This window comes from Rhipicephalus microplus, unplaced genomic scaffold (assembly GCF_043290135.1).
Source record: "Rhipicephalus microplus isolate Deutch F79 unplaced genomic scaffold, USDA_Rmic scaffold_75, whole genome shotgun sequence".
Classification (NCBI taxonomy): Eukaryota; Metazoa; Arthropoda; class Arachnida; order Ixodida; family Ixodidae; genus Rhipicephalus; species Rhipicephalus microplus.
In genome coordinates this window covers 151304-223392 of record NW_027464648.1, presented here as the reverse complement: position 1 = coordinate 223392, position 72089 = coordinate 151304, and the positions used below count along the sequence as shown (strand labels likewise).

At 44.7% G+C, this 72089-nt stretch overlaps 2 long non-coding RNA genes across 2 annotated transcripts; both read left to right on the top strand.

The window, feature by feature from the left end:
- The first annotated feature begins 16566 nt into the window (after nt 1–16566).
- On the top strand, nt 16567–26900 carry LOC142790174 (uncharacterized). Its single transcript, XR_012889392.1, has 3 exons — nt 16567–16656; nt 16746–16766; nt 26829–26900. It is a non-coding gene; the product is annotated as an uncharacterized LOC142790174 (long non-coding RNA).
- Nucleotides 26901–40997: 14097 nt separating this feature from the next.
- On the top strand, nt 40998–71121 carry LOC142790173 (uncharacterized). The gene is made up of 3 exons (XR_012889391.1): nt 40998–41088; nt 54579–54680; nt 70991–71121. It is a non-coding gene; the product is annotated as an uncharacterized LOC142790173 (long non-coding RNA).
- Nucleotides 71122–72089: the final 968 nt, after the last annotated feature.

Here is a 72089-nt window from a genome sequence, read left to right as displayed (position 1 = left end):
CTGACGTCTGCGTTGCCATATGCTTTCGTGAGTATTTTCATGTGGTCGTGACGCTGACGAAGAAACAAGCAGCGTGTCCAAAATAAAACTCTTCATTTGGCCCAACTTTGGGCTAGGGAATGGAAACTAGCAATGCGCGGTATACAGCCATATTGGCGAATAGAGCATCCATCGTCGAATATCTGATCCGCGGCAACGCACTCCTGAATTTGTACACATGACGTCGAACACACTAACGTTATTTTTGATGGCCGAGTGTTCTAGAATCAACTCATCTTTTTGTGTTTGCACGCACGAGCCCAACGGATCATCCGAAAACCTACAAAAATGCTCTCATTCTGGCGTGGATTACGCAAGGCAGTATCTGCGCGTGTAAAGTGCCAGCAACCTCCTAAAACATAGAAAGGAGGATGTCTGGCATTATAGACAACACTTTTCATTACTCGGGGCTAAGTCATCTTTGTGTGTGTGGGGGGGGGGGGGTATGGAAGGGATGACTACGCCAGTATCCAGCCGGTTTTTAGCACATTATGGCCGCCACTATTCGCCCACCGTAAGGTGTGGCATAACAACAGAGGAAAGAAAAGAAACAAAGGAGCATTTTGTCACGAAGCCAGTCTTGGCAGGCCCAGCACATTGGCGGTGAAGAGATACCGTGGCACCATCTGCCGGAATCTTTCTGTAACGTATAAAGAAAATCGCGTTGTACAGTCTACATACCGGCTACGTGAACTATTACATCAGTTGTGTGATGCCGGCTGTTCAGCCACGACGTTTTCGCTTTGTGAGTATTTTTTGTGTGTGTGGTATGGCTGCGGAACAGCGTATAGAGTGTTTGCCAACGAAGTTTTTCAGCGAGCAACGTGTGGTGATCGTCACGTCACGCATTTTCGATGGAGTGCATGCGCACAGTGCCATCGACGATAAAGGTTGATGTACTCTGGTAATATAGTGAGTTGGTATGAAATTGTTCTTGTAATCTTTAGATCAAAGCATTCTCACCTCTCGCGTATATTTATGTTTACTGAGGCAATGCGACGGCACGCACCTGTTTCTAGCTGATGCGCGGAAAGGGCGCTGCCGAGAGGTAACATTTCAATCGGCGTGAATGCCGGGAACGATTCACGGCAGCACCTCGCCGTATGTAATTTTCGGAACGGTATCAAGTGAAAGATGGTGAATGATTATTTGACATCTGTTATTTTGTTCACGTGACATTTCAAAAAAGTACCCAAAATAGGGGGCGTATGCCTAAGGCGCTAAGCTGCTGATCCGCAGGTCTTGGGATCAAATCGTGGCCGCGGCGGCATCATTTTCAATGAACACGGAAATTCTGCAAGGTTGTGTGCTTAGATGTAGGTGCACCGTAAAGTACAGTAGATCACCAAAACTTTTGGAGTCCTCTACTGCGGTGTATTTCATAATCATATGCTGGATTTGATACATTAAACCCCGACAATTCTTGTTTCACAAGGATGTCCACGACTGTGACACTGTGACACTTCTGTAACAACAACCATGATTTGTGCCCCCTGCTACTTTGACAAGAAATATTACTGGATGATTATTGTAAACAAATATATTTCAATCAATGGAACTTAACCCCCGTATATTTTTGTCTCTTTATTTCTCGTTTCACCATATGTGTCTCTCTGCGTGGGCTGTGTTGGCTGTTGTGATATATGATGTGAGAGCGTTCCAATACCTGCGTACATCGCATGCTCGACTATTGTAACTATTTCCGTATCTCGCTTTCATTGACTCCACCAGTCCCTGACATCAACCAAACTGTGTGCCAGCAGCCCAGAATATTTCAGCTGATAACAGGAATAAAGGAGAAACATTCGAATAAGCAACGCAAACCTACAGTATCAGGACAAAATGATTCTCGCCGTGCTTGTCCTGTAGATAGCTGAAAAAGAATGCCGGCCTTGCGTAAACAAAAACTCCCATTTCCACTTTCCCGGAAAATGCCATGCCGTTGTCACCGAACAGTTTAGCTCCAATGCACTGCAAAAAGTCCTTCTCGCAAAAGCGCTTGCCCCGCACGCTATATAATCAATGCTGGGATTTGCTTCCCTGTTATCAATTTTGTCGAACATGCGTCCCACTGCTTCTCAGCTTTGCGGTATGCATGCAAACTCACATTGGGGTGAAAATAAAAGATCATATCATGCAATTCTTTAACTATTAAAGGGCTGAACAGAACACTTGATGAGATTCCGCTGTTTTCAGAACGATTATTTGTTATTTCCAGCATGAAGCAAAGAAAAGTAATAAATATTTAAGCGTTTTAAACGTAACAATCCATGAAGTACCACGTCATTCTTGCAAAACGTTTGAACTATCATTGCCTATACATATTGATTACGGATAGATAGATAGATAGATATATGGGGCTTAACATCCCAAACCACCATATGAATATGAGAGAAGCCATAGTGGAGGGCTCCAGAAATTTCGACCATCTGAGTTCATAGTCTGTTCTCACCGACATTTGACAGTTTTTTTTAAGAGCGAAGTGCACTACAGCTGAAAGTGAGAAAAGCGCCTTTTTTTCTTGGCTACTCACAATCTAGTCACGCCTGCTTAAATTGTTCTTTCGGCACTACGTTTCTCTCTCCTGATTATCTAAAATTTATATTGTGGCTGATATCTACGTAGCTCAATATTGTCATCATTTGCGAGTAAATCTCGTATTTCACTGATGTAGATTGCAACACTTCATCATCATCATCATCAGCCTGACTACGTCCACTGCAGGACAAAGGCCTCTCCCATGCTCCGCCAGTTAACCCGGTCCTGTGCTTGCTGCTGCCAATTTATACCCGCAAACTTCTTAGTCTCATCTGCCCACCTAGCCTTCTGTCTCCCCCTAACCCGCTTCCCTTCTCTGGGAATCCAGTCAGTTACCCTTAATGACCAGCGGTTATCCTGTCTACGCGCTACATGCCCTGCCCATGTCCATTTCTTCTTCTTGATTTCAGTTATAATATCCTTAACCCCCGTTTGTTCCCTAATCCACTCTGCTCTCTTCTTGTCTCTTAAGGTTACACCTACCATTTTCCTTTCCATTGCTCGCTGCGTCGTCCTCAATTTAAGCTGAACCCTCTTTGTAAGTCTCCAGGTTTCTGCTCCGTAGCTAAGTACCGGCAAGATACAGCTGTTATATACCTTCCTCTTGAGAGATAGTGGCAAACTACCTGTCATAATTTGAGAGTGCTTGCCGAATGTGCTCCACCCCATTCTTATTCTTCTAGTTACTTCAATCTCGTGGTTCGGCTCTGTGGTTATTACCTGCCCTAAGTAGACATAGTCTTTCACAACTTCAAGTGCACTATTACCTATCTCGAAGCGCTGCTCCTTGCCGAGGTTGTTGTACATTACTTTCGTTTTCTGCAGATTAATTTTAAGACCCACCTTTCTGCTCTCCTTGTCTAACTCCGTAATCATGAGTTGCAATTCGCCCCCGAGTTACTCAGCAATGCAATGTCATCGGCGAAGCGCCGGTTACTAAGGTATTCTCCATTGACTCTTATCCCTAACTGTTCCCATTCTAGGCTTCTGAAAACCTCCTGTAAGCACGCGGTAAATAGCATTGGGGAAATTGTGTCCCCCTGCCTTACACCCTTCTTGATTGGTATTCTGTTGCTTTCTTTATGAAGCACTATGGTAGCAGTTGATCCCCTGTAGATTTCTTCCAGAATGTTTATATATACTTCATCTACGCCCTCATTCCGCAGTGTTTGCATGACGGCTGATATTTCTACTGAATCAAACGCCTTCTCGTAATCTATGAAGGCTATGTATAGGGGTTGGTTATACTCTGAGCATTTCTTATTACCTGATTGATAGTATGAATGTGGTCAATTGTTGAGTAGCCTGTTCGAAATCCTGCTTGTTCCTTTGGTTGATTGAATTCTAATGTTTTCTTTACTCTGTTAGCAATTACCTTTGTAAATAGCTTATATACTACAGAGAGCAAGCTGATCGGCCTGTAATTCTTCAAGTCCTTGTCATCTCCTTTCTTATGTATTAAGATGATGTTAGCGTTCTTCCAAGACTCTGGTACCCTTCCCGTCAGGAGACACCTCGTAAACAGGGTGGCTAGTTTTTCTAACACAATCTGTCCTCCATCTTTCAGCAGATCTGATGTTACCTGATCCTCACCAGCAGCCTTGCCCCTTTGCATGCTCTCCAAAGCTTTTCTGACTTCTTCTATCATTACTGGTGGGGTGTAATCTGGGTTACTGCTAGTTCTTATAGTATTAAGGTCGTGGTTGTCTCGGCTACTGTACAGATCTCTGTAAAACTCCTCCGCTATTTTAACTATCCTATCCATATTGGTAGTTATTTTGCCTTCTTTGTCCCTTAGTGCATACATCCGACTTTTGCCTATTCCAAGTTTCCTCTTCAATGCTTTGACACTTCCTCCGTTTTTCAGAGCGTGTTCAATTCTCTCCATGTTATACCTTCTTACATCGCACACTTTACGTCTATTATTCAACTTCAAAAGCTCTGCCAGTTCTATTTTGTCTGTTGTACTTGACACTTTCATGATTTGACGCTTCTTAATTAGGTTCTTCGTTTCCTGGGAAAGCTTGCCAGTGTCCTGTCTAACTACCCTGCCTCCAACTTCCACTCCACACTCCGTAATGATATTCGTCAGATTATCATTCATTGTATCTACGCTAAGGTTGGTTTCCTCACTAAAAGCCGAGTACCTGTTCTGCAGCGACACTCTGAATTCCTGTACTTTCCCTCTCAGTGCTAGCTGATTTATTGGCTTCTTGCGTATCAGTTTCTGCCGTTCCTTCTTCAAGTCTAGGCGAATTCGAGACCGTACCATTCTATGGTCACTGCATCGTACCTTGCCAATCACTTCCACATCTTGCACGATTCCAGGGTGTGCACTCATTATAAAGTCTATTTCGTTCTTATTTTCGCCATTAGGGCTTCTCCATGTCCACTTGCGGTTTTCTCGTTTTCGGTAGAAGGTATTCAAAATCCGTAAATAATTGCGTTCTGGGAATTCTACTAGTAGCTCTCCTCTGGCGTTTCTAGTACCGACGCCATAATCTCCTACTGCCTGGTCTCCAGCCTGCCTCTTCCCTTTCTTTGCATTAAAGTCGCCCATCACTATAGTATACTGTGTTTTTACCTTACTCATTGCCGATTCCACGTCTTCATAGAAGCTTTCAACTGAAGCGTCATCATGGCTGGATGTAGGCGCGTAAGCCTGTACTACCTTCATCTTGTATCTTTTATTCAGTTTAATTACGATACCTACCACCCTTTCATTAATGCTATAGTATTCCTCTATGTTGCCAGCTATGTTTCTGTGAATTAGGAACCCCACTCCCAGTTCTCTTCTGTCTGCCAAGCCCCTGTAGCAAAGAACGTGCCCATTCTGTAGCACCGTATAGGCCTCATCTGTCCTCCTAACCTCACTGAGCCCTATTATATCCCATTTAACACCCTCTAGCTCCTCGAATAGTACAGCTAGACTTCCCTCACTAGATAAGGTTCTAGCATTAAACGTTGCCAAGTTCAGGTTCCAATGGCGGCCTGTCTGGATCCAGAGATTCTTAGCACCCTCGGCTGCGTTGCAGATCTGACCGCCGCCATGGTCAGTTGCTTCGCAGCTGCTGGGGACTGAGGGCCGTGAGTTATTTGACGTAAGCATGTGGGAGGTAGTGGCCAGATACTGCACCAGGGTGGCCAATCCTTCTCTGGTGAGGGAGTGCGTTTTCGGCGGTGTTTGCCGGTGAGGCCGCACCCCAGGCCTCTTAATGCAGTTTCATCAACACGTGGATTCTTTTTTTTTAATCCGGTTGGAAACTGCGCGGTACCGGGATTTGAACCACGGACCTCTTGCACGCGAGGCGGATGCTCTAACCACTACGCCATCGCCGCAGCACCCACTTGGACTTAAATTAGCTCGTAAAATAATTTTCCTAACTGTGCTGTCAAACGGGGCAACTGAGGTGCTTTTTGAGCTGATGTACTTACACTCCCGAATTGTCATTTTGCTGGTGCGCTACACGAGAAAGCGAAGTTTATTTTCGGAAATGATGGCAAATGATTGGCGGACATGCAGCTGAACAATGTTTGTTATTTTCGCGCCAGCGTCTTATCGCCGGCTATGTTGTCTTCGTGGAAATGAAACCAGTGGCACGCGCCGTCACAAATTACTCGAGAACGACTCACCTACACAATTTCAAGTGTGAAAAAACGTAACAACGTCATGGGGGCGGCCATTCTAAGGCATGTCCTGCCGTATCCCCCAAGTGGACGTGACTGCAAACTGCCTGAGGGGGACAGTAGTGGTGTTTTCTGTAGTATTATGACTTGTTTTATAACATAGCGATATTATTAATAAAAATGAATGGTCTGTAAACACTATGAGTTCCGCTCGAAGCTTTGGCGCATTTATGTTCAAGCCACTGCTACCGAGGCTGCACACTCTATCTCAGCGAATTGAGGTGGGTGAGCACACCTGCCGGCAAGTGTACTTTGCAGTGAGTGGCGCTAGACTTTTTCGAGTGACCAAGTGCAAATGACACTCGCGGTGGAGTTCCCTAGCTGCCGCATGCGACAGACATGGCTACAAATCGATAATATTTCGAATGTACAGTGCAATGGTATTTAGTGATAAAATGATAATCATCCTTGTACTTCTGTTGATGCTGTGCTTCGTCACATGGGCGTAATGATAATAACTAGACATAAAAAATGAGTGGTCCTATCTGACAAGAACTGTACTATTATGGACTGTCAGCCGTGGTTTTCTGATCTTGGCATCAATTCAAGGTCTTAAAAATTGTTCCTGCTCTTCATTTTCTGGTGAGATTATTTTATTCCTTGCAGTTTCGGATCACTTGTTTGGGATACGTATCGGTGCCCATTTCCTTCATTTTTTCGTCTCCTATATTTTTGTTATTCAATCAATCAATCAATCATTTATTTAATATGCCCATGAATAATCATACTATTTTTGTGCAGGTGTACGTAAAAATGAAACAATAAAAATCAACAATACAATTCAATCTACAGAAAAATCAAATGAAAAAAGCGTGAACAACAAACAAAAGAAATCATCGCAACATCTGTAAAAAAAAGACAAGGCGGGAATCATGGAATGACCGTGAGAAATAAAGGAGAATACACACAGCTATGTGGAATGATTCCTGAAAAACATATGTGGGAGGAATCTGTATATTATAAAAAACACTCTTAAGACAGTGCAAAGCTGAGATAAAAACATTGAAAGTGGACGGTGAAAAAGATCAAGATCATGAAAGTTTACGTTATACAGACTTTGTAATCCGTGAGCAGTGAAGTGTTGAAAAATTGCTGTCCGGTACATGAAGTGGTCAATTCTCTCTGGGTAATTTATGTGCAATCCGAAAATTTACATAACTGAGAAACAACGGGCGGAATATCACACAGTGAACTAGTTTTTAAAGCAATAAGAGGTCAGCGCGATTTAGTCGGGACAGAAGCCATAACAATGATAATAATCTGGCAGTGCTAGAACAAGATTCATGGTGATTTCTTGCAAAACGATTGTTGTCAATGCTTATAATTTTTTTCTGGACCCGCTAAAGGCTGTCACTGTTAGATTTGGCAAAGGCATTTGAGATTGCAGATGCATATTCCAGTTGAGCAGGACTGTTTGCGTTCTACAATATCTGGAAGGCTGTACGAAAACTGAATGATCGAGAAATTCTGCAACCACAACCGAGAAAACAAAACCTCGTCTGGCGTTCAGTGAAAGAAGGAAAGAAGTGATCATATAAAATATTTATTTCCACATCAATACATCAACGCTTCATTGAAAGTGTGAGACTAATAGAAACGAAAGCTTGATTGAGGCCACAATTTTTACTATCAGCAGCAGTAAGAATCACCATTGCGTATTAGCGGCATTTACAAGACAGCAAAATGAGAGCCACAAAGACAAAATATTGAATATACCAGTTCCTTCAAATACCCGTGTTGGAGCGAAAGGATTTTATGGTACTTCGGCGCTAAACTCGAAAATAAACATCAAGTTACTGAAGTAGGCACGAAAGTTGGTGTCTTACTCTTTTTATTTGAGCTTTAGTCTTTCACTAAGTGGAAATAACCTTACAACTAGTTCTGTCACATAAACACGATAGCAAGTGAGTGAGTGAGTGAGAAAGGAAAGGCCGTGAGGTTAACCAGATATTGGCATCTGGTTTGCTACCCAGCGCTGGGGGTGGGGAAGTAGGGGCAAGAAAGAGGGGTTAGAGAGAGGGAAAAAAACGCACGCACACTCATAAAAAAAACGAAAACACACACTGGAAGGGCGTCCCAGCTACAACCGTTCAGCAAGGCCGGTCAATCGCAAAAAGTTCAGCAGCGCAAAGCAACTGGGACGCAAATGAAGCAGATTAGATGATGCCGTGTTTGTTGTTCTGGTCATCACCGTTTGTGCAGTACTGGTTTGATGAACTTGGCTCAGTTTTATTAAAGCAATTTTTACCGTTCAAACTGTTTCTGATGAGGAACTACCTTTTTGAGTTCACGTTACTGTCAGCATTAGCCGCGGTTAGATGTGAAATGAAGCCATTCGGGCCGCACGTTCAGTCCTGCTGTGCAGTACAATGTACTTGAAACAGTTCACTGAAATCACAAGCAAGTTAGATCTTTTCCTCGAGATCAACTGTGCTCGAAATGATCTGTGCACATTCGTAAATCAGCCTATTGCAAAAGAAAAAAAAACATTAATGACAGCGCTAAATAAGTACGGGAAAAATATATTGGCCGCGTCGATTGAAAGCATGCTCGATGAAATGAACGCAGTATTCGAACAAGCCCGCCACGCTCACCGCTCGTTCGATTTCGCTCATTCCAGACGCAATGGCACAGCATCGCTTTGGAACACATTGTAGCAGAGGGCTTTGCAAGCGCAGCTGTTTCAGAGTGGTTCTGATGCTAAGAATGAGTGTGCAATATATTGTGTGTTGGGTCTCAAAAAGATATGCGAAGGGAGTCGAAAGGCCAAATAGGCGTGAAGCGTTAGCAAAAGAAGATCCGGTTGGTGCAGCATGGCACAACTTTTTATATTATATAGTATACCAATAGAGTGAAATTGGCAAGAGAGGGTGAAGAAGGAGTAAAATAGCAAGGCAAATGTAGGTCATAGAATAGTTACGTCTAGCATACCATAGCACTTGCGCGGAAATCAAAGTGAGAAGGAGAAGAACTCATGTTGGTGTGAAGTAAGGAGAGATGGCACCACTGCGTCACAAATCAACGTTACCTTTACTTCAGTGAATGCCGAGCAGATAGCATGAACTTTGCCGTGATTGTAAGGGTCACTGAATGCCAAGCAAGTGACAGCTTCACACGTGCTTCAGCCCTATACGATTGAATTCAGCTTCATGCAGTTTTTCTATTGACGTTTTCCAGGAGTTCCGCGGACATCAGAGAAAAAGTGCTTTCCAGCGTATGCGAATTGTTTATCAAGAGTTTGATTTACTTTTTTCTTTCATTTGGGATTCTAGAGGGCCCATGGGTATTTCGCATGTTTTTCGCGATCTTTTTAATGAACTATGATATGTTTATCTCTATATTTATGGCCTTTTTAATGCTACGTCTATACAAAAGCAATATCTGAGAGCCCACAATGTGTTTCTGCTCAAAAGCCATTCGACTACCTATTCGACAGAGTGAAATAAACGAAATTTTTTTTTTTGGGAGGGGGGGCTAGCATGTTGAATACGGCAAGGTGGGGCTTCATTAGAGTCAAAACTTGTGGCAATAAAGCGACGGAATTCAAAGCACGCTTTTTAGTCATGTTATAATTATCTGTATTTTAAAGTTAGTTCATAAATACCTTACCGAATCCAGCACAGCTCACATTGAACTGGAAGAACACTATTGTATTTACATTGAATTTAAAACAACTTTTCGCCAATTTCCAGATATTGGTGAAAGTTTCCTTTTGGTACGTCTTCACGTGGTAGAGACGGTGAAAAAAGTGTCAGTCAGACCAATGAGTACAAAGCTTTTCTTGGGCGAACTGGATTGCATTTTACAAAGTCTCGTAATGCAATTAACAGCAGGTGTGACTACAATCACAGGACTTTGTTAGTTTAGTTAGCGGGGAAATGTGCCGGCTTTCCTGCATGCAGACAAGTTTGCCGTTGGTGGCTACTTTGTGTCAGATTGTCTTCTTTAGGACACCGCTTGGCTACGAAAAATTCATGTTGGCGCCTTGGCTGCTTTTTTTTTTTGGCAACAGTGACGTTCTGTAACCAGTTTTACTTTACCGCCACCAAAATGTAGTTGTTTCAGTGCTTGACCGCTGACCCTAAGGTTGCACATTTAATCCTGGCCGCGACAGTTCCGTTTCGTTGGAGGCAAAGTTCTAGAGACCCTTGTATTGTGCAAGGCAAGTGGACGTAAGATAACACTATATGGTGGAAATAGCGGAACCGTACACTACAGCATTCGTCATACTCTAGCGTTCCTTTTAATTATATCATTGTTTTGGGACGTAAACTTCCATGCATTAGTTTATTTTTAATCTGCAGGTAAAAGAGAATCAGCAGCCGGCCAACTCATTGGAGTGTTTTATGTTACGTTAGCTGATGCGCATGGATGTGCTGGCCCCAGCAGCAGGCTCGTGCGCAAGTAAGAACCTCAGTGAAACAAACAGCATGCCTTCAAAGACGAAGTTGTATTTGTGAAAAGCAAAAAAAAAAAGATCGCATGGTAATAAGAACACTAAAACTTATAATCTACATACCCACATCTTCAAAAAAGAACTTTTCATGTGTGTCGCCACGTTGAAAATTAGTGGTCTCTCGCCCAGCTCTACTGAAAGAATAATGCCGTTTTACGGTGTTCTCTTCACTCATCATTTGGCAAGATGAAATTATCTAGGGGGACTCTTTTTTACTCGTATGAACTTTACAAAACTTCCGGCTGTACAGGTCATAAAAAAAAGCTTGAAATTTAGGCTACTCTTTTAAGATCACAATGCGATATGACTTTAGTTTTAGTGAACTTTACAGCATTCATTTTTATCATTTCTGCCCGCTTCAGTGGACTCGTTACATGCCCTAAGATTCGCGGGAATTATCGCAACATGGGTCGACGTATGATGAGATTTCCTGGTTTACCATACTGGTTAACCTAGCGAGCCTCTGACAATCGCTTCTCACTCCGTGTTGGTTGGACGTCTTGATATATAGAAATAGTTTTCAAATGAAATTGCCGCAAATAAACGGTAGACAACGAGGTGTTGACATTGTCTGCCTTATGAATGCATCGTCTAGCGAGAGCCAATAGGGTTCAAACACCAAGCAACTCAGAATGTGGGCACGCACCTCGACTCACATGTAATACGACAATAAGTTGCTCCTCAAGTGACTTGTTCCTTCACTGAAGGACTGTATACGAATATTTCATACAAAAAATTAAATGCTTAGAGCAATAAGTGACGCTTAAAGAAAAAAGAAGCAAATAGACCTTGTAGAGGAGCACAATTATTTTGCGCAAGCAAAAGAACAAAGAAGAAGCTCCACAAACACAGCACACTGTTCGTGTGATTCCTTCGTAGCTCGTGTTCTAGTTTTGCGGTAACTTTTAACCAACCAGCTCAAAAAGCCACTCTTTTGGAGTATAAGAGTTATTGGTACATTCAGATGAGGCAGACAGCTCTCGTTTTTACCTCTTATTTGGCTGGGTTTATCATGCTCGTTGCACTCTTATTTCTATTTAATAATGTAAAATATGTGAATTTGAAAGACCCTTGATCAGAGGAATGAAGTGTCTAGTTTTCAATAAAAATTTCGTTCAAAAAATAGTGTTGAAGTACAGTATTTAGCTCGTAGCCAAGGGCAAGAAGAGTGCAATAGCGGAAGTCAACGTGTAAAATTTTCTTACTCCGACATTTATTATACATTTGTAGCCGAATAATTAATTCAATACCAGAAAGTTACCACGGAGCTGTACATAACTCAGCAGTGCGTAACCCGGCACACACTTCTGTAATCAATAACTATATATTTATCTGGAAAAAATATCGCCATCATGAAAGGTCTTTATCTTGAAATTTTACTTTAAGAAAAATCCCATGTCAGAATCGATATTAATAATAAATGAAAGATACCGTTTCACCGCAATAGAAAGAGAATGAATCTGATAAGAAGACATCTTGACAGACGTAAGACTAGGAGATAACTGCTTTGGAACATATCTTTCGTAGCTTTAAAAAACGCTGATATATAGGAATAAAGCCGCTCTAGAGAGACAATTATGTACATCAAATAGATGGGCCCGTGTACTTTGTAGTTACAGTCTTAATATCAACCATGTGTTCTAGAATAGACATATTTTCAGAACCTAGTGCAATTTCAGGCTTCTGCGACGCAATATTGCCTTGTTAAGGATGCTCGTCACACTACTGTATATTAATACAGTGTGTTAAACGCAATATCGTTAAGAGGAGCTCCTTTCTCGGAAATAACGATGTGGAGATCGGTATCGGTAAAAGTGACGGCTTTGTTGACCGGGAACAAAATATCTTTTCAGTGCTTGAAGAAATAAGAAAAACTGACATTAAATAAATAGCTCAGTCAGGCTCGAGTGAGAATGGAACAGAAGGTCTAAACTCTGTTTCAGGCTTTTATTGCCTGCCCTTAGTAACATTTAGAATAAATAATTGCGGGGAGGGGGGGGGGCTTTTCAAATTATTTACAATAGAGGGACGTACAACAGAACACTCCACGAAGTAATTCAGCACGCCGCGCTCGAGCCTGCCACGCACCAACAGTCTGAGAAAGGTGTGCTCACAGCATTTTACTGCATGCAAACCATATAATACGCGTTAAGTTCACGCCGCGATGCGCCGAAGTGAACCAACGCTTAGAGCACGCCGCGGTGCGTCTGCTGTTTTGTTTGCCCAATACTGGTTTCTTTGCCTCATACAGTTGACGTCACTTCTGCCGCACTTCTCGCAATGCATTGGGATAGGATAGGGCCTCTACTCAGTTTTCCCTTCCTCCATGCTCTGCACAATGGCGATACTGAATTAACAGGTGCGAGATTCAAAGGCAGGGCATCGACTTTAGCAACTATACGGAACTCCTCCACGTGAAGAGGAGGTCCCTTCTCGTTATCTTTCTCGTGTGCTAGCTCCACGAGCACATGCAGCCGGCTGAGTAGCCAATTGGCTGGTTGGTGTGCTTGAAAAGTCAAGTCAGGACACAAGCCAAACTAATTAGGTCATGTCATGCTATGCTAAAGTTAATTAGGTCGCATGCTTTTAGAGCACAACAACATGTAAAACTACAGTGCTAAGAGCATGCTTATTGCGTGACATTAATAATGAGCGTTCTACGTAGAGTCATGCTAATCAGACCCTAATATACAACGTCATTCTAATTACGTTAGTGGTATTTAGATGTATGTTGATGTATCTGCAAGCTAATGAACACCTCGTTAGTTGCGCTCGAGATAAATATTGTCGTTTCAATTGAACCTTGCCCATGAAAAAAGATATGTTCAATATTATATAAATTATGTTGTACCTAATTAGCATCTGCATAATCAAGCGAGAGCAGATGTGGTCTTCACAGGGAAGCAGACTGAGCAGACTTAGTAAACGATCCACTTGAAAATCTGAAAGAACCTATAAAAAGCCCCTATATGGCGCCAGCCTTGCAGAAATAGTTCAAGCTGACCAAACAATTTTATGTGCAATGAAGCAGGTGCTCAACGACCACTGCATAAAACGCCTAAATGCCACACCGTCATTATGACTGTGACCAGTTGAACTGAACCCTTTTTCGGATCAACGAGTTTGTAGCAAAATTCACACGTCAATCAGCTTGATTGACAAACATCCGCGGTGAATAATAAGTCTACCCACCATGTTTGCTCTTGCCGAGGAACACTATCCACACCGCAACCCCAGCGAGTGGCACGATACATTCATGAGCTTTATCGCACAGACTATGCACACACGGGTGAGAAGTAGGCGTTATATCAACCCATAGCTGCAATGTCTCACATTGAATTTCATCGCACCGACGACGTACTACTCACAGCTGCGTTACCCCCACAATGCGAGAATACCTAGTGACAACCTGTCCGTATATTCAACTGCAATATCTGAATAAAGCGGAATGAGCTCCACGAGAGGGCTCAGTGTGCAGCCTCTTGTGCAATAGTAGAAATCTACATGTAGCAGGTGAAATGAAAGAGCTTGCCCGAAAGAGGACAAAGGCCCACGTGCATGCCTGTGAGAGGCACGGGGATGTGTTGGCCTATAGATGGCCCTGCAATCACACTGGCGCCACTGCACTGTTGACGCTGCTGCTCTGAGGAGTGGCGCTGATGTCATCGTAAGTGGTGCTTTTTTTGTAACAGCCGCGAATTTTCCACGCGTGTTTTTGACGCTACGCTCGTTCTTGTAGCTGTTTTATCAACACTTTTTTTGTGCTCTGCACTATCTTCGCGTCATGACAGCTGCAGAGGGAGCTTGAAGAAAACTTGTGTGCCCGACGAATTTGGGCCACCCTGCACAGAATTCCAGGCCACGTGCTTGGCAAAGAGGTGTTCTGCAAAAATAGTATTTAAAATTATATGTAGAGTGTAAAGTCCCAAAACTACCATTATCATTGTGAGAGACGCCGTAGTAAAGGGCTCCGGAAATTCCGACCACCTGGCGTTCTTTAGCGTAAACCCAAATCTGAGCACACGCGCCTACACCATTTTCACATTGACCGAAAATGCAGCCGCAGCAGCTGGGTTTCAATCCCGCAACCTGCGGGTCAGCAGCCGAGTACCTAACCATTAGAACAGCGCGGCACCACCACAACAAAGCTGTGCTATTTATTTAAATTGGCCTCTGAAAAGAACAGTATTAATGGAATATAGTGGAAGCTGTCTCCTTAACGATTGTAACGTTGCATCGCACATGAGCAGAATCATCACATGCATCAAAACTCGTGAACTACGTAATGAGCAGGTGTTCAAAAGCTAGCCCATTGAAAACTGCTCAAATGTATTTATTGATCAGCAGCAACAAAAACATGAATGAAGTGGAATGCTGCGTTGGTTCACGCATTGCCTGTAACCGATGCGTAGTGGGCCCTTCACTTATTTTCAAAAGGAAAAAAAAGCTTTGCGTTACGGGCATTTAACAGTTGTTCTTGAAGTTGCAATTCTAGGCTATAGTTTGAAATTACCAATCTGACGCTCCCAGTCGTTTGCTTCTTTACGGCGGCGTTGTTGTGTGCACCGACAACAGATGTAAGACTGCAGTCGAGGAGGCGAGTCGCATGTAATCTGATCATAACATAGCGTTCTATTCTTTAAGGTAAAGCTCAAGCATCCAAGATTTTTCTGATGTGATTTCGAGCAACGGGTGGCTTTAGCGTAGTACAACTATACCAGTCGCGCAGAAGTGCTGGATTCAAGTTCTATTGGAACATTTTACCAATTTCTGTAGATGGATCTATAGAAGTATTCGCTCACGGGCAACGCTGATTTTTCGCTCACAATTACCAACACCGAGATAGGTGCCTAAACCAACTTTCACTGAAACGATCTCATTAACGCTACTGCTTTAAAACATGCATTGCTACACTTATGGGTAGTTTAAAGCTGCTTGCTCATTAATATGCATGCAGCTGTCCTGGTGTGCATGGAATCTTATGCACACGTGGTGGCTACTCGAAAACTTGCAAAAAAAAAAAGGAAGACTAAGGCTTATAATGATATATAGTGGGCACTTTGCAACTCAAGTCTTTGTAGGCATTGTAGAGAAGAATTTTAATCGCTTGCAGGCAGCAGCCATCTTTAGTCGGCTGCTGCTGGCCACAAGACTGCGTGGGCTGCCCTTACTGCATGTTGGCTCTGCTGCCCACAACCGTTGGCTCACCATAAGTTAAGACATAACCAATCCCGCTACCCGTAGCGCTGGCCGCGCAGATTGACGATATCTGGAGTCTAGATTCTGTACGCTTGCTTTAAACGTCGGTGGGATATTTGGAATATTTTTGTCTCTAATAAGGTTTGAAGCAGCCAATTCTATGCGCACAAATGTTCATTTCTTCGCGGCACAATTAAAGGCGATGTACATGAGGCTCATAATATTATCGCGCTTCGCTCTTGAATGGAGGGCTCAAGCGTCTGGCAGCTTTTTGCTCCGTGGTTCATTTTCAAGCTATTGTTGTTATGGCGAACGTCAACAATGACATTTTTCGCGAGACGAAAATGAAGCTAAACAATCCTGTTTGCTTTTACACGTAAGGTCTTGTGAAATACCACACATTTCAATTTCAGCCGCTCAATGTGAACAAAATGATGGTATCAAAAACCGGCATCGAATGTAATCTAGAAACCTTCGGTAGTGCGTGGGAAATGTCACCGTCACCTCATGGTACAATGAAAGGTTGAATGAACTGACGCATCAATATCTGAGAATAAACGTACCAGTTCAAGGAAAAAAAAGAACAAATAAGCTGGGTTGATTTTAAATCATTACCCTCCAATGTATCGAAATATTTATAGGCGCCTCGATATGGCAGCGTGATACCATGGACTTCAGAAGGAAACCCTACAGAGCGTTTTCTAGTCAGGTTCTAACAGCGTCAAGGACCAGTTTCCGTAAGTAATATCAATAATATACATTCTGCTTTTTTATGCATTGAATAGCTCTCATGAGAGTGTAATAATAGTACCATTGATGTTTACAGCTTTATACGTGCACTAAAAAGGTAAGCGTTATATCTTACTAGATGACAGCGCATGTACTCTCCTGGAAGAGGCAGCAAAACTCAAGTTGTTTGTAATCATCGTTGTTATTAAAGTACACGTATACGCACAAAATATTAAGCCTTAGGGCAAAGTTACGTCTCAATAAAAAAAAACACGACTAGAAAAAGAACATTTCTGTGCAGCTAGGGCAGTACCTGCCAGTGAATTCTAGTTTTATCATCTTAATACGTGTAAATGAAGAGTATGCACAGATGGTGTCTCTGTGCAATATATATTTATTTCAATATTCGACAGCAATTTTAGGTATACATTCTGTGTTAAACAATTTGCTGCAAGTAGGAACCATTCACCAACAAGGTGTCATTCGTTCCGTAAATTTTCGGCAACCTATCAAAAACAAAAAAAAATGAAACAACGAAGTTCTTCATTAGGTGTGAGGCCCAATATGATTACTCGTAAAATTTTGCATGTTTTCTGTTTGAAAAATTTAGGGCATGTGAGTTACAGTGCGCTCGTGGGGAAATTACGTAATCCTTCTACGATTGACTACAATTTAATATGACACCGTTGCTCTGATCTTCAGAATTTTGTGTTTTCAGTGCCTGTTGCAGGATTTAAAAATCTGCAGTATGCATCATGGTAGTAATGGTACTAGCAGTTTAAGTTTTCATGTAAAGTAATACTACCTGGGAATTAAATGAAGCGCAGACTGACCATTTCTTCAGAATCATTTGACAAATAATTTGTAATGTTTCGCACGGGTCAAGGAATATATGCTGCAGCACTGTACAGCATAGCTTTCATGAGTCATGGGAGTGTAATATTGGTACCAATAATGTTCACAGCTTTATAGGTTTACTGAAAAAAGGTAAGCGTTATAACTTACTAGACGGCAGCACATGTACAGGGCCGGCCACTGTCATGGTGAACGCGCGAGCGCGTGGCTGCGCTCCGCGAAGCGCCACTGCCGCCAGCGTGGCCGCGCATCGGAATAAACCTGCGCATGCGCGGGAGTGCCTGCAGGCGCGGCTTCGCGTCGTCTGCTACAATGCTCGCGCTCTTGGGCGCGTCAAGCTTGCAGTGCCGTGAAACAAACTTCGGTCACAGTGTCATGCATTTCCTGCTCCCAATACAGTCTTAAGTTTTAGTGTCTAAACTTGGAGACTACCACATTGAGAACGCTGGTGGTGCACTTAAAAATGGAAATACTTTAAAAAAATACAGTTTCGTGAGTGTTAATTGAAGGTGATAAAAAGTTATTTTCCACTAGCAAGTCCCAAGAAAAATTCTTGATTTCTTAAAAACAATTCACAAGGCAACGTTGGCACACCAATTTCCTCGTCCACTCTAAGGAGCATAGTTAGTGGTGGAATGTTTCGAGAATTTTCATAGGGAGCGTGTGCAGGGGTGTTCCTTGGTCGTTGTTGTACGGCCTTGAACGCAGGCGTGTGGCGGCTTGAGTGATATGATCTGATAATATATAAAACAGCTGGAGTGTTTACATTGAAGCGCAAAGGTCAATAATTATACCGAAACTGATTTGCACAGTGAAATAGAAAATTTATTTACACGTTGTATAGACATAAATATTTAGCCTATTTTTCACGTGAAAAGCAAACAACACATCGGGGTTCGACAAAACAAACAAGAATAAACCGAAAGTTAATTTCGCGAACGGAAATGGCCAGGAATTTCCACGGATAAAAGAAAGTGAGATTAACTCACACTACAGATATTTCTTGTGGACGTCACAGCATGACAATGAGCAAAATTGTGGGTCAACTTTTTTGCGTCACCAAACTAAGACGGATCACGGCGTTGCGGTAAATACGACCATGAGCACGCACTTCATCGCTTTAGTACCGCGTGGCGTCTCCGGCAGAGTCAATGACAGCACGCATCCTGCCTTGCAGGGAGCTGTGCAGAGATGCGCAAAGGCTGCTGTTCGCTCTAAGCTGCTCCCAATCTTCTTCGACTGCCGCCTAGAGCGCATTTGCCGATAGTCCATAGAAGTGGCGGCGTGCCATTGACACTTTCATGGATCCCCACAAAATATCAATAATATTGAGGTCTGGAGGTTGCGCAGGCCACTCCAGAACTAGCACATACCTAGACTCTACAGAAACGCCCCAACGTTTTTGGACTTGTGAATGGGGAAGCTGCCCTGCTGCAAAATGAAGTATCCGTCAGGGAAGGATCCGTCCAGCAGGTATGGCAACATGATATTGTCCAGGACTGCACATTATATGTCAGCGTTGAAATTGTTATGAATGCTTACTAGTAGTCCCAGGTCGGCCGGTGTGATTGCGCCCAAGACACTCACAGACGCACGGCCTCTGGCTGCTACCTGCTGGCAGAATTCGGCCATATATATAAAAAAGAATTTGTTTGTAGGGCTTAGCTTTTTTATGTAGCCTGTAACGTGCACTATCAAAGAAAGAAGACCACTACAAAAATGTGCGCCTGTTCGGACTTTCTTATATGCACAAATACACCCAGTAAACTTTTTGAAATTTTAAGTGGGAATTTCTAATGGAGGTGGAAATGTTGTAGGCCCGTGCGCTCAAATTGGATGCACGTTAAAGAACCCCAAGTGGTCGAAATTTCCGGAGCCCTCTACTACGGCGTCTCTCATATACATATGGTGGTTTTAAGACGTTAAACCCCTCGTATAAATCAATCAATCAAACAGGTGTCTCTTTTGTTGGAGAAGTTGCTGTGTACGTTCGTCTTGCGTATTTTAACACTCTTTTTACGACGAGAGAAGTTGAAGCAATGTCCAAAATGGAGTTTTGGAGTTTGGTAAAAACTAGGAATGCGATTTCATAAAAGCGTCGGTTGTGATGTCTCTTCCATGCGTACTTCCCAAAATAATCGTTTCGCTCCCTCTGGAAATGTTGTATTTAGTATCAATATATTCTAAATGAAGTTAGGGTTAGATATTGCGCTTTACCTTTAGGCAGTGTGTTGGGCCGTTATGGCAGGCACAATTTAGATATACGCGTACTATGAACAAATTTCTCGGCTCATACGAGCTGTTTCTCACCGAAATTTGTCCGGGCGCCATACTCACTGCCTTTGGTCACTTCTCGTATTACTTGTCGCCTCGTCAGTGAAAACGAAATTTTGCCATTCGTCGGTTCAGTTTTTATGTTCTCGGGCAAACGTGAGGCACCTCTCCTTGTTGACGGCACTCACTAAGGGCTTTCAGACGGATCCCCTGCTTTTGAGTTCCGCTGAATGTAGGCGACGCTTTACTGTTGTATCCGAAGCCACTGATACCCCCGGAATTCTTCAGTCCTTTTACGGTCGACGCAGGAAAGCCATTTGCCACCGATATGATTGTCATATCCTCATCTTCCGTGGTCACCTTGGCATGGGCCTGCCTGGGAGCATGATTTATTCTGCTCTCCGTCCTGTAGGCTTGAATTATTCTGTTCACAGTTTTTAACGTCCTGTTATTGGTTTTAGAAATGGCCCTCTTCGAATAGGCTTTGATGCTTAGCTCAACAATACGCATTTGTTCTTCATCCGGAACGCGTGACATTGCCCAACCGCATACACGCCCCTGTATATGCTTGCAGGGAAAAGAACCTGACATCAACAACAATCGCTTTTTCATCACCACTAAAGCATAAAAAAACTGTATCAAAATACAATTTTTATTCAATGATTTCGGGTGATAGTAGTGTCACGGTGCATGGCCTGCTCTGCACTCGATATGTTTCATCTTGACTTGACGAGCGCGAGCAGTGGGCGGATCGAATGCTCTATGGCCTTGTTGGCCACAATTCGGTGAAAGCAAGTGCTGGATGCCCACGCACTTAGGTTGAGGTGCGCTTCAAAGAACACCAGATGATGAAAATTCCCGAGGCAAATCAACTACAATGTCCCTCAACAACGATGTCTTGGTTTGGGATGTAAAACCACAACAAATATAACAAGTGTGAGCGTGATCACAGTGTAATACCCTCCTACGAATTTCCATGAGAGATATCGTAGCGAAAATGCGACTACAAGCACCTAATACGCTTTCTTTCTTTCTTTCTTTATTGGAAAGAATCACAAAATTGTCCAAAGAGGCACGGCAAAAGGCAAACATTTACTTGCTGGGCCATGCCACCCATACAGCAGCAGCAGCAGAAAGACATTCACAAATATAAAAGGGTACATAGAAATCAAGTACTACACCTCGGATCAATATTACACAGTCATGCCTACTGTGTAATAATTTGGGATAGGCTAACTGGGATAGTCTAAATGAAGTTGTAGTCATTCCTTTGATAAAATACCGATTGAACAGAACGTAAAAATACGCCAGTTTGTTTCCATTTTTTATTTTGCAGCAAGTGCAATTTAGCGTCATTATTGTTTTGGGTGCAACTTCGCACCCTTTCCTCCTCGCTGCAAGGGTAACATCAGAATCAAGTAGTTTTTTTTTATAGAGTGCTGGATAGCTTGAAATTATTAAAAGCCGTTAGTGTTCATCAACATAGGCTCACTAAAAACGACGTATGTGCCTGTACATCGAAGAGACGATTTCATTTTGGTCAATAAAATGGAGATCGCTTGGCGTCTGGCAGTTCTTCATGTTGCGACACTATCAGTTGTAATGGCAGCCGGAAATGCATGACACTGTGACCGAAGTTCGTTTCACGGCCCTGCAAGCTTGGCACGCCCAAGATCGCGAGCATTGTAGCAGACGACGCGAAGCCACGCCTGCAGGCACACCTGCGCATGCGCAGAATAACTTCGATGCGCGACCGCGTTCACGACGGCGTTCTGCGAAGCGCGGCCACGCACTCGCGTGTTCACCCTAACAGTGGTCAGCACCGTACACCCCTGAACGAGGCATAAAAAAGCAAGTTCTTTATAATCGTCACTGCTAAAGTACACGTATACTTACAAAATATTAGACCTTAAGGCAAGGTTATGTGACTGCTGACTTTTTTGTGCGTCAGTGCCGTATGATGGAGACAAGTTTAAACTGGGCGAGAGTAGCGCATGCCTACGAAGCGCGCCCAGCTGGGCTAATCGTCTCTGTTCCTTCGTGAGAACATCGTCCTACATTAACCCGCTTCAGACGAATAGGTTGCGCGTCTTGCTCGTATCTTTATTCCGAAGACAGCCTGCCACCAAGAAAAGGAAATCCGCAGATACGCTACACGCTCCCACGCATGAGATAAGCTGACAAATGTGGATCGTCTCACGTGAGTTAATGCAGAGCGAAGTTCCCTCGATGGAACAGTCAAGCAGACGGCGGGCCCATCCAATGCAACTAGAAGATTATCAGGCCTGCTCACTGCCGCCGTGACGTCACTCGTTTCGCCCGAGCGAGTGCGCGAACGGGAGTCTGTGAATTCATTGCCACAACCGTCTCCCATTAAAACATAAAGCGTTCGTGGCAAGCTTTACATGATTACCAGCTTTATTCTGCCTTTTGGGTAGAAAAGGGCATTGGTATAGGTAAAGTATTGCTCTTTAAAGCATTTAGACACTCACCTGGGAGCCATTTCTTCCATGAAAAAGCCAAAACGTGTGGTCGATCTATAATAGCAAAATTTAATGTACCAACAAATGAACACAATAAAGACGGTCAACTTCAGGCATTCTTTATTTACTTGAACACGGACACAAACACACACTATCTAGAGCATGCAGAGAAACTCTTCCTAACTCATTTCCAAAGTTTCTGCAGTTTTATTTGTACTCTTTCCAACATCTGCCTTCATAGACACTTAGTTATTGAGGAGAGGGTGTGTTGCTGCCACAAGTATAGCATTCAGCATAATATTAGGGTGATGGCAATTAGAAGAAACAACAAAATCTTTCGTTTCACAAAAAGTTCTTGTGACCGACACAAGAAGCGGCGTTTCCTCTTTTGTTTTGGCCCATCTCACAGTGGTTCGTAGTCAGTCATATAAATTAAGCCCTGGGAAAATGGTTAGTACTGTGTCTATATAAACCGCGTAGCCCAAATGAGTGCTTCTACCGCACTGCGGGTTCAAGGATCGGTATATTTTTGGTGGTGGTTTTTTATTATTGTAGCTGGAAGCAGAGCTATTACACACCTGAAAACCAAGTAAGAAAGCACTTCCCCGTAAGTGTCTTCACGCATCTAAATTTCAAGGAAACATATCAGACTGAGGTTCTGACCGCAATAATACTGCGAAATCTTGATATGAACACCGACAAAAAATTACTATTCACAAAACCGATGCACTAAATAATGCAATAGCATTCCTTTCATTTTTCACAAACCAAGTGAACAAAGGTAATACAAATCCACGGGGCTAATCACCAGTTGCAACATTTTTACTGACCCTGAAGGCAAGACACCTGTTCTAAATGGTTCTGCTACGTACATTTATTAATTTAATGCTAGGCCTACGCCAAGAAGCCAGAAGCAAACATGACACCTTTATTTTGGAGCAAGAAGAGAACATGGTGGCGATGGGGAGCGACTTAAAAGATATGTAGTACGAAGGCACGTACCTTCGGGTCACGAGAAAATGGATGTAGACATCAGCTTGACGAACGACACGCTCCCATTTTGTTCTATGGTTGTCTTTAGAAAACAAGAACACTCGAAGCATCGGTCTCTTTGTCGGTGCTGTTGGCCATGCATCATCGCCCAACCACTCGGATTTACAGTCACACAGATTAGGAATATCCATTGCACAAAACGCATCACATATTCACGCTAGAGTTCACGAACACAGAAAAAGATGGTTTTCTCAAGTCGCCAACAAGCACACTAGCACACCTAAAAAAATTTCATCGCGTTTGACGATCCATGACTGTTGAGCTACGAGAGCAAGCGTAGGCACGTCTGCGCAGAGAAATCCACTGGTCAAAACGAACTGATGTCAAAGTCCGTGGCTGACACAATAAGCTGGCCTGAAGTTATTTAGGTGGCTTTAGAGCTACGCGGACTTCGGGGGCGCGCACTTATTTTCGCCCTGTCTTCAACTTGGCTCCATCGTACGGCCACGAAGCACAAAAATGTCGGCACTGGCGAACAATATTTAAAGATTTGGGCAAGCTGTACGTAATTGTTCACATGTGTACATTTAGTAACCTGACGATGGTTATGTGATGTTCGAAGAGCGCGCTTCCTAAATATTATATCTTCAATATTTTTATTTTACGACAAGCGGCAACTTTTTACCTTGCTAATTACCAGAGCATTGTGCTTCTTCAAAACGGCGACAGCGAAAATTGATTGAAACTTCATTGTTGGAACCTAGTGATTTATAATTGAAGACGTCCAGGAGAGATTCTCAGCTTTCCGGAACCGGCAAATCAACACTATACAACTTCTAGTAGCTTTCTCTCAACCACAATCTAACGCACAACCTTGAAATGCTGGCGCGTGTTGAAGACAAAATTATCACTAAAGGCTGAAGACAATAAAATGTATACCACCGTGGCATATGGAGAAATTATGTCTAAAAACGAAAAACATTGCAGACTGTCATCTTATGCAGCGTTTTTCGCTAGCTATTCTGCCAAAACAAAGTAAGAGGAATTGAGTTTATCAACATTTGTGGAGAATGAGCCCCACAAAAATTTCTAATAGCTAAACACGCAAATGAGGAAATGTTAGAGAAACAGTATGAGAGGCCGAGAAACATGCAATGCACCATTTCAAATTTATGAAGCATTTAGTGTTTTGTGGTGTATCTTTGTATATTCAGGTGTTTATTAAAAAGTGTTTAAAAATGAACTTATAATCCCCCCAAATAATACAGTTTGAGTATGAAGTATTACCCTTTGGATGTCAAACAAACGTAATAAACATATTGAATGCCACAAGCGCATCAACTAGAGAATGCGCTCCAATTATCCAGAAATGTCTTTATAATCAGACAATGAAAATTAAATTTGCTCACCTTTTGACACTTCAATATTTGACGTCAATTTCAAATAGTTATTCACTTAGAGTCATTTGTATTTGAATAAAAACAGCTTCAAAGTTTACAAAACACAAATGATGTACTTCGTGCTTTTTTCGCCTGTGATTTGTCTACTTGGGCTGTTTGTTATAAGTTCCAAATGTGCTATAACTAACCCATTGAATCACGTTCTGATAATATTGATCGTAGTATGGGGGCAACGGACATTAAAAAGGTAAGAAAATAGGAAAGTGTACTAGTTTAAGTGAAAGGTCTTATGTCAATGAATAAGTTCCGCTCCACCTTTTATTCAGTATATATTGAAATCTTTTTCGGATAAATTCAGAGCAGTTTGAAGTTGAAATATGTATGTTTAGGAGTCTATTGCATGCATAATTATTGATCCATGTGTAAGGTAAGTACTGTGTTTCGCTTAAATAACTTACATTCTTATTCTGTGCAATTAAAAATATAAGCATGATTATTTTCATAATTCCATTTCAAGCATTCACGTGTTGCATATACGTTTGCGTGAAACTATTTCGCGTCGACAGCCGCTCTCTTCTCCATCTCAGTTTACGTATTGACCATTCTGCACCGCCTCCAGACATTTTTTTTTACTCCAATGCTATTTTGCACTGCTTTTAGGACCGAAGATATTGCAAGCTTTCTGTGCCAACCGTATTCTTCAATGCGTCACTGATCGCCGCATTTCTTACCGAACAGTGATGTGACATCAGCTGATGTGGTTTCATTGTGACGACATGACGACATCACGAAATTTCAGGACCTTTGACGTAATGAGATGACGTCATCTCAGTTTCATGGCATCGTAACAATTGTGCGCACACCAATGGTCAGTCTTCGTGTGTGATGAGGCCTTAATAGGGTGGTTTCTGCATACAGAGTAGGTATTATTTCCAGATTGTACACGGTGAGCTCGCACATCTTAGTGACTTGTGTGCGTGACTAAGGTGCGTCAGAATTAGTATATATATATATATATATATATATATATATATATATATATATATATATATATATATATATATATATATATATATATATATATATATATATATATATATATATATATATATATATATATAACTAGAATAAAGGAGCACACGTACGAAAATTTGATAAGTGTTTACTCGACGTATAGCGGGGCGCCCTGGCAAAAGCCACGTTGCCGGAACACTTTGGGATGTCATTGCTGCCAACGTGAAGGATGAGCGTTTCCGTTAACGGAGGCACGAAGTCCAATAGTGAACTTACATCACTGATGGTAGCACCACTCTGAGAGATGAAGGCTGGTGTACCCGCATGAAGCGGATCAAAAAGTGTTCCCAAAGTGTTCCGGCAACGTAGCTTTTGCCAGGTACCGCGAGATGCTGGATGTCGTAACGAAACGGCGCCCCGCTATACGTCGAGTAAACACTTATCAAATTTTCGTACGTGTGCTCCTTTATTCTTAATTATATATTCACCGGACCCACAGAATTTATTTTTTGAATCATTTTACTACTATGCGTCCCGGAAAAGCCACTACGAAAATCGTTGACTGCAAATACCCTAAGAGTGCCACATCGACAGCCATTTTGGGTGACTCGAGAACAAAATACTTATATACGCATTTTGATCCGCTTCATGCGGGTACACCAGCCTTCATCTCTCAGAGTGGTGCTACCATCAGTGATGTAAGTTCACTATTGGACTTCGTGCCTCCGTTAACGGAAACGCTCATCCTTCACGTTGGCAGCAATGACATCCCAAAGTGTTCCGGCAACGTGGCTTTTGCCAGGTACCGCGAGATGCTGTATATCGTAACGAAACAGCGCCCCGCTATACGTCGAGTTAACAATTATCAAATTTTCGGACGTGTGCTCCTTTATTCTTAATTATATTTGCACCGGACCCACAGAATTTCTTTTTTGAATTATATATATATATATATATATATATATATATATATATATATATATATATATATATATATAAGAAATCAGACGCTCCAGGTAAAGCTTTTCCGTTCTCTCGTCTTCGTCTTTTTCTGCCTCGCTCTCACTGCCCACACACCCGAGTCAGATGATTTCTTTGTCATGTCAATACACATACACCGATGTTTACGTACTTTTAATAAAAAAATGTTTGACATTACAGTTTGCAGAATGACTACTTGCGTCTTGATACTGAGTATACTTATCATCTGTTCGGTGGCTCAAAAACAGCAAGGCAAGTATTCGCAATTTATTTTCAAAAAAGACGAACATTTGCAGAACAATTCATGGAGTAAGCATTAGTCGAAACTTTGCGGCGTGTTTGCACGGTGCAATTCTACCTGTATTATTCAAGAAATATTGTGGTCAGGCTTCAGATATCACGTCTGTGTCAACTAGAATGATTTCATGAATGGTGTTTTTTTATAATTAAATTGATTTTTGTGGTGATCTTCACTGTGTTCGTTCAGCTGGATGTTCGTAATCTTGAAGTTGAAGTAAGTTATATATTACTTTTATAACCTTCTGAAGCGAAATAAGTCCTGTTGTCCGCTGTTTATATACGCTGACTTATACACGACATCAGTTATATTGCTCAAGTAGGTATAGTGAAAGGAGTTACCTTGGCGACTCAAGTCACCTTAATTGGCTGTGGAACTGTAACACCACTTCAGCATTTGAACGTGGATGACCTCGTGGTTACGAAGTTGCCTATCAAAAGATGGTGTGACAGGCTGAATGAGGTAGTTTACCACGGACATCTTTTAGAGGACGAGGTAAATCCAATCGTACTTCGTCAAAAGTTTTGAAGAGAATCGTGGTGTGGGATGCGGCACTTACAGCCACCCGAGGGTACCAGGCAGAAAAGCGGGCGTCGAGTTGCGGGCATCGTGGATTGCTTTCTGGTAGTTACGGTTGTCTGAGGTTAAACCTAGGGCCAGCTGGCTACATTCTTCTGAGTGTCTGTCGACGTACAATACAGGCGGAGACTTGGAGGTGGCCGGTAAATAGGGCAGAACGGTGTCATTCTTGGGTGAATGGCGATGACCATAAAGGAGGTAGAAGAGAGGAAGCCTGGTTGCTTCTTGCAATGTGGTAATATAGGCGTAAGTTATGAACGGAAGGACCTGGTCTTTATCAGCGTTATTAACTGTCTTGTGCATAGCGATCATGTCGCCAAGAGTTCGATTACAGCACTCTGTATTACCATTGGTCTGCGGGTAGTAAGTGGTGCATGTTCGATGAAAAACTTCAGCAGATCCCAAGTACCTATGGATGGAAGTTATGCGAAGTATGCGGAGGGAAGATGACCATATTGCAAGTTTTTTTTATTGAGTGACACGTCTTGAAATGACGCTAAATATATGTACAAATGTTTCACGCACAGGCATGTTGAAGGGTTGCAGATATTTATATAACCAGTTGCTTGCACTTACGCAACAATGCCAGCTTGAATATGAGTATTAGGAACGCCACAAGCTGATATGAAGTGCTAATGCTCGCGAGGATGTTGACCCTGCACACTGCTAAATAAATCAACTTGGTTATCACTGTGGTTTCATTGGGCCTATCGCTCGGTATTGCCGCCAACAACGCCGCCAATCACGAAGGACACAAGCCATATCTTCGCCACCGAAACCCGGTGCTTCATATAACCGGTGGACGGTCGACTTGTTTCCAAGGGACTGTTTTTCACGCGAAACCAAACGCAGTGATTCGCCAGCATCCGAGCGAAGTTTGACACCATCATTCAACAGTTCTTGTCACTCGCCGTCTCTTCCGCGTCGTTCTTCCTCTCTGCCGCCGGGAAAATAGCACCCGCGGCCTATAGAGGTGAAGTCACCAGACGGTCTTTTCAATATATGCCTCTGCCTGTTGTTATGCTCTGCCCCGCTGCGGTGGTCTAGTGGCTAAGGTACTCGGCTGCTGAGCCGCAGGTCGCGGGATCGAATCCCGGCTGCGGCGGCTGCATTTCAGATGGAGGCGGAAATGTTGTAGGCCCGTGTGCTCAGATTTGGGCGCACGTTAAAGAACCCCAGGTGGTCGAAATTTCCGGAGCCCTCCACTACGGCGTCTCTCATAATCATGTGGTGGTTTTGGGACGTTAAACCCCACATATCATCATCATGTTGTTATGCTCAAAAACAAAGTGAATGTGTTGATAGATGGAATACCGACGATGGCGTTAGTTGACACTGGTGCGACTGTCTGTAATAGGCCTCGCCTTCAGAAACCGCTTGGGTCGCAAAGTAATGTTTTCAAGGAACGATACTATTCCCTTTCGTGGTGCAGGCAACGAGTGGCTTCATCCTCTTGGTGTATGTGTTGTCAATGTTTCATTATCTGAGAAAGAATTTGTCACCTAATTTCTGGTTCTTTCTCATTGTTCTCACGATGTCATTCTTGGTGTCAATTTTCTGGAGCAATGCGGTGCTTACTTCGACTGTGGTAGTGGGGAAATATTGTTACGGGGGTGAGAGAATGAATGAAATAAATATATTTACAAAGTATACAAGGAGAGTCAGAGGCAGCTGCAGCCAAGATGGAAGAACAGCAGCAACAACAACACGAGCATGGTCGCTTTCATCGTCTTCGTCGTCTATGATGCTCTTTCTGTCCGACGTCGTGTAACATATAACCCCCCACTGCTGGCAGCGCCGTCTCGGCGCCTAAAGGAGAGTAGGGTCATATGCGGATATGTACGGTTTGAGGCGGGTCACGTGGACGACGTCAGTAGCAGTTGCGGACGACGATGACTGACTGTCCAACGGAGCAATCTCGTATGTGACATCGGTAAGCCGGCATAAAACCTTGTAAGGCCCCGAGTAGCGAGACAGGAGCTTCGAAGAGAGGCCAACGTGGCGGCATGGTGTCCCGAGGAGGACAAATGAACCTGGAGAGTAGGAAACTACTCTGTGATGGCTATCGTAGCGGGCCTTCTGAGAGAGCTGCGAGCCAAGAAGACGTTCCCGTGAGATTTGGCGGGCCACTTGAGCCCGAGCAGTGGCATCCCGGGCGTACTCTGTTACCGTTTGCATAGTTGATGGGAGAAGAGTCTCGAAGGGTAACGCTGGATGGCGGCCGAACAATAATAGAAGGGGGAGAAGCCAGCGGTATCGTGGCGTGACGAATTGTACGCGAATGTCACATAGGGCAAAGTACTATCCTAATCAAGGTGATCTTTGGAAACGTACATGGAGAGCATTGTTGTCAATGTTCAATTTAGGTGCTCGGTAAGACAATTTGTTTGTGGGTGATAGGCCGTAGTGAGCTGAGCTTGTGACGCGTCGAACACGAGCGAAGCATGTCACTTACTACTTTTGAAAGAAATGAGCAACCACGATGAGTCAGCAGCTGTCGAGGAGCGCCATGGTGAATAATTACGTCATTAAGCAAGAAGTTCGCGACGTCAGTGGCACAGCTTGTCGGTAGCGCTCGTGTGATAGCGTATCTTGTGGCGTAATCAGTGGCTACGGCTATCCACTTGTTTCCAGTGGGAGAAGTAGAAAATGGCCCAACGAGATCAAGACCAACGCGGTAGAAGTGAACGGTGGGTATGTCTATTGGTTAGAGCGGACCAGCTGGTGGCAAGGTGGAATGTTTGGAGCGCTGGCAGGACTCACATGCAGCAACGTATTGGCGCACAGAACGGTAAAGGCCTGGCCAGAAGAATCTACGCCGCACGCGATCGTACGTGCGCGTGACCCCGAGATGTCCCGCGGTTGGGGTGTCGTGAAGCTGTTCAAGTACAGCGGAACGGAGTGTCGCAGGAACTACGAGTAGTAGCTCTGGTCCTTCAGCGCTGGTGTTGCGTCGGTAAAGAATGCCATCGTGTAGAACGAACAAGTGTAGCGACGGGTCTACGTGGGGCGAGCGTAGACTCTGCATGATAGACCGCAAGTGAACATCACTGAGCTGTTCCTTGCGTATGTCGGTGAAAGCCGACATGGCGAAGATGCAAGGGTCAGAATCATGTGCTGAAAGGTCAGGTGGGTCCACGGGGTGACGGGATAGACAGTCGGCATCCTGGTGCATCAGGCCATATTTGTATGCGACGTCGAAGCTGTATTCTTGTAGTTTCAAGGCCCAACGGCCAAGTCGCCCTGTTGGATCTTTAAGGGACGACAGCCAGCACAAGGCATGGAGATCTGTAATTACAGAAAAGGTGCGGCCAAACAAGTATGGTCAAAATTTTCCGACTGCCCAGACTAGTGCGAGGCACTCACGTTTTAATGGAAAACTTGCCCTCCGAAGGAGAAAGGAGGCGACTGGCATAAGCAATGACGCGATCTTGTCCTCGTTGCCGCTGGGCAAGAACAGCACCAATTCCATGTCCGCTGGCATCAGTACGAACGTCAGTATGGGCTGACGGGTCGAAATGGGCCAAGATGGGTGGGGAAGTAAGTGATGTTGTAAGGGTGCTGAAGGCAGTTGCTTGATCAGTACCCCAATAAAAAGGCATGTCCTTCTTCAGTAGCTCCGTAAGCGGTCGGAAATGTCAACAAAATTCTTCACGAAACGTCGAAAGTAAGAACAAAGGCGGATAAAACTCCGTACATCTTTTGCGGAACGTGGTATGGGAAAATCTTTGACAACTCGAATTTTCTCAGCATCAGGTTGCACGCCTCGAGCTCTGACAAGGTGTCCGAGCACAGTGATTTCCCGACGGCCAAAGCGACATTTGGAAGAGTTGAGCTGAAGTCCTGCTTTCCGGAAAACCTCAGGAACAGCCGAAAGGCGGCTAAGGTGGCTTTCGAATATAGGTGAAAATACGATGACGTCATCCAGATAGCACAGACACGTGGTTCATTTGTATCCACGCAGGAGAGAGTCAATCATTCTTTCAAATGTAGCTGGCGCATTACACAATCCGAATGGCATAATTTTGAACTGGAAAAGTCTATCCGGTGTGATGAATGCGGTTTTCTCACGGTCTCGATGATCGACAGAAATCTGCCACTATCCTGATCGCAAGTCGATAGATGAAAAGTAGGCAGACCCATGTAGGCAGTCGAGAGCATCGTCAATCCGCGGCAGTGGATACACGTCCTTACGTGTTACTTTGTTTAGGTGACGGTAGCCTACGCAGAAGCGCCAGCTGCCGTCCTTCTTTTTGACTAGCATGACCACCGTTGCCCAGGGACTGCAGGAAGGTTCGATGACGTCTTTTGTGAGCATTTCTTCAACTTCGTTCTAAATAACTTGTCGTTCAGCATTAGACACGCGATAAGGACGTCGTCGGATGGGGCTGGCGTCTCCAGTGTTAATCCTATGAGTTACAAAGAATGTCTGACGCAAAGGGCCGTCATCAAAATCAAAGATGTCGCGGTAGGATTTCAGCAGGTGCCGGATGTCAGCTGTCTGCGCTGGAAGAAGGTCCGGAGCGATCATCTTGTCGATGGTGGCATCCGCTGCGCTCTTCGAGGATGAAAACAAAGCAGAGGACGACGAAGATTCGGCAACGAACGCCGAAATGGCAGCATCTATACAAAAAACTTTTGCCAAAGACATACCATCTGGGATACCTTGAGCGCACCAGCTGAAGTTTAGGATCGGAAGAGATGCTGTATTTCCCGTGAGTGTCAAAAGTGTGTGAGGCACGGCAACATTTTTGGCCAGCAGAACGTCAGCAATACGTGTCAACTTGTAGTCACCATCGGGAACAGGAGGGACAGATCTCAGGTTCACGTAAGTAACGGCTTGAGGTGCTAGGCGAACGTGATCTGTAGAACGCAGACGGGGTTGAGCTGGTGTTGGGTCGTCATGGTAACACGGTCAATCAATAAGGGCAGAGTGGGCGGATAAAAAGTCCATGCCGAGGATAAGTTCATGGGAACATTTCTCGAGCACAGCAAATAGCACTGTCGTGGAGCGATCAGCCACACTTATACGCGCGGAACACATTCCAAGCACGGGAAACGTGTCGCCGTCGGCGACCTGGATGAGTGGCACTGTGGGTGGCGTTAAAGCTTTCCTAAGGCGGCAACGAAGTTCTGAATTCATCACTGATATGTGAGCCCCTGTGTCCACCAGTGCAACAACGGGTATGTCATCTACTTCAACGTCAATAAGGTTGCGTCGAGTCGGCAGCATAGTCAGAGGATTTGGCGGGCAAGTGGTCGATGCAGCATCACCTCCGGGAGCTGCATCATCTAGTTTTCCCGCGGCAGGTGGTCAGTCGGTGACGTTGGTCGGTGAAATTGGGGCGAGCGAGACTATGGGCGACGGGACAGCGGTGAACGGGACTGGTGAGCTTGCGGAGATGGAGAGCGACGACGATATGGCAGCATAGAATGAACGTCTTCACTGGTGGCCTGAGGTGACTCCCGGTAAGTTTAAAAGCGTCCATGATCCCTCTCTGGCCGATGGGGGTACCCATAGGATGCCTGATGCCAATACCACCGAGTGTTACAATGGCGGGCCGCGTGTCCGATACGGTGGCAGCTGAAACAAATCGGGCGATCGTCAGCAGTCCTCCACTCGGCTGGATTGCGAGGGCGCGCTGGAAGGTTTTGGCTTCGGGCATACGAAACACGGGGTCGACGACGGTTGATCAGCTGAGAGGGAGCTGTAGTGCACTCGGAGGCCAGTCCACCATTGGAAAGCTCTTGTCGCACAATGGCGTGTACCAGTGGCACCATCTGAGGGCTAGAGTCACAGGCATGGGAGCGCGTGGATGCAGGAGACAAAGCTTCAAGTTCACGTCTGATGATCTTCGTCACGTGCTCTGCAGTTAACGGCGTCTGTAGCGCAGGCCTGTCTTCGCACGACCAGGTTGCCGCTGTGTTTGGTAGTCGAGGAAAATTATGGGCGATACGTCGACTTTTTGCGGCCTCAAAACGCTGGCACTCCTTGATGATGGCATCGACCGTGTTGCAGTCCTTGCATATGAGAAGGTTGAATGCATCATCTGCAATGCCTTTCATTATGTGAGCTACTTTTTCGGTTTCTTCCATACCGTTGTCCGCTTTTCGGCAAAGGGCAAGCACGTCCTGTATGTAAGTCACGTAGAACTCTGGTGACGTTTGCGCACGAGATGCCAACTCCTTCTTGGCCGCTGCCTTTCTACCCACAGACTTGCCGAAAAGGGCGCGCATCTTTTCTTTGCACGCATACCAGCTTCCAATTTCATCTTCGTGGTTCTCGAACCACACTTTTGTTGTTCCTTTCAAGTAGAACAGGATATTGGCTAACATAAGAGTTTCATCCCAGTGGTAATTCTTACTTGTACGCTCGTAAAACGGCAACCATTCTTCGATGTCGACATCATCTGTGCCACAGAATGTGCCAGGATCTTTTAGTTGCGGAAGAACAACAGTTGTTGTTGTAGTCGCCTCGGCGGGAGCCGGTCCCTGGTTTGCCATGGTGGAAAAATCCAAAAGTCGGCCACTGCGGAGCTCCGTTATATCGTGTTGTACCCCGCACCACCACCAAATGTTACGGGGTGAGAGAATGAATGAAATAAATATATTTACAAAGTATAAGGGAGAGGTCAGAGGCAGCTGCAGCCAAGATGGAAGAACAGCAGCAACAACAACACGAGCACGGTCGCTTTCATCGTCTTCGTCGTCTATGATGCTCTTTCTGTCCGACGTCGTGTGACAATATCATGAAACAATTTGTTTCTACCATCGCTTTCCGAAAAAGGCTACCGTGAAGACGACAGGAACGCACTTAGTGTGATTGATGAAGTAATAGCACCATCTTGGTGTCTGACACCCGTTCGAGTCTCTTCCACGGTGGTTTATGCAGCTTGTGTTGACCTTGTAGTGGGGTCTCTGCGCTAGAACTGTTCTAAGATGGACATACTTGTACCCTGTTCTGTTGTGTGCATGACAAAAGGAGAAGCAACATTGTGGGCGCTGAATTGTTCTGCTATGCCGGTTGTGCTGCCTCGCGGGATGAAGATAGCTGTCTTCGATGGTGCCTCATGCAGCTCGATAGCGGCACTAGTTACAGACCTAGCCACCTATTCATCTCCTTGCAATATTCGCCATCATGAACATCCAATACTCGGTATGACCAACAAGGCTCTCAGTACAACAGAATGGCAAGCACTGGTACAGGTCCTTTCCCGGCATGTTGCTGCTTTCGACTTCAAACATAGAGATGCACCCCTTCAGTTACGCTCGTCCCGCGCTCCTCACTGAATAGACACCGGCTCTGCATACCCCATCCACCAAAAGCCCTATCGAGTGTCATCCTCTGAGCGCAAAGTTCTCGCCGAACAAGTAAAGGACACGCTGAACAAAAGTGTCGTGCAAGAGTCGTTCCGCTCGTGGGCAGCCCTGGTAATTCTTGTCACAAAATAGGATGATTCCCGGAGATTCTGCGTAGATTACAGGCGTCTAAAATCTCTTACCGCGGATAGATGACGTCATAGATTGCTTGCATGTCTCCTCCGATTTTTCAACGCTTGATTTGCGATCCAGTTTGTGGCACATACCTATGGAACCTGGCGACAAAAAAAATACTGCTTTCGTAACTCTGGATGGGCTATTTCAATTTGATGCCATGCCTTTTGGCCTTTGTAATGCTCCTGCTACCATTGAAATATTTATAGACACAGTATTACGTGGTCTAAAATGGGAAATATACATTTGCTACCTTGACGATTTTGTGATCCTTGGACGCACGTTTGAAGTACATAACAACCGCCTCAGTCTTGTTCTTAACTGCATCGAAAAAGCTGGGCTGGCTCGAAATTTCGAAAAATTTCGCTTTGGCGAACGTCAAACTTTCGTGCTGGGACACTTAGTCGACAAGGATGGCGTCAGACCCGATCCGTCAGACCCAATTTTGACGAATGCCTTGCTGCTGTTACAAGCACGTTCCCCGACGTGGCTGACTTCCAAAGATAACAACGCAACGATCTCAACCAGGATCCTCTTTTTGCCGCCGCTTGTACCTCCCAACACCCTGCTGGCTTTACGGTTTGAGACAAGTTGCTCTACAAGACTTATTCCAGACCTGGAGCACGTTTTCTTCTAGTTGTCCCTGAGAGCCTTCACTCCAATGTTCTACGTGCTATGCATGACGATGCGCATCCGGTCATTTCGGCTTCATACGAACGCTGCACCGCACGCAGGAACGCTTTCACTGGCCCAAGATGTACAAAACAATGAAGCGTTACGTCGCTAGCTGCGAGACGTGCCAACGTCACAAGCGCCCGGCCACCGCAACACCAGGTCCCCTTCAGCCATTAACACCACCCAGCTTGCCTTTTGAACAAGTAGGAATTGACATTCTGGGTCCGATCCCGTTATGTAACAATAAGAACCTTTGGATAATGAATAATTGTCTGTGTGGATCATCTTATGTGGTATGCCGAAACCGCAGCCATTCCCTCTTATACCGCTGCTTCCGTGGCAGACTTCTTGCTCCACTCCGTGATCCTTCGCCATAGCCCACCGCGTGTTATTATCGGCGACCGTGGTCACCAGTTCACTGCTGATGCCGTTGAAGAATTACGTCACATGTGCATGACACATTTCCGTCATTTCACACCGTATCATTCACAGACAATTGGCCTCGTTGAACGGACAAACAGAACGCTGATCAACATGCTTACCATGTACGTTTCCTCCAATGTCGAGAACTGGGATGACGTGCAGATTTTTATCACGTGCGCGTACAACATGGTGAAACATGAAAAAACAAACTTTATCCCATTTAATTTGCTGGGTACCAGGTTGCCTCTAAGCTCTTTGTACGCTTTATTAGCCTTCATTTACACAAGGGCGTTTCTGTATTGAACACCTTGTGCTTCGCGGAAGAAGCCCACGGAAACGCTTGTCTTCAGGCTCTGGCCCCTCAACGTTGTTGGAAGGAACAATACGACGACCGCCACGAACCAGTATCATTCGAAAAAGGTGACTTGGTGTTGCTTTGAACACCGCAACGCAAGCATAGATTGCGTCAAAAGTTTCTGTCACAATCTTCAGGCTCATTTGTAGTTCTGGAGCAAATTCAGCCAGCTCACCTACGTGATAGCTCGTCTTTTATCCAATGGTCCACGATCAAGCAGAACGCAGCTCACTGACATTGCTCGCATAAAACCTTTCTACACTCCTGTGCATCATAACTCGCCCTATGGGTTTCGTCTGCTTGTGGGGGAATGTAACGGACAAGTGAAAGGCAGAGGAGAGAAGGTATGGAAGAAGAAGAGGCTCGGCAAGATCGCAGTGCACTACCACGAACGACCCTCGCTCACCTTTTGTAAATAGAGCTATTTCATCACAACTCGCTGTAACAATATGCTTTTGTATGGGAAGCGCGAATACGTGCCCGAAATGTGAGATCTCTAAAGATTCATCAAAGTATGAAGTCCCTGAAACTTAATCGTTTTAGCGTGATACGCACACACCAAGTATGTATGTCTCGAGCACCTGCTGAAAAGACCTAATATTTATGAACCTCATTAAAACAAATTCCTATTGTGTTTTGGATCGTCTATTTGAGACTTCACGAAGTACTTCCACGCCATAGCAGCTGATTCGTTGTCATTAGCCGCATTGAAAATTATAATTCACTCTGAAAACGGCTACCCAGCCAAGACGCATTTTTCAATGGAATTGTTCAGAGCGAATGTGAGGCGTCTCGCTCCAGCGCGCGCTCGTCATTTAACCTCACTGCCAGAAGAGTGACCTCATGCCTCAGCTTCGCACATGCTCGCACGTACTGTTCTTGAGATCAGCGCCCAATATTATCATACATTGATGAGCACACAACATATAAATCAAAGCAGAACGCGAAGACACAAAATTCGCACCAATGCGATGCACGAACCAAGCAAAAAAAGAAGCGTAGCCGTTGCCAGGCAGCCAAACATCACCGTCTGGTGGTACCACAAGTAGGCGCCACGTAAAAAGCTTACATAACGGCTGTCCATGTGGGCTCCCACCACGATTACAACACTAACATTTTCGACGTCGTCGTTGCTCCCGAATCGTCATTCAGTGCCTGAGGCGTGGCCTTGGAACTCGCGGAACACATTGAAGTACTTTCAACGGTACTCTATGGTACTCTATGGTACTCTATTTTATGGTACTCAACAAGCCACTTAGCCTTCTTACGCCTTTTGCGCTCCGAATCGAACAGCTTATTCGTAACGGACGCCGTTTATACAATTCGCGAAAAAAAGAAAAAAACATTGTATCAAGCAACATAATAAACGCCCTATCTCGCATTAAAAATTTGATGTCACTGGTCACTTTACCTTTCTCATATCTATTGCAAATGCCAATAAATCCAACGGGGATGAACCAAAGTATTAGGGGTCGATTTTTGTGCCTTCAAAGGGCCCCTAAACTACCCAGCGGTCGAAATTTAGTTGAGGTGTGGAAGTTTTGCTCCAAGTTACAAGTAGCGCGTTGCCGCAAGAATTTTCCGAAACGGTGTGGTAATGGCAGAGTTATACGCGTTAAATGATCGAAACGCGACGATTGCTTCTTTCCCTATTTCCTGCGCTACCCTCTTTTAAAACCAATTGGGCCCTCCTCGCTGAGTCAGCTGAGTGCCCTTCCTCATCTCGCATGACATACGTCACCACTGACACGCTCTCCGAGACAGCTTCTACTTCCGGTTGCCGCGATCCGCCAATCCGACGCCCCAGCTCCCAATCAACTGCGTTGTGTGTGTCATCTGGGTGCACTGTTCATTGACAAACCGCTGTTGCTGTCGTGCCGGCCCTTGTCCCTACGCTGGCGACTTGGCGGTTGCGCTACGGGCTGCAGATGTCGATTACCAAGCGGCAACACGTCCAAGAACAGCAAGGTGCGCACGAAAAGCTGTTTGCAGAGTGACCGGAAGTCGTCGGTTGTCGTTCGGTCAATCGTAGCATTGAAAGTGGTGACGTCATGAAGTTTCATTGGTGATGTCACACATGTCAGTGGCGGGAGTGGCGGGGACGAGAAAGGAGAAGCTATGGTTTTTTACGAAATTGTGGCGTGCCCGCTCCTGGTTGCGCTGACGCGTGTGTCATCGTTGATCGCGACGGCAGTCTGCACGTGATGCGCTTGTTTACTTGAAATGTTTGGGGAAATATCGGAGGGGGCTCAGGAGTCCTTTAAGACCAACGAGCTGACCATCAGCAGTCCACCGTCCAAATGCCGCATGTACACAGTGTAACTAATTATACGGTCACCAAGCACTTTGTAGAAACAGCGTTGCCAACTACCCGCAACTGGTAAGTAGAGTTATGCGTCATTATACAAACACTAGTACTTAGGCCTTAGAAATCGTTCAAGAGTTGTATAGCTCTACTTTACAGCATGGTGTCCTTTTGCTGTTTCGTAAAAATGCAACCTGAAAGTCAGTCGGAACAACTATATATCACTGTGTAAGTTGTCAGTAGTGCATTGTAAGGATATTCGTTTTGCAAATCTTAGATTGCGACAGGTATAAACAAAAATATACATCCGCTGCTGGTCTCAGAGTGACAGCGAACCTAATTTTAAAGTAGCGTTGTGTTGCTTGCCTGATTCAGAAAACCTGCGCAATCCAGACAGAGCAAGCTTTCTCTCTGGCCATTTGATATACTCAGTTTGTTTTGCCCTGGTTTGATTTTGCCCCCAATCATTACTGCCTTAGTTATACCTTCTATTTTTTGATGACAAACTTTTATTCCACCCATTTTTCTTAAAGTGTGTATTATAGCATATTAGATGTATTTTTTAAAGGACCAAATGTTTCACTAAATCACTGAATTTCTAGCTTGTTGGGGATGCACACTTCGAAGCACTTTTGTCACATTGGTTTTCATCGAATCTAGGCTATCTTCAGCCGACGGCTCTCTTCTTTTCGAGGTGTGACCTCTACCCTTGATAAACTGATGTAATGGATTACGCAGAATATTATAATTTTCCACATGGTTCTTCTGCCTTTGTACTCGAACGAACTACTGCTGTTCCTCAAGGGCTCTAGGAGTGCATCTTATTGTGTACGTACTCTTTCCAATTCATGCTACAGGTGGAGCATACAATCAAACTCTCCCACTCAATCTAATAACAATGAAGCTATAAAAATAAATCTTCAATAACCCTGATAACGCTACAAATGTTTATTATCGTTTGTACTATATAGAAAAGTCGTCGCTGCTTTAAAACTATTCTAAGAAATTTTGTGTGCGAAACTGGTGATTCGTAACCAGTAACTAAAACTGTATCTCATAATGCTCCTAAGCGCAGAGGTACTATCTATGACTATTTGAAGCAGTGCTAAAGGCATGCACGACGAACATTCTATTCAGTTTTCAGTAGCAGCTTGCTGTGAGTAATTTATGTAAATGTGTCGGAATAGCTTTCTGGCTGAAAAAAAAGTTTATTCTGCAGCGAGGTTGAAATCCTCGACCCTCGGCTTTTCTCGGGATGCTCGCTCTGCAAGTGGAGCTCACCAGAATTTCAGCAGTTCCCAGCATGGGTGTGAATTGTGTGATCAATCATATCGCAGTTTAATTCAATGTTCAATTTCAAGGAATTGGACAAGTAAGGGGTAGTTTCACGTTCTTAAGAGAATGTGGCATTTGTGTTTCGAAGCTTTCAGCCATGAAAGTGGCTGGAAGGTTAAAGCGTATAGTGGTGTTAAAAGGCGATGACCAGCTTAATACGTGCATTTGTGGGTAGTGCGAGTTCAAGCAGAAGCAAGAGAAAGCACTATATTTAGGTTATGCGAATGCAATGGTACTTTACTGAAGGTGTGAAAGAAGACTGTTTCTCGCAATATTGTCGCAAGGAATTAGTAAGAATGGCCGGACTATACAGATGGACACTGATCGGAGATTCAAACATTGCTTTTGTAGTGATTTTAAGAACTGACGTGGGTATTCGTTAGAAATATACGGACAACAGTGATCTAATGTAAAACTATGTAAGTAGGTACTGCACCAACTTTGCAAAGTAGCACAAAAATATTGTTCATTTGTAGATATGGCACGTTACTTCAAACTCAGCTGCAAATGAGCATGCAAATGTGCTTCATAAAATTCACTTCACGCAGCTTGCAGACAAGGTCATTTGCATCGCCAACGTGATTTCGTTACTTATTCAAACCCTCATTATTTCAGATTTTTCGTCAACTCAGAAATATATCAAACAGCATACCATAATACTCAGGTTCCGGGTAACTTGAATAGACAACACAACAATACATAGCATACAGGAAGAGAAGGATAATGGTTTCTTTCATACCTATATATATATATTCATTAGGAATACAATTCAAAATAGTGTATTAGAGAGCCATTCTATACACAATGCTGTACCAACCAGCGTTAGCATTAAAGACTGTATATATTAACTTACTAATGATTTAACATTTATTTATTGTTGCTTTAGAAAATAGTTGCAGAAACAGTCATAAGTGCAACCTTGGAGACAAACAGCTCTGCACACTGGCAGGAGGCAGCATGACTTTCAGGGATTGCAGTAAGTAACTTCAAGCTTTCAGATTTGCATGTGCAAACATGTTATTCAGACACTTAATGGGCTGTTGTATTTAGAACTTTGCTAAAAAAATGGCTGCTGCTTGATATGCAGGCCAAAGATAGTTACGCTAAGCTATGTTTTTTTACAGTGGTAGTCGAAGCACAGGAAGCCAACCGAATGCTATGCCTAGTTACACGTCTATGTTGAAATTCTTGCGCAAGCACAAAGGGACACAAAAAGGGAGACAAATGGGCACCCGTTTGTCTTCCTTGCAGTGTTCCTGTGTGCATGCGCAAACATTTCAAGATGAATATGTTCCAACTAGGCTTAATCGCAGTTTTGCTTTAGTTCCACGTACCCTGCTGCCATCACCCAGTACTGTTGTGTCGTGTAGTTTTTTTTTAGCCTTCCAAAGCCGTCGTGAAAGTTGAACGCGAGACGACAATCACTGCCCCTAAGGCTCGTCGCTGTCGTCTTTCTGCATCCTTCTCACGAAGTTTAGGTCACCGAAGTTGCCGTATATTACCATCATCAGCCTGCCACTTTGCTCACGCATTCTCAGGTTTCCACTTTGACTCTTTTTCAAGCTGGCTGACAATCCCAGGATGGTGTCACGCAGATTGGTGCTTTTCTCACTTAGACCTCGCAGACAATTTCGTCGTGTGGCCATGGCACAACGACTGAACATAAGCAGTTGCCCGCTTTTTTTAGCGGAAAATCACGTACTCAGTCACTTGAAAAAAGTTTGGCGAAGCGTCGTTTTTCATCCGTTCAGTGGTGGGAGAGACGCGCCTAGTCAGCGGTATGCAATGTCAGCAGAAGTGCCACGTGGAGATACAGGGCGAAACTTTCTTTATTACGCCACTAAAACTTTCACTTGGAGTTTAGAAACGGCCCTTATTATCTCAATGTTACATCATCTTGTTAGGTATGTCGTAAAGCCCCCAGAATATGCTTAATTTAGTAAAATGTTGCCTGTAGGACAGGTGCACCTTCTCTACACCTTTTTTAACGGAGAGGAGAATCCGTTTCTTTCTGAGCTTGTACACGGGAGCACAAAAGCCAACGTCACAGTCTTGGCAGTTCATTATTGGTGGGCAACGCATTTCAGCTGTACAGAGATGCCTATATATGGCAGCGCCCAGGAAACTTTTCGTAAAAAAGCTCTCTAGACAAAACCCATCTTTGACAAAGCAACAAACAGTATTTCACTTTGCTCGTCAAGTCAACCACAAAACTCGCAACGTATGGCCTCTGAAAATAAATGGAGACGTATCTTTATTCACTCAATTGTCCCTTAGATCACTGTTTTGTTCCTATTTGTTTTTGTTTTGTTTTTTTACAATCTCTAAGCTATCATTGCATGTTCAATTCTGCATAGAGCAGTAAGCAACCGGCCCTTCATTATGCATACCCTAGGTGGTAAAACATGCCACCTACAAAGCTGGGTCGCTAGGTAATGTAAAATTTTCAGCATTGAGACGACTAAAAGGAGGTTAAATGGAAGACCCCAAACCTACTATTCGCATGAAAAGGCAAACGAACACTCTACTTGTTCTAGATAGGGCGAGCACAAATGTGGGTTGCTTTGTATAATTTGTGCACCTACAGAAACAAGAAAAAATTATTCTGATATAAGGCAGCCGGCATCTTTTCACAAAAAGAAAACGGTATTTGACGCATGTGCGCTTTCAATTAACATTCTTTAAAATAAGTACACCTAAAACTCAGGAAAGAAGAAATCAGATCGAGCTAAAAGTATTGCCACCTGCATTTACTACTCGAAGATGGCAGCTTTGACGCATTTAGAGCTCTCGCAGAACTAAGGCTTTTGAGATTCGTGGCCGTTGTCCGGGTTAGGCATTGCAATGTCCCTTAATCATTAGAAGTGCCTTCACGGTTCCAACTGACTACTCACTTTTCTTTGTGTTTTTGTGTTTTGAATGAGTCATAAAAGTGCACTGCGCATGTTTAGTTTCTAAAGAGTGACGACAGCATGTACAAGTAACATGGTTCTGTGTTTTGACACCATTCGGTTTGAACTGCTTCCCTCGAAGATATTTGCTGAATTCGTCGGCACGTGCATTTACCGCGGATTTGCCTCAGCTGTAGTTTATATATATATATATATATATATATATATATATATATATATATATATATATATATATATATATATATATATTGTGGGCATTTAGTATACGCATCCTCTTCACCGGTACATTATCATCATTATCATGTGTGGCTCATGCATCCCCATCGTTGTCGCGTAGCATCATCATCTTGGCTCATTCATCGTAGCTGTCGGCTGCCGGTTCCTCGGGCCTAATAAAAGGTAATCCAAACCAAGACTTCATACGAGGTGGAGAGTGCTGTTAGATCCCTCGTCATCCTCTCGACCACTCTACCCCCTGGAGCTACGTTCAGGTCGCCGCTTGGCCCAGGTGTCCGGAAATATGTCGCACCAAGATGAGGCCGGTGCTGCAGCCGTTCCCACTCAACCACCGCGTGCCGCGCCCTCTCACGTCATCAACAGCCTCCAGCGTGAGCCCCATCCTTTCGCTGGTATGCGCGGGGAAGATGTGGAAGAATGGCTGGACGATTTCGAACGTGTCGGCGCTGCTAACCGTTGGGATAACGCCTACAAACTCGCTCACGTGTCATTCTACCTCACGGGTGTCGCGAAGACGTGGTTCCTCAACCACTTCATCGACATCCCCGACTGGTCAGCCTTCAAAGATCAGCTTCGTCATGTCTTTGGCACACCGGCTGTTCGTTCGGCTCTCGCAAAGAAAGCTCTCGCGACTCGGAAACAGCACATCGGGGAGTCGTACACATCCTACATCGAGGATGTTCTTTCACTTTGCCGCCGGGTTGACACACCAATGACAGAATCAGACAAGGTGCGCCAGCTTCTTAAGGGGATTGCACCCATCGCATTCAATGCCCTAGCGATCCAAAATCCGGCTACCGTTGCTGACGTTGCGACAACCTGTCAGCGCCTCGAAGAACTTGAGTCTATGCGCCTACAATCAGACAGTGACGCGGCCCGTATTACGACTGATCCAAACCTGCGGGATACGATAAGGGCGATTATACGTGAAGAATTGGAATCAATGGGATTCACACTACCTTCAGTGTGTCCCGTTCAGTCCTCTTCAACGTCATTGCGGGATGTCATCAGGGAAGAGCTCACGTCTATGACCCACATGGCCAACCTGCAGCCCATTGTCTCTCGTACTCTACCATCATTCCCGCACACCGCCGCCGCACCACCAGGCACCGTCAGCTCGACGTCCCCGCCACGAACGTACGCGTCGGTTGCTGCCGCACCTCCCACAAGCTTTCCCACGAGCTTTTCATCACCACCGCGTGAGCCGTCACCTGTCCCTCTGACTTTTCTCTCTCCTGGTGCAGTTAGCGCAAGCTACTACCCTCATCATCGATCGACTCGGCCTACGTGCTATTATTGCGGCTATCGTGGTCACATTGCACGCTTTTGCCGCAAGCGCCAGCAAGACGAGCGCCGAGGATACGACATACGCGAACGAGACTATACCGGAGGAGCCTTGTACCAGGGTCGCCGTTATTCGTCACCGCCGCGTCGATCTCCATCTCCGCGAGCATCGGGTGAACAGCGCAGTAGTCACCGATCAACCCGACGCCGTTCACCGTCGCCTTACCGTCGCTCTCCTTCCCCTCTTCAGCCCGCTTCCCTTACTTCTGATCGGCGTCCGGAAAACTAAGCGATGCAGGTTTTGGAGGACAAACTGCATTCCAACGCAAGACTCCAATTCCTCCAGCGCGCCCCTACAATATGATTGCGGTCACAGTTGAGGGAGTGGACGTTGATGCTTTGGTGGACACTGGGGCTGCGTTTTCTATTATTCGTGCTGATTTGTGTGCCCGTCTTCGAAAAGTCACGACGCCTTATGATGGACCGACACTGGTTACAGCCCAAGGAACAATGATTCGCCCTTCCGCTCTTAGCACTGCCCGTGTACAAATCGACGAAATTCTTCATCATATAGAATTTGCTGTGCTATCCCCGTGCTCCCATGAACTCATTTTAGGCTGGGACTTTCTTTCCTCTGCTTCTGCGGCTATTTGCTGTGCACAACGTGTCGTCCATCTTACTGACACGGACCACTTGCTCAACGACGAAACCTACAGGCCACTTCGACTCATCGCTGCAGTAGACATCGAGTTACCGCCAAACGAACATCAATTAGTGACAGTTTTGTCCAACGACGTCGACTCTAGTGACATTTTGGTCACTCCGTCACCGTATTGCCTTAATAAAGGCATAGTTCTGGCATCAGGTGTGGCTCGCTTCAACAATGGATCAACTGTCCTCGCTGCTACAACACCACACAAGATAAAATTTTACTACCACGGGGCACTACTGTCGCCTGCGTTGCCGATCTGCAGCCTGTTTGCGTTGTGCCTCTTACCCCTGTCTCCTCTAAAGGCCATCCTGCAGATCATGCTGCTTCCTCGGCCTTTACAGCAGCCATCAACAAAGACTTGAATGACTCACAGAAGCAGCAGCTGCTTGATTTGTTGGAAAAGCATGCAAACTCCATTGACGTTCATTCATCCACCCTGGGCCAGACATCTGCTACAGCACATCGTATTCAGACCGACGGAACATCCATTGTGCACCGCCGTCCGTACCGCGTCTCTCTAGCTGAACGAAAAATCATTGAAGAAAACGTAGACGATATGCTGCAACGGGAGATAATCCGATCCTCAACCAGTCCTTGGTCGTCGCCCATCGTTCTGGTACGTAAAAAAGACGGTTCCGTACGATTTTGTGTCGATTACCGAGCACTCAATAAGATCACTAGAAAGGACGTATACCCCATGCCACGCATCGACGACGCCCTAGATTCCTTACAGGGTGCTGAATACTTTTCGAGTCTCGACTTGCATTCAGGCTATTGGCAAATCCCCATGCACGAAGATGATAAAGAAAAGACTGCGTTTGCAACCCCGGACGGCCTATACGAATTCAATGTTATGCCGTTTGGTCTATGCAATGCGCCCGCAACTTTTGAGCGCATGATTGACACCGTGCTGCGTGGCCTGAAATGGAAGACTTGCCTATGTTACCTCGATGACATTGTTGTCTTTTCATCGACGTTTTCTCAACATCTGCAACGCTTGGACGAGGTCCTGACTTGTCTTGCGGGCGCTGGTCTTCAAATTAACACCAAAAAGTGCCATTTCGCCAGCAGATCTATCAAGGTACTCGGTCATATTGTGAGCAAGGACGGAATTCGCCCAGACCCCGATAAAACTGCGGCAGTGCTCCGCTCCCCTCGCCCTGACAAACCAAAAGATTTGCGAAGCTTCCTTGGTCTCGCCTCTTACTTTCGGCGATTCATACAAAACTTTGCCTCCATAGCCGCACCACTTCATAAGCTACTTGCTTCCGGTATGTCCTTTCAGTGGTCTCAGGAATGTGAATCAGCTTTCGACAGGTTGAAGAGTGCCCTCACGACCGACCCTGTACTTGCTCATTTTCACGATGATGCACCGACCTTCCTGCACACAGACGCTAGCGGCCGCGGTTTAGGAGCCATGCGCCTGCAACGCGACAACTCTTTGCGAGAGCGAGTCGTTGCATACGCCAGCCGCGTCCTCTCCGCAGCCGAGAGGAACTACACGATCACCGAGCAGGAGTGCCTCGCCATCGTTTGGTCAGTACAGAAATTTCGTCCATACCTGCATGGCCGCCATTTCACCATTGTGACCGACCACCATGCTTTATGTTGGCTTTCGACACTCAAGAACTTGTCGGGACGCCTCGGACGCTGGATTCTACGCCTCCAAGAATATGATTTTGAGATCGTGTACAAGTGTGGCAGGAAGCATAGTGACGCCGATGCTCTTTCTCGCTGCCCACTTCCAGCGACTCCACTCGGGGTTTCCGCCGTCAATTTGCACAACACGCCCTCGGAGTCCACGTCTACGGCGGTTTCCTCTCTCGCCTCTATGGACCAGCTGCCTTCGGATGACCCGCACGACTTTCCTTCTCGACAGTTGGCTGACCCATACTGTCGACGTATTATAGACTACCTCACTGGCAGTTCCCGTCCACCTAATGCAAGGCTCCGTCGCCAACTCTCGCAATTTAAGCTGGACAACTCGGTGCTGTACCGCAAAATTTACCAACCTGACGGTCAGCGCTGGGTTCCCGTTCTACCCCGATCGCTTCGGTCCGAAGTCCTCAGGGCACTTCATGACCATCCGACTGCTGGTCACCTTGGTTACCATAAAACCTACGATCGCATTCGAAGTCGGTTTTATTGGCCAGGCATTGCCACTAGCGTAGCTCGGTACGTCGGGTCCTGCACTACCTGCCAATGTAGAAAACTACCAACATCTGCTCCCGCCGGTAAACTACAGCCTCTTCCGTGCCCAGCCACACCATTCGAAGTTGTAGGCGTCGATCTTTATGGCCCCCTCCCAGTCAGTGCTGCTGGAAACCGGTGGATAGTAACAGCCATTGACCATTTGACGCGCTACGCCGACACGGCATCCGTTGCAACCGGTTCAGCTTCTGAGATTGCCGATTTCATTCTTCGAGCCATTATACTGCGTCATGGTGCTCCACGTGTGTTGCTCAGTGACCGTGGAAGGGCCTTTCTTTATCAACTAGTGAACGAACTTCTTCAGGCCTCCGGCACAACTCACAAGACTGCCTCTAGTTATCATCCCCAGACTAACGGCCTCACTGAGCGATTCCACCGCACTCTTTCTGACATGATCGCCGCCTATATTCAACCAGACCACAAAAACTGGGACGTTGTTCTACCATTCGTCACTTTCGCCTACAATACGGCCATTCAGCGAACAACCGGCTACTCGCCATTTTACCTAGTTTATGGACGCTCCCCTACTTCTTTCCTGGACGTCTCCTTCTTTACCTGCCAAGCGAATTCGTCTCCATCCTCTTCAGAGGAATACGTTTCACGACTCGCACAGTGCCGCCAACGAGCTCGTATAAACACTGAAGCCCGCCAGGAAGACAGAAAGCTAGTTTATGATGAATCGCATCGTGATGTATCCTTCCAACCTGGAGACGAAGTGCTGCTTTTGACGCCTGTTCGCACACTTGGTTTGTGCGACAAATTTCAGCCTCGGTTTATTGGGTCGTACACAGTTCTTGAAGAGACTTCACCAGTCAATTATCGCGTGACGCCACTTGTAGCCCCAGCAGATCGCCGTTATCGAACTACAGAGGTCGTCCATGTCTCCCGTATGAAGCCCTTCATGCGACGTTCTTTGTCCCCTTGACTTGCCGCGGCCAGGCTGGCCGCTTTCACGTGGGGGGAATTGATGTGGGCATTTAGTATACGCATCCTCTTCACCGGTACATTATCATCATTATCATGTGTGGCTCATGCATCCCCATCGTTGTCGCGTAGCATCATCATCTTGGCTCATTCATCGTAGCTGTCGGCTGCCGGTTCCTCGGGCCTAATAAAAGGTAATCCAAACCAAGACTTCATAATATATATATATATATATATATATATATATATATATGTATATATATATATATATATATGTGTGTGTGTGTGTGTGTGTGTGTGTGTTTGTGTATATTACATTAATCTACAAATGCTCAATTATTTTTACCGTTGTTGATTTTGAGAGCATGGAATTATCTGCTAATAACTTGTGTACCAGTGTAGCTGTAACTGCTTGAAGAACACTGGGTGCTACAGAAGCACTAGAATAATTTGATGCTTTTTACTAGTTTTTATTACTATAATTGCCGATATTCATTGGTCACGAATGTAAGTCAATTGATAACTATGAGTTGCATTTTAAATCAGAAGAGTCACCATACGTGCGAATAAGTACAGTGTTGGCAAGATAGCATTAATTGGCATGTTTTGCAGAAATTTCAGTGTTACTGTCGCGTGTAACGAGAGAAAGTTCAGCGTTGTTCGTCAATAAATATTTCACTTCTATGGAAGTAGATGAAAGAACACGGTAGGCCTCAATGAAAACTGAACTTTGGCTTTCTGCGTAGCAAACACTTTATCTACCAATAAACTAAGCAAGTGCTTTGCGTTGTAAAAAATTGCGATGAAATGTTGTGTAGTAACTGTAATGTCTGTAACGCATGTAATATTTTGTGGCAGTGCTGAAATATTACTATATAGATGTACCTGGCGTTAAATAAATTATTCCTCAAAAAGTGGTCGGCTCGCAGATGACCATCTCATACAAAGTGTGGAACTTTTGAGAAGAAGTGGGTGTTTTGCCATTTTGCAAAATAACGAAGTATGGCAGAGTGGACACTTGACAACTGTGTATCCAGCAAACATTACAGGATATTTTAAACAGCCAACATTAGCACAGAGACATTTTTGTGTGTATGTGGGGGGCGGTGGAAGAAGATCCGCACGAGGCTTGATTACACCATTCAGTACTACTGAATGGTGTAATCAGGCCACCTTTGGAACCTGAACTTGGCAACGTTTAACGCTAGAACCTTATCTAGTGAAGGAAGTCTAGCTGTACTATTCGAGGAGCTAGAGCGTGTTAAATGGGATATAATGGGGCTCAGTGAGGTTAGGAGGACAGATGAGGCCTCTACTGTGCTACAGAATGGGCACGTCCTTTGTTATCGGGGCTTGGCAGACAGAAGAGAACTGGGAGGGGGGTTCCTAATTCACAGAAACATAGCTGGCAACATAGAGGAGTACTATAGCATTATAGAAAGTGTGGTAGGTATTGTAATTAAACTGAATAAAAGATACAAGATGAAGGTAGTGCAGGCTTACGCGCCTATATATAGCCATGATGACGCTTCAGTTGAAAGCTTCTATGAGGGCGTGGAATCGGCAATGAGTAAGGTAAAAACACAGTATACTATAGTGATGGGCAACTTTAACGCAAAGGTAGGGAAGAAGCAGGCTGGAGACCACGCAGTAGGAGATTATGGCATCGGCACTAGAAACGCCAGAGGAGAGCTACTAGTAGAATTCGCAGAACGCAATATTTTTCGGATTTTGAATACTTTCTACCGAAAACGAGAAAACCTCAAGTGGACATGAAGGAGCCCTAATGGCGAAAATAAGAACAAAATAGACTTTATAATGACTGCACACCCAGGAATCGTGCAGGATGGGGAAGTGGTTGGCAAGGTACGATGCAGTGACCATAGAATGGTATGGTCTCGAATTCGCCTAGACTTGAAGAAGGAACGACAGAAACTGATACGCAAGAAGCCGATCAATGAGCTATCACTAAGAGGGAAAGTACAGGAATTCAGTGTGTCGCTGCAGAACAGGTACTCGGCTCTTAGTGAGGAAACCAACCTTAGCGTAGATACAATGAATGATAATCTAACGAGTATCATTACGGAGTGTGCAGCGGAAGTTGGAAGAAGGGTAGTTAGACAGGACACTGGAAAGCTTTTCCAGGAAACGAAGAACCTAATTAAGAAGCGTCAAAGCATGAAAGTGTCAAGTACAACAGACAAAATAGAACTGGCAGAGCTTTTGAAGTTGATTAATAGGCGTAAAGTATGCGATGTAAGAAGGTATAACATGGAGAGAATTGAACACGCTCTGAAAAACGGAGGAAGCGTCAAAGCAGTGAAGAGGAAACTTGGGATAGGCAAAAGTCGGATGTATGCACTAAGGGACAAAAAAGGCAAAATAACTATCAATATGAATAGGATAGTTATAATAGCGGAGGAGTTTTACAGAAATCTGTACAGTAGCCGAGACAACCACGACCTTAATACAATAAGAACTAGCAGAAACCCAGATGACACCCCACCAGTAATAATAGAAGAAGTCAGAAAAGCTTTGGAGAGCATGCAAAGAGGCAAAGCTGCTGGAGAGGATCAGGTAACAACAGATGTGCTGAAAGATGGAGGACAGATTGTGTTAGAAAAACTAGCCACCCTGTTTACGAGGTGTCTCCTGACGGGAAGGGTACCAGAGTCTTGGAAGAACGCTAACATCATCTTATACATAAGAAAGGAGATGACAAGGACTTGAAGAATTACAGGCCGATCAGCTTGCTCTCTGTAGTTTACAAGCTATTTACAGAGGTAATTGCTAACAGAGTAAAGAAAACATTAGAATTCAATCAACCAAAGGAACATGCAGGATTTCGAACAGGCTACTCAGCAATTGACCACATTCATACTATCAATCAGGTAATAGAGAAATGCTCAGAGTATAACCAACCACTATATATAGCCTTCATAGATTACGAAAAGGCGTTTGATTCAGTAGAAATATCAGCCGTCATGCAGACACTGCGGAATCATGGCGTAGATGAAGTATATATAAGCATTCTGGAAGAAATCTACAGGGGATCAACTGCTACCTTAGTGCTTCATAAAGAAAGCAACAGAATACCAATCAAGAAGGGTGTAAGGCAGGGGGACACAATCTCCCCAATGCTATTTACCGCGTGCTTACAGGTGGTTTTCAGAAGCCTAGAATGGGAACAGTTAGAGATAAGAGTTCATGGAGAATACCTTAGTAACCTGCGCTTCGCCGATGACATTGCATTGCTGAGTAACTCAGGTGACGAATTGCAACTCATGATTACGGCGTTAGACAAGGAGAGCAGAAAGGTGGGTCTTAAAATAATCTGCAGAAAATGAAAGTAATGTACAACAACATCGGAAAGGAGCAGCGCTTCGAGATAGGTAATGGTGCACTTGAAGTTGTAAAAGGCTAAGAGTTCTTAGGGCAGGTAATAACCGCAGAGCCTAACCACGAGATTGAATTAACTCGAAGAATAAGAATGAGGTGGAGTACATTCGGCAGCACTCTCAAATTATGAGAGGTAGATTGCCACTATCCCTGAAGAGGAAGGTATGTAACAGCTGTATCTTGCCGGTACTTAGCTACGGAGCAGAAACCTGGAGACTTACAAATAGGGTTCAGCTTAAATTGAGGACGACGCAGCGAGAAATAGAAAAAAAATGGTAGGTGTAACCTTAAGAGAAGAGAAAAGAGCAGAGTGGATTAGGGAACAAACAGGGGTTAAGGATATCATAGTTGAAATAAAGAAGAGGAAATGGACATGGGCCGGGCATGTAGCGCGTAGACAGGATAACCGCTGGTCATTAAGGGTAACTAACTGGATTCCCAGAGAAGGGAAGCGGGTTAGGGGGAGACAGAAGGTTAGGTGGGCAGACGATATTAAGAAGTTTGCGGGTATAAATTGGCAGCAGCAAGCACAGGACCGGGTTAACTGGCGGAACATGGGAGAGGCCTTTGTCCTGCAGTGGACGTAGTCAGGCTGATGATGATGATGATGATGATTATGATGATGATGATGATACGACAACGTTCTTCATGACGCCATCCTCGAAGCCATTGAGTCAGTGGGCCTAGGTGGACCGCTGTATTGTTGGACACGATGTTCTTTACAAGGGCAGACCCTATTTGTGAACAGTGCATATGGTCCTCTCCCAACACTCCACGCTTCGTGGAGTTCTGCAAGGTGGCGTCGGGAGTCTAGCCCTTTTCAACGTCTTACTCATTGGTCTAGTTGAATGACTACCGAATGTGGTCGACCTATCTATGTACGCTGACGACATCTGGGTCTGGGCATCTGGCGTGACAAGATCTCAGGTATGCGCAAGGCTCCAGAAAGTTGCGACGTTGGAATCAGTGTACCTCAATGAACAGGTGGGAAAATCTCGCCATAAAAATGTGCAGATTGCTTTCAGTCGAACGCCAATAAGACCATACGCTATGTCTATTGATGGTTAAGTGATACCATATGTCAGGACGCACAAATTTCTAGGCGTATTCATTGACAGAGATCTCTGCTTGGGCCCACATGTGGCCCACTTGAAGAAGAAGCTGACAGACATCACTAACTTGGAGAAAAACTCACTGACAGACATCACTATCTTGGAGGCAAAACCTGGGTGACTTCAGCACATGCAATGACGCAATTGTACAAGACGCTTTTTCTCGGCTATCTGCAATACAACTTGCCTGCGTTGACCGATACCTGCAGAACCAGCATTTGCACACTCCAAAGCATCCAGGCAATGGTTCTGCGAGTTTGTATGGGCCTACCACAATGTTCATCAACAGCTGAGACAATGGCGATCACAGATGACTAACCGCTCAAGACACATATCCTAATGGAAGGCTCAGAGCTCACGTGAGGTATCTTTCTCACGCCCCTGCCCATCATCTAGCCTCACTGCCAGAAGACTGACCTCGTGCCTCATTTTGCCCGACAGCCTTGTGATATCACACACACATACACACGGGATATACAACTCCGTCCAGAATTGCAACTCCCCCATATCGTATGACTCATCCACATGTTGAACTCATGGTTCCAGGCATACGGTCAAAAGCCCAGCTCTCATCTCTAGTGCTAAAGCAGCTTTCTCTTCTCTTGTTGTACGGGAAGTACAGTGAGCATACCTATCCGTATACTGACGCTTCAACTAAAGTGGATGGGTCTGCAGGGTCGGTGATCTTTCCTGCAACAGCGACAACGTTGAAGATTCGGTTATCCCTCCAGACGTCATCGACAGCTGCGGAACTTGCTGCTGTACGTACCGCAGTTAAAGTCATTAAAGACCAAGAAGTCAAGAAATGGAGTGTGTTCACGGACTCCAAAGCAGCACTAAAGAGTTTGGTATTCGCCTTACACCGGAGACTTCATGAACAACTTTTGCAGGAAGTTAGAAAGCTGCTTCACCACCTCTTCGACGAAGGACACATAATCAAGTTTCAGTGGCTTCCAAGTTACTGCGGCATAACGAGCAACGAACATGCCGATGCAGCTGATCGATCAGCACACGAAGATGGTGAAGATAATTCTATGCCCTTTTCAAGCACTGATGCTGCAAGGGAAATCCTAAAAATTGCTAATGAAGAAATGAAACCCCCGAATAACGCTGAGTGCTTACCGCACAAGCGACCGCTTAGGCTAGACACGTTTCGTCGACTTCGGCCTCCGTCCGGACTCTCTTGTCTCGAGACAACGGTGCTTTGCCGACTGTGGCTCGGTGTCGCTTTCACGAAAGTTTTTGCTTCCGAATCGGCATAGAAGACAGTGTTGCTTGCGGTCATTGCGGCAGCGATGCAACGATAAAGTGCACTCTCTCTCACTGCCCTCGTTATAGCGTGCAACAATGGCAGCTAGCTGCTGCGTTAGCTCGCCTTGACTAAAGTCCTTTGTCAGAACAATCAGTGCTTGAAGGGTGACATGATATGTTTCGCACAGTAAATCATTGAAGGCCTTATTGAAGTTTGTGCGTGGTAGTGGCCTATTGAGTAGGCTATAGCACCCGAGCTCAAGATTTTTTTTCATTTTTGTGCGTCTATTTCATTCCTCATTTTCTTTTCCATCTTTCTTCCCTATTCTCTCTTCCCTTAGTTCAGGGTAGCAAACTGGATTCTCCAATTTTGGTTAACCTTTAGGCGTTTCCCTCATTTTATTCTCTCTTTCTCTTGTTTCAGTACCACATAAAGAGAATTGCGAGTTGAAAGCACGAGGTTATTGCCAACATCCTGAAGCCCCGATTTGCAAGGACGATAAAACCTCCTGCACATGTAGCTGTGGTAAGCTGAAATCCCAACTTTTTAACTGAGCATAGCTTTTGTTAACTGAATATAGAGCAAGTTTTGAAAATTTATGCTTTTTTCATGGTAAAGAGCTTGATTTTTGCCTTTGAAAGCATTTTTTGATGACAAAATATTCTTTACTGTTAAGGACCAGGTATTCCGGCTTTTTTGTTTTTCTAAAAATTACGTGATGATTTAGTGTTTTCATACTTTACTGTCCCTTGACATAAAAGATCCACACGGAGCTGTAACGCTTTGCTTCGTCGATTAACAAATCGGAAATGTAATTATGATGAGATAAAGTTTTCAAGCGGAACAATATTTTATCTCAAATGGCACAGAAATGCGCGTACGTTTACTCGCTAGGCGTATGAAAGCCAAAATGCCTCTTTTTTCTATTCCTAATAATTACTTTTACAACTTCGACAAGTGTCGCCACCCTGTGTACTTCATTTAAGCTACGCCTATATGTAATGAAACTTTCTTGAGAAGTTGCACGTTGTCCAATCAGAGTGGAAACCATAAGCGCAGATAGCTGCTGCCATAACAAACCCGAGCCCCACTAACACCTCCGAAATGCATCGTAAATGATATCTCAATTTTAAGCAACGTGTTGGACCGGTGATCATATATCGATGACCGAAGGCAGTGCGGGGTGCCTTTATGGTACCGAGAGAGTTACTATTGCCTTTACTGTGAGTTAGCCTTTAGCTGGGCATTGTACTTCGTTCCATACGTTGTGCGCGATACTGCAGAAGGCGTAAAAAACATGACTGATTCCTCCGCTATAAGAGTCGGTATAACAGGAAAGTGAAATGTGTGTTCACAGACATAGTTGAACGTTACTGCGGATCACTTCGCGGAAAGGCCAAAGCAATAAATTCGACAAGAAAAAAACACGCTAGTCTTGCGTCTGGAGAGAGTGAACAAAACACTTATTTGATGTGCTGCTCGAGAAACTCGGTGAATGGTATTCTGAAAGCGCTGCGTCAGAGGACCTCAAGCGTGCAGCGGAGGCGAACGGGAGCATTGAGGCACGTTAGACAGGAGCGCCACGTGGCAGTTATCTTCGAAAACAAAGGGAGGCATGTGCTCCTGCGGAGAAAGATGCGTTGCGTGCCATTCTCGAAGGCGATAATGTGTAGAACGCAAAGCAACGGGCAGGTGCTACCACTGTGTCGTTTTAGCGAAGCGTTGGTAACACTTGCTTTTTTGAGCACAGCGTTGCAATGTCAGCACAACGTGTTTAGCGCTACGGTCCTTAGAATTACTTGTGTGTGCCTTCACTAGTATAAAGGCACACATACAAAACATCAACGTGTTGCTATTGTACCTCAAATATTCGCAATTATTTTTTTAATTGACAATCGCACAAGTATAAACGCTGGAGCTTGAGCAATACTGGTGGGCACGGCGACTGGGGTTGGCCGTTTGAGGTATCATTAAGGGCGCAGAAACAGACAATTATACAGATAGACAGACCACAATTTTTACTGCAAAGGTCCCCGAAAAAGACTATCGTCATTAAGAATAGAACGTCAAGTGTAGAACACCAAAAGCTAAAAAAATCACAGTATATCAATGCAGTGAATGATGATATTTGGGGCAAAGCGTCCGTCAGTCCGTGGATTATGCGTCCGTTCGTGCGTCTGCCCATGCGTCCATCGGTCCGTTTGTGCGTCCATACATCCGTGCGTCCGTTTCTGCGTTAGTGCGTGCATCCGTTCATCCATACATTCATTCGTCTGTACATACGTCTATTCATGCGTCCATCCGTCCAATCGTGCATCCGTCCATGCTTTCGTTCATGCGTGCGTTCATGCGTCCATCCGTCCAATTGTGCGTCCGTCCCTGCGTTCGTTCAGGCGTCCGTTCACGCGTCTGTCCGTCCATCTAGCAAACACTCCAAGTACAGCCATCTCGCATCTCTTCATCACGTATTTATCATATTGAAGTACCGCCATCCAACGGACATTCTAAGGACCCATTGAAGGTAGCTACCCATTGCTATGATGAAGAGACGACTACTACTACTACTACTACATACATCGCTGATGCATGACTTATGGCTTCAAAGGGCACTAAAGGCAACTATTAAGTCGACGTTCATTGTTGAAATAGTGGTCCAGAAACATTGTAGTGTTAGTTGTGTGCCAGGGAACGGCTAATTTTGAGACAAAAAACACTTTATAGTCCACAATAGATTAGCGCACTACAAAATACTCACCTCAAGAAGAGGACCGACCGGACGGACTCTAGTTACATTTGCCGCGCACAACGTTGCCGGGAGTTGCTGCGCTAGCAGCAGCAGCAGACCAAAAGAAGTGGGAACCACAGCAGCAACAACAGCCAATGATCAACTTCCCATTAGTGGCTCCGAGATTACAGACGTTTTGTGGTCGACTGCACCCCGCTAGATGGCATCAGCTGTCCATTGTAACTACGCGAAAATTGATTTTTCGGATCACACGAGTCATTCCCGAATAGTAGCGTCTGGTGGTTCTTTTTTCCATTAATCATAGAAAAACGAACCAGCAGCATTTAATTGCGTCTCTTTTTGCACGGAAGGTTCTTTATTTAGTGCTGCTAGATCGAGTACTAGTGATGAATTGTAGGTTGTCCGTCTCATGTCATCGGGATCATTTTGAGGATGTATACTGCTGCGGCTCATTTGTTCTTGTGCATTTAGCTTAACTTCTCGGTAAGTAGAGCACTGATGTTGATAATATTGTCATTTTAGATGTCATATATTGATATTTCACTCTGACGTAAGTCGTTATATGTCCCTTTAAGAAGCTTCGCCCCCTTAAAAACACCCCCTAGCTTAAGTGTAACAATTTCTTTTGCTTGTTCATCATAAAACTAAACGGACGTCATCTGTTTTATAAAACCTGCATTGGTTTATTCCAACGAAAACTATCACGTAGTGGTGAATCCTGGAATGACGTGGCTACGTAGTGCACACGTCGGGGACGACCGACCCGCTCTTTAAGGAGCTTCGCCTCTGAAAGCTGTGGATCATCTCCCTGAAGGCAATTCTGATGGGATTCGAAGCCGCAGTGGTGTGCCCGGCGTTGACCCGGTTTTAACGGGCGTTGACGCAGGTTCTAGAAAAACGGTTTTAGCTGAAAGAGGAGGATAAAACTTCATTTATCTCAAGAGAAAAGATTTGGTGATGGTGTGTCAGAGGAGCCCACCCAACGCAGATCTGAGCTACCCTCTTGGCCCATTCTAGGATATGGTCCTCGGCCTCGGGTGCAAAGCTGTGCAGAGCACCCTCCCGTTTCTCCTCACTATTAATGTGTAGAGAATCAGGTGTTCGATTTCGAGGACACCCCACTTGATATGGTCTTGGTTAACTCTTTGCTGGCAGAAATGCAGAAAGGGTAGCGGTATATTGCAGAATCTCTAGGAGGGCGAAAAGTGAGGGTAGGAAATGTACAGGTCTGTAACTGGTGCCATAGCATTTTATGGTAGCGTTAAGCTTGGTGTTGTAAGGGGGTACATTATGCGCTGTAGGCGGTAGCGATCCGTTATATAGTTAAAGGTCAAAAGGTGATCTCTCGTCCTGGAAAATGTCGCGTGGTCATAGGCACCATCAGAGGCCTGCACTCAGCCCTGATTCCTTGAGCCGCTTTATTGCTACTCAACCCTACATGCGCGGGCGTCCATATGAAATCAACGTCTTGCGTGGGAGGATGTTTATTAAGAATTCAAAGAGCAATTTGTGAAATGAGTTCTGCGCTGAAGTTACGTACGACAGTTTTGGAGTTTTTAGCAATTAGTTTTTGTTTCAGTTTTAATTATTTACAAAGCATCGATTACATAACAGTTGTATACAGATGAGAGTTCCAGAGTAAAATGCTTAAAACTGGACCCTCAGTTAAAAAGTACAACAAAAGTGAACTGAAAACACTTGGCAGAAATTTAGCAGGTGGTATTAAGAAACTTGTACAAGGCAAAGCAAGCAGCTACATGGTAGAACAGTTGAAAAAAATAAAACAATGCAATAAAACGAAGATCACAATGCGAAAATATTATCAAAAAGCAATGCGATAGAAAGCCATATACGACATACAGAAGTAATACAAAAAAAATCTGAAAAATTGAAACAAAAAATGCAAAAATAAACCAGGATAAGCAGGAATATATATATATATATATATATATATATATATATATATATATATATATATATATATATATATATATATATATATTTATATATATATATATATATATTATATATATATATATATATATATATATATATGTGTGTGTGTGTGTGTGTGTGTGTGTGTGTGTGTGTGTGTGTGTATTTATACCCTTACTAAAGTGAAATATCAGGAGTTAAAAGAAAGATTTTATTGGTGTTTTGAAAAGTGAAAATGAGGACAAAATTTTAGGTTCTAACGGCGAACTATTCCAAAGATAAATGGTAGAAAATTCAGATGTTTTTTTACCGTAGTCAGTGCAAACATGTAGTAGCAAGTAATTATGAGTAGAAGCAAACATGGCGGGGTTAGTATTCTTGAGCGAGCTACATTCAATATATTTATAGGAGAGCTGAGAAGTAAGTAACCTTCTAAGCATTATACTTATGCTATACTGAAATAACTTGTTAACAGAAAAACGTTTATGCTCATTAAGCATGCTAAAGGCATCTGAACCCGAACAACTGCAAGTTATGATGCTTATGGCTTGATTTTGTATATGTTGAATGGAATGAAGATAACAATGATAGGTGTTACCCCAAGCGATTATGCCGTAGTTACTATGCGACTGAATAAATTCAAAGTACACTGAAAGCAATGCAGGAAGTGAAAAATACTGACCTGTCTTGATAAGCGCAAGGATACTTCTTTTTCAAATGATTGATGTGAAGATAAAACTTCAAAATCCTGTCTAATGTCATACCTAGAATTATCAAAGAGTCATTCATGGGAATAGAATGATTTGCTAGTGATAAAGAAGGAAAGTTTTTTAAAGGCTTTCGATCGTGGTGAAAAACCTAAAAGTTTGTTTCACATAGGTTATTCATTAGTTCGTCAGTGTTACACCATTTATACATGTGGACAATTGCAATATTCAGTTTATTTAGTAAGGAACTCAGATATGTATATCCCGTGCTGATATGGTTGTATCGTTTGCGTACAATACATAGTGGCATAAATTCGTGACGTCCGGCAAGTTATTATTATAAAGAGAAAAAAATCAAAGGTCCCAACACTAAACCTTGAAGCACTCCTGGTTAGTAATTTTGAAGAGCAAATGTTTTACGCACGTATACCTCAAATACTCGGCAAGCTAGATGATGCTTCAAAAACGTTAAAGCAGGGCCTGTGACCCCATAGGCTTCTAGCTTACGATACAAAAAAAAATGACTAGTGGTGTCAAAGGTTTTAGTAGGGTAGAGGAAGACGGAACCGACGAATTGATTCCCATCAAGAGTGATATTAATCAAATCTCTTAGACAAAGTAAGGCTAAATTAGTAGAACTTCTGGCCCGGAAACCAAAATGGCTTGAATATGTAGAGTTAATCTAAGTACTTAGTTAATCTGGACACAAAGCTCCACCTCGGTGGTCTAATGGCTAAGGTACTCGGCTGCTGACCCCCAAAAAGGCGCGATCTAATCCCGCCTGTGGCGGCTGCATTTCTGATGAAGGCGGGAATGGCGTAGGCCCGTGTACTCAGATTTGAGTGCACGTTAAAGAACCCCTGGTGATCGAAATGTCTCGAGCCCTCCACTACTGCGTCTCTCATAATCGTATGGTGGTTTGGGGACGTCAAACCTCACAAATGAATCAGTCTGGACTCAAATAACTTTTCCATTATTTTACTTAGGAAGGGGAGGATAAAAATGGTATGGTAGTTGGAGAGCAGCTCTTTATGACCTTTCTTAAAAACTGGGATTACCTTAACACGTTTTAATACTTGCGCAAATTTACCAGTTTTGAAAAATAAGTATTTATTGCACATATATGTTCGCAAACAACGGCAGCAACCAGTTTCAGGTGGCGTATTGAAATACCATCTAATTCACGGTTCATGTTGCGAGCGTTGTGAATAGTAGAAAGCCCCTCACTTTACGTAACTGGGAAAAGATAAAATGAATGACACAAAGAATTATTTTAGGTTAAAAACTTGACGGCTCACTTCCCTGAGATAATGCAAAATGATTGGAAAACGTGCTAGCAATCTCAGCAGGCTGGCTTAAAATAATGATGCAGTGTACGATTGTGGATATAACCGCTGGCGAGTTACGGTTCATAAATTGATTCAGATATTTTCATTGCGTTTTAGGATTACCTGTATTCCACATAGATTCCGCTTCGTATATAGTATCGCCTTTTCGCTTCCCGGAGAGTGCTAGTGAGAATTTCACAATACTTCTCGTACTTAATAAGCAGAGAACTAATTCATGGCTGTGTTTTGTTTTTTATACAAACTATCTTTTTCCTCAAGCTTTTTAGTAAGCTATTGGTCATCCACGGGCCTTTCGAGTACCTGAATCAATTCTTACAGCCAACTACTTTAGAGGTGGAAATTTCCGGAGCCCTCCACTACGACGTGTCTCATAATCATATGGTGGTTTTGGGACGTTAAACCCCACATATCTATCAATTACTTTAGAGGTGGAAGGAACTGCCTTCGTGAAAACATCGCAAAAAACCTAAAAGCTTCCATAAGCTCATGAATTAAATCGAGAGAAGATCAGTCGGTGGAGCTAATTGTAGAAATTATATCATGTGTATCGAAAGTTGTGGTAAAATATGTGGTGCGAACTTCAGAGAAATGGACATTGAAAACTGCAAAAATACGAAAGTGATCCGTAAGGTCAGTGTTAACATCGTCTGCAGCAATTCGCAGGTCGATGTTAGTTAGAACATGATCGATAAGAGAATGGAATCTTTCATCAGAACATCGAATTGGCGATGTGATGCGACATTCAAGACCAAGTAAATGGAGTAACCACGAGAGCACCCAAACGTAAGCCGCTAGATAGACACATAGATAGACACGCACAAGGTCAACGAAGTTCGCTAAGAAATGCTTCGCACTTAAAATCGCAGCATATCAAGGGACTGAATGATGATGAGTAGGGCGAAGCGTTCGTCATTCTGTCCGCGCTTCCGACGGTCAGTTCGTTCTAGCTTCCATCTGTTCATGCGTTCATCTGGGCAACCGTTCGTGCATCCGTCCATCCATGCATCCATTCATCTGTGCGCCCGCCCTCTGTCTCTGCGTCTATTCATGCGTCCGTCCATCTATTCGTGCGTCTGTCCTTCCGTGCGTTCGTGCGTCCATCATTCGTCCGTGCTTCCATTTGTTAATAGGCCCAACCGAGCGTCTGCCCATCCATGCGTCTGTCCTGCCATACGTTCGTGCATCCATCTGAGCGTCGAGCCATGCGTCCGACTGCGCGTCCGTGCTTCCGTTCTTCCATCCTTGCGTCTATGTATCTGTCCATTCGTGCATCTGTTAGTCTGGCCGTCCGTCTGTCAATCCGCGCATTCATCCGTCCGTCTACTTTTCTGTCTGTTCGTCTGTGCGTAAGTCTGTGTCCGTCCGTCCATCTAGTGAACACTTCAAGTACTGCCATTTCGCGTCTTTTAATCATATATTCATCATATAGAAATATCACCATTCAGCGGACATTTGGTTGATGATGGATGTGTGGGGTTTAACGTCCCAAAACCACCATATAACTATGAGATACACCACAGTGGAGGGCTCCAGAAGTTTCGATCACCTGGGGTTCCTTAACGTGCACTCAAATCTGAGCAAACGGGCCTACAACATTTCCGCCTCTATCGAAAATGCAGCCGCCGCAGCCGGGGTTCAATACCGCGACCTGCGGGTCAGCAGCCGAGTACCTTAGCCACTAGACCAACGCGGCGGGGCCAGCGAAAATTTTAAAAAATAAACGTGAGATGTCTACTATATCACTACCACTATTACTCTATATCGCGGACGCACGGCCCGCGACATAAAAGCTTTGCGCTGAATACCTTGATACGTCACACGTGTACCCACCAACAGCATAAAATTGAACATATCGTGCCATATAAGAATCTAGCTTCGCTATCGTGTAGGGCTATAAAAGGCACGCTAATAAATTTTTCGCCCCTTTTTTGATATTGAATGCTTCAACTATTTCTCGCGTGGCGAGAAATAATATGGTAAATACTGTCACCAACTGGCCCAGCTTTCAGTCCTTCTTGGTAGTGCTCCAACATCTGCAGCAAGACGTGAGCATGCGCAGTGAAGTTGGCTACTGAAAATGCACAGTAGCCTGTGAAAGGCTAGTGAAATAGCTACTTCGCATCTAAACGTGCCGGCAACGGGAGTCCAACCCATGACCTCTGGGTCGGCAACAACAATGCCGTGCACGCAGTGCACTGCACTATGGCCACCTACTTTAAAGGGTTTAAGAGAAGCCTTCTTTATATCAACCTAATCCTTCTCATATTATTCTTGGTAAAGTGTACTAATGCATCATAACCGTGAAATCCACGATTAGTTCCTACAACCCATCGTTTCTCTCACCCAGCTTATTCGGCTCGTTTCCAATAGAAGAAGTTTACCATGAAATGGTACTTTAACTGTCGAACATCAAGAGACATTGTTAAGATGTCTTATATCAGAGCAAAGTAAGCACTAAGCTACTTCTGTGAGAAGACGTTTTACTTTCTTGTTACACCGATTCCTAATACGGAGGATCAACCGTGTTTCAGATACTTGTTCCCTTTGCTGGGGGGTTGTTTCTCTACGTTGCGCCGGTGTGTAGGCTAGTGCTCATTGCCCCCGCTAGAGGCGAAGTTGTGGTCTTAGTTTCAAGAACGCTCACTAGACGGTACGCCACCACTCAGGCGATCAGCATTGATGTACGCAGATGATATAGTGCTAATGGCTGACAACAAGGAAAATTTGCAGAGATTGGTGGACATCTGTGGTAATGAGGGAGATAGGTTAGATTTCAGGTTCAGTAAGAAAAAATCAGCAGTCATGATTTTTAATGACAATGAAGGTAGTGAGCTTAGAATACAGGAGGTCACGCTAGAGATAACAGACAAATACAAATATTTGGGCGTATGGATAAGCAGTGGGGCCGAGTACCTAAGGGAACACGAAATATACGTGTTGACTAAAGATAACAGGAATGCAGCAGTAATAAAAAACAGGGCACTGTGGAATTACAATAGGTATGATGTTGTGAGAGGAATTTGGAAAGGGGTCATGGTTCCTGTTTTGACGTTTGACAATGCGGTCTTGAGCATGAGATCAGAAGTTCAAACAAGATTAGAAATTAAGCAACGTGGAATAGGTAGGCTTGCCTTAGGAGATCACGGGAATTCACCAAATCAGGGAGTGCACGGTGATATGGGATGGACATCATTTGAGGGCAGGGAAGCTAGCAGCAAGATAAAACTTGAGAAGCGATTGAGAGAAATGGGGGAGGAACATTGGGCTAGGAAGGTATTCAGCTACTTGTACATGAAGAATATCGATACAAAATGGCGGATGCGAACCAGAAAATCGACTGGTAAATACTTGGAAAATAGCAGGGCGCCAAACCAAAAGGAATTATCGGTTAAGAAGAAGCTGAAGGTAGCTGAGACCGATATGTGGAGAATCGGCTTGATTAAGAAGTCCGCACTAGAGATCTATCGAACTTTTAAGCAGGAAAAAACCAAGAAAAGGATCTATGATAATACTCGGGGTAGTTCTCTACTGTTTGAGGCTAGAACGGGAGTATTGCGAACAAAGACATGTCGGGCCAAACACGAAGGGGTAGACATGGTATGCAGTGCGTGTGGAGAGGAAGAAAAAACTACCGAACTCCTGATAATGTTCTGTAAAGGGCTTCACCCTGTAGTTCAGGTTGATGGCGCAGAGTTTTTCAAAGCACTGGGGTTTAGGGAAAGTGAGGACAAAATAGACTTTAAACGGGCAGAATTAACTAGAAGGAGGTTATCTGATTGGTGGCTAAAGTCAAGGCCCGAGTGAAAATTGAACCCTTCGCTGCAAAATACGAATCCTCAACCTCACTATTTAATATAAAAAATAAATCTAGTTTTTGGTTCATTAAGTATAACGGCTTGGTGGCTCTAGCCACCGCCCGATCTAAAGGGTACAGCCATATTCATCAATCCATCCATCCATCCATCTGATGCTCACTCCACTCTTGGCGCGTGCTCTAGTTTGGTAGGAGACAGCCAGGTGGCCACGCCTATGTATAGCGCTCGCTGTCGGCGCGCTTCCTGTATATTTCACCGGACATAAATTTAATTGAATGGGGTTATTTATTTACATCATTCTGTGTGCGTCAATACCACTCTCCACTTTGAACACCACAGGAGCCAAGGTGGCTGCGCGAGGCGCTCGCATTGCGGCTGTAGCGTGGACTCGCCGTCAAGACACCTGTGCGACCTTCCACTACATTCTGTTTTTCAAGATTCTTCGGCTGTGTACTTTTCGGATCACAAAGCCAATATACTAAACGAAAAGTGTTCTTCCGAGCTTATGTGATCCTAAATAAGCTGTTGAACAAAAAATGTATCTACTGCATTATTATCTATATAATATATTGATATGTAAATAATAAACATTGTGTACATACCGTGTATATACAATCACAGCTCAACAACTGTCGTGTCACGTCTTTATATGATGATGATTGAGCATATGTAGAGAGAATTCACGGCTTACCAGATTTGGCCTTTGGAGCAAGCCCGTTTATCATCATTCACTTCGTGGATATGCGGGATTTTTTTTTCTTTTGATCCACACCCTACTTTCCCCTGACAACTTTCCGTGGTTTTCATTCATTCACCACGTTCCTCCGGCTACACAGAGCGACCTTCCTTTCGTTCACACTATCGCAGCCAGGACTTTAAGACGGTTCTTCTATTCCTTTGGAGCGTTGGCCAACTATCTGTAGCAGCCAATAACAGCATCCTCAGCCATAAACCCAGCCTCCTTTCAGTCTCTAATATTTACTTTCTTCTCCTCATTGCTCTTCCGACACTTAGATTTGCTCCCTTTTGGGGGCTGCCGAAATTGCGTCTTTTCGTTACTCTAACCTCTCCTCCTGCTCCAAGCGCTCGCTCTATGTAAGCGACGTGGTGTATCATGGCCACCGCGTTTCATTGCACTGGAACTAGCGCCTATTTTTTAGATGCGAAGCAGCTCTCCGACTAGCCTGTCTAACGTTGTCCGTCCGTGTCTTTGTGCCAATGCGCCGCACCGCACTCGCCTCGCCGCAGGTGTTGGTGTGGTGCCGAGTAGGTCAGCCTTCCCTCGCGTAGCGCGGTGCGTCACACTGACTCACTCACCTACCGCGCGCTCGCGCTTGCCACGTGTCACCTCTCTCACTTCACCCTCTTCACCGCTAGCAACGTTTGAGTTCACATCGAGTGAACACTCTTTCAGCTCGTTTATCTGCGATGAAGACGATGCCGAAAAGCGAAGCTGCTTCAGCCGCCGAAACATGCGCCGAAGCACTTTGGCCTAACGCCGTCGTCACCGGCGTTGCGAGGATTAGCAGAGCTGATCGCGTTTGTGACTGGGGATGTCACGTTTGCAACGCCGACAAGGTGTGAGTCAGGCAAGCCGAATGCAAGCGTCGGCAGGGAATGACCAACGACACCAGCGAAGTGCGAGTCAAGCACACCGATCCCGTTCGAGAACGGAGAGGGTGCGTGGGTAAGAAGGACGAGACGAGAGCCAAGAAAGCCAAGCACAAGCGTCTTCAACGCGTCGGCCACACCGACGACATTGTCATGGTAATAAAATCGGTGCACGTAACAGTGTAGCAAATAGCCGAACAGCTTCGATCGAGTTGCGCGACTTCGTCGTCGTCTTTTCTGAAGACCAAATCATTCGACACGCTCAAGTAATGATGACACTAGCCACGCAACAGCCACAAACTCACTACACGCTCGTATTATTACTTCCCCTCTCGAAAAGCATCGACTCGAAGCTTTCAAAAGTATGCAGGCAAGAACAAGTCTTCAGTGAGAGTAATACGGCTTCATCCTAGTCACGTGGACGATGTCCGGCTGGGAACCACGACGAGAGGACTGCACGCTGGGTTCTGCGATAACTTCGTAGTTTACATCGCTGAGGCGCTGAAGAACCCGGTAAGGGCCGAAATAACGACGCAAGAGCTTCTCATAGCGGCCGCATTGGCGTACGGGGCTCCAAAGCCATACTTTTTCTCCGGGGTGGTAGGTGACTACTCTGTGCAGGAGGTTGTACTTATGAGCATCGTGTTGCTGCTGAAAGCGAATGCGCAAGCGAGCTAGTGGTCGAACTTCTTCGGCGCGCTGCGAATACTGCTCAGCATTTTCGGTGGTGGTCGTAAATGCGTCAGGTAAGAGCATGGCGTCTAACATCATAGTAACTTCGCGGCCGTGACGCAGGCGGAAAGGTGTAAATCCTGTAGTTTTTTGCACGGCGGTGTTACATGCGAAAGTTACGAAAGAGGGGACACTGTCCCAGTTCCGATGGTCTACGTCGGCATACATGAAATTCATGTCTGTGATGGTCTTATTGACCCGTTCTGATAATACATTAGATTGTGGATGGTAAGCTGTCGTTCGGCGATGTACGGTGCCGGTGAGTGTCATCACTTCTTCCAGTAGTTGGGCAGTGAAGGCCGTGCCTCTGTCTGTTAGAACCACGGCCGGTGCACCATGGCGGAGGACGACAGCATGAATGACGAAATCCGTGACATCGCTTGCCGTACCGTGCTGGAGTGCTCGTGTTTCACAAATCGGGTTAAATAGTCGCAACTATTATCCAGCGACTCCCCGCTGAATATTTTGGAAATGGACCTTGCAAGTTCATGCCAACTTGTTGAAATGGTTCTCGGGGTGACTCCACAGGGTGTAAAAGACTAGCAGGTTTCATGGGCAGAGTTTTGCGACGCTGACAGTTTTGGAAAGTTTTCACGTAGTGCTTGTCCGTGCGGGACAGTTTGGGCCAGTAGTACGCGTGGCGGATACGTGCGAGAGAACGCGTGAGCCCTAAATACCCGAATGATGGTTCGTCATGGCATGCCTTAAAGATGTCATCTCGCATCACAGATGGTATGACCAGTTGGGCGGTTCGAGCGTTGGGACCAAAGCTACACTCGTACAGAACGTTGTCACAAAGGAAAAAATTATGAAATCGTGCGCCTGAACGTTCGTGGTGCCTTTTCAAGCTTGTCCTCAAAATAGTCGATGATCGGGCGAAGTTCTCTGTCATCACGCTGTTTTTGAGCCAAGTTGGAGGCTGTGGCGGCCATGAGGAAGCAAGTCAGCATCGGTGTGCCTTCGTCCTGACTTGTAAACCACCGTAACGTCAAATTCTTGTAAGTGGAGACTCCATCGAGCTAGGTAGCCTGAGGGGTCTTTGAGGCCTGCAAGCAAGCACAAGGAATGGTGGTCGGTGACTGCTTTGAATTGTCACCCGTACAAATACGGTTGGAGCTTGGCTATGGTCCACACGACAGCTAGGCATTCCTATTATGTGGTGGAATAGTTCGTTTCAGCTGATAACGTACGACTAGCGTATGTGATCACTCGCTTGATACCTTCCTGCCATTGCACAAGGACGGCTCCAAGACCGACATTACTTGCATCTGTATGCACTTCAGTGTCGGCATTTTCGTCAAAATGACCCAAGATTGGAGGAGTCTCCAGGCGTCGTCGTAGCTCGCAAAAAGCTCCGTGTTGTTCTGGGGCCCACACAAAAGCAACGTTGTCTCTCGTGAGTTTGGTTTAAGGGTTCTGACATTTTGTAAAAGTTTGCAACGAAGCGATGATAGTACGCACAAAGGCCCAGAAAACGGCGTACGTCGGGTTTTTCATCGGAGTTAGGAAGGCAGCGACAGCCAGTGTTTTTTAGGAGTCAGGGGCGAATTCCATCGTTGTTGACGACAAGATCGAGAAACTTGAGCTCCTCTTAGCCGAAGTGGCATTTTTCGGGCTTGAGCGACAGGCGAGCTGTTCGTAGCCCCTCAAGTACTGCACGAAGACGCTGAAGGTGCGGCTTGAAAGTCGATCAAAAATGACGACGTCATTTAAATAGACATGACACGATTGACACTCGAGACCGGCCGAAACTGTGTGCATCATTCGTTGAAAAGTCGTGGGAGCAGAGCACCGTCTAAAAGGAAGCACCTTAAACTCGAAGAGCTTGTCATGAGTAATGAAGGCGGTCTTTTCACGGTCACGCTCATCGACCTCGACTTGCCAATAACTACTGCGTATATCCATGGATGAAAAATATCTGGTGTTTCTAAGGCGGTCGAGTCAGTCGTCAATGCGAGAAAGTGGATAAACGTCTTTCTTTGCCACTGTGTTCAGTTCGCGATAATCAACACAGAAACGCAATATGCCGTCTTTCTTTTTCACCAACACAACCGGTGATGCCCATGGGGTTGTAGATGGCTGAATGATGTCGTCAGCAAGCATTTGTTGTACTTGGTCGTGGATAGCATCTTGTTCTCTGCGGGGAAACTCGACAACCATGTTGTCGAATAGGCCTTTCGCTGGGCTTTGTTATGATTCTGTGCTGTGCGACGGGTGTCTGATGTTGGACGTCGTGGCAAAGCAATCACAGAAGAAAAGCAAGAGTGAGCGAAGACTTTCTTGCTGTGAAGTTGAGAGTGCGCAGTTCACATCAAGCCTAACCGGAGATTGTCATCGCGAGGACCGGGAGAGAGCTGCGCAAGTAAGAAGCTGGCTTTCGAGTCTCCGATTTCTTCGGAGTAAGCGATGACACAGTGCTCATGGTAGTAGCTTCCGCGATGAATTCATCGACAGTGGTTGGGGGCTTGCGTATGAGTCCAGCGAAAAGTTGTTCCTTGACACTCCGCAGTAGGAGCAGAGCTTTTTTTGTTTCATTCATCCCTGAGTCAGCGCGCTTAAACAAGCATGACATGTCTTCGACAAACATAGCCACGTTTTCATTTGGCTTCAGAACCCGGCTCTGTAGAGCCTGCTTGGCCTTTTTTTTTTCTTTCGGGATTTCTGAATGCTTAGCATAGCTGTCGCTGAAATTCTTGCCAGTTGGTGATAGACGGCTCATGGTTGCCATACCAGATGCGAGCATTCTCTTCAAGTGCGAAATAGACCTAGCGAAGCTTCTTGGTGTCGTTCCATTCGTTGGTGGCTGCGAGCCAAACGAAGTGGTCTAGCCAGTCATCTACGCCCTCAAATACATCACCATAAAACGGCTTCGGGGTGCGTGCTGTGTAGACGGCGCTTGGGGTGGATGCGAGTTGGTCTACGTTGCTCTCTTTCGTGTGACTTGCCATTGTGGTGGTCATTCTTGCCAAGCTCGAGAGACCAAATTCAGGAGGTAGTCCTAGCAAGTGGCGGCTGAGGCGAAGTGCCAGGTTCTCCTCTGGAATTGTTGAAATGATGGCAGAAGCTTGCAGCGGCTTGAGTTAAAACTAGCGAATTGAAATTGTACACAGCACGTCCACAAGTTTGTCATGGTACTAATATTAGTGCAAGTAACTGTGTAGCAAACAGCGGAACAGCTTCGATCGAGCAGCGCGAGTTCGTCGTCGTCTTTTCTGCCAACCACATCCTTCGACACACACAAATAATGATGACACTAGCCACGCATCAGCCACGCATCAGACAAACCCACTACATGCTCGTGTCAATATGCGATCTAAGGAAGCTGAGCGGAAGCGCCGAAAGTGGAAGGCAAACGTCGGTGAATCCTCAACGTTATCGGCAACGTCCCGAAAACGCCACGCAGCCTCCGCCGAATCGCCCGCCGAATCGTCTTGTGCGACGCTGCTGCTTCGAATTCTATCAGGGTTCCCTTCAGGAAGATGTGTTTAATTTTTGGAGCTTGTTGTACCAGAGGACATGTTTGAACTACGCAGTGTTCGTAAAGGTTGACGTTGACCTGTGACATCAATAGTAGCCTGAAACCGCTCTCGAAAGCGAAACTAGATCTTAAATAGTGATCATATAGCCACTGATTTTGAAAATAGGCATTCATAGGCAATTATAGGCATTTAGAAGCGGAGCCAAAAGTGGGCATGTATACGTAATATAAAACACTTTAAAGGGCCTACTCAACCTCGAATTTTCACTCATATATCAAAATGGCACTACAGGAACGCAAAAAACAAAATTGGCATTTGGCTGAAATCTGGTCTCTAGTGAGACAGTGCACGTTATACGGTAAGTCGTTGATGTATGTGGATCCCTTCACTAGCGTGACTTTCATAATGCATATAATCATTCCCGGGCTTAAAACATCAAATGATATTATGATTTTTTCCAGGAGAAAGTAAAGGACGCTTCGGCAGTAAACGAAAATCGGGATAATAATAGCGCCAATCACATTTCTTTCTACACTGGCCTTTCCATGTCATCAAGGCTTTTGTTTTGTCACTTGTAAAGACATTAAAATGATATTCAGCAAAGCATGAGTATTTGTTTTTTACGCTTTGTACAACTGAGAACAGCCACAAATTGAGAAGAGTTAAATGTATGAATTTATAGTTTGCTTGGATTCATCGCAGATCTGAAGGTTTTTATTAGTTATCCTATGCAACACGCAAACTCGCATTCCGCAAACAAGAGTCAAGAATACTAAAGAAAAAAAACCCATTGGCAACACTCGAACTTTCTTCGCCACCTAATTTCGGTGGGTAAGAAATTAAAAGCCGCGTGGAACCAATTCACTTCTCTTCAGCCCTAAATGAACTAACAGCGAGCTGAATGAAGTGGATGCTTTTGAACAAGGTGATCAAGAAGAACATTTCACTGGTTATACCACCGAAGCAGGGGAGTCCTACCAGATATCAGGGCGTAAGGATCGAACTCTATAAAGAGCAAGTTGTCCAGTTTGTGGCACACTTTCTGACAATGATTATACGCATACTTCTTCATCTATAGGTCCATTTCAGTACGTTGAAGATTCAAATCAGAATATTTTATAAGATGCTGAGGTTGGTATATTTATTTATTGTAAGATGATACCGTTCCGTAACTGCACCCTTTTGAGAGTTGAGGGTACACACGTATTCTAAGCAAAAGATGTGTATTTCTGGTCACGTAGTTGCAGGTTCAAAAACAAAGAAAGAAAGAGACGGCAAAGTTGTACTGCTTACTGAAAGAAACAGGTGTCAAAACAATAATGGTATAACGCCTCCATATGAAACTAAGCTTCAAACCGTAGAAAAACTGACATTTTTATAACCTGGATTTGGAGACATCTGCATGTAGCACCATTTCTCGTCGGCCAAAGTGGCTGCGTACTGAAAATGAGTGGCATTCAGATAGGTTAAATAATGCATATCTGACAATAAAAAGCGAAATATAAAAAAATCATGGCATATCCCCACAGTGAATGATGATGAGAGGGGCGAAGCACCCAT